We start from the raw sequence: 72089 nt of genomic DNA, 5'->3' as shown, positions 1-72089 counted from the left end.
AACGCTTGCGAGTTCGACCGAGCAGTGCTCTAACAGCTTTAATTTTGTATTTCTCTCACAATTTCATATTTGAATGGATACTCCAAGCATCATATCTTCTGATGGAAAAGATGTTAATATGATTGTTAATCCATCAAACATGAAGGAAAAGGATAAATCTCATTCCTTTTACAACTTTAAAGACAAAAATGAAGAACATGATAAAACTAAGGGCTATCCCCTCTAATCTCCAGAAGTTTTCTGGTATTCTTGAAGAGTTGAAGGAAACAAGGAAGGAGATTCAACAAATAAAGGTTATTGTTCTAAGAACTCTTAAAATTCAGAAGGCCCTGGTTTGGCATCAGTCAAGAAGGTTTGTTGGAATTGACTTCTTTCTTCATGAACCTTATGTTCCAATGGCTGTTGACGACAAGGAGTTCGGGGACGATAAGGAATTTTTCAAAGGTCTTAATGTCTAGGAAACTTCTTATGAGAATTTATTCTTGTGCTTTAAGAAGGATAACTAGGGTTTGGAATAGCATATATTGTGAATACACATAGCTATTGCCAATCTTGTAATGTTTTTAGATTTATTTATTTAAATTCTAAGTTATTTGGAAGATGATTTTGCAGTATTAATCTTTATTGGTCTTATATATTGCAAAAAATGTTATGGGATATATGTGTTTACGTCCGTGAACTATGCTTGTCCCATATATGTCAAAAGTTAAGTCTATTGTGTCATTATGCAAATATTGATATAAGATAGAACGAACTTTTGAATATTTCTCAGTATTGATCTTTCCCTGATCTGCTTCTATGTGAAAGTACTGTACGGCTCCGTAAGTTTTCTTATGTTAAGCATTTCCGATTAAATTAATCATTAAGGTTCCTTTGTGGTTAATTTAATTGAGTTTTCTGGATACAAGTTCATGTTTCTTGTGATTTGTTAATGTCCAACGAAATCCTTCTTTTCTAGTAAAAGTAAGGTCGCTCTTGTTGTTCTTTCGGGAATGACATTTTATGGGGGGATTCTTAATTGAACTTGTGCTTAATTCCCAAATCTTTGTGGGGAGTGCGGTTGTGGAATATTGTAGGAGTTCTTTGTATCTTTATAAACTCCTTGATGAATACACTAAGTTCGACTATGTGAAATCATCGAAACAAAGTTGAGATGTTCTCTTTTAGTCATAAAGTATCTCTATGAGAATTTCATTATGATCCCACTAGTTTTCGTACCTTTGCCAATTTATATTGATAAAAAGGGGGAGAATTAATGTGTAGTTCACACCACAAATACATATGGTTTACGGATCATTATGTAAGGGAGGGTGGTTTTCATTGTGAGATGAAGTATTGACTAAGGGGGAGTGATACATATCATAATAGTATTGTTTTCAAAGTTGTGATACAATTGGACTTTGATGTTGTGTAACAATACTATGACATTGTATAACAATGATTGAGATCTACTATTTTCTCATTGTTATGGCTACGGATTTCAACTGAGTTCGGTCTGGAGCTAAAGTTTGCGTACCCGTTTGCAAACTTAGGTGGTTCAAGTTCTAAATTCGGCTAAGTATGATTTTATACTCATGAAAAAATACATTTATATATTAAGGAATGCAATCTTTGCAAACCGTGGATAAAATGTTCATGAACTGATTCTCTTGAATCAATACGATTTTGCTTCAATTGTGTCTTGTATACTTCTATGAGAACATAAACAATTTAGTAACACAATTAGATTCATTTGATTATCAATTGATCTAGAAGTGTTAAGATGAACATGGTTAATACAAAATTGTTTATTTGACTAACTTCAGTGAATTGTTATTGAGCCAACTCAATATAACGTTTAGGTACGGTTACCCATATCTAAATGAAGGTATATTTCATTTGTGTGTAACAAGCTAAGACCATATAACGGTGGAAAGATATTATCTTGAATCTTGAATCAGGTTTCATCTAACGGTGAATATTGATTGCTTTGTTCCAAAGTTATCAAACCCTGATTTGAAGACTATATAAGGGAAAACTCTAGCAATTAGGAAACCTAATCCCCACTCCTCATGTGTGATATTAGTTGCAGATAGAGTCGATTCTCCTTTAACCTAGGTTTTTCCTAAAACCATTATATGTTAACGAAATACTTCATTAGGATTCTGAAGACAAACCCAACTATTTTCCCTGTAGTTGTGTGTTCTGATCTTACTTGTTCTATCGTATTAAGTACTATCTTCTCTAAGATTTTCTCGAGATTTATCTCCAATATGTAAGATATAAAAAGTAATCACAAAGCTCTTCGTCTCATTCTTTGTGATTCCATAATAACTTGTTTTACTACCATATATTTAAGTTATTGTGAGGTGATTGATATTTCTAGGTTGTTCTTCGGGAATATAATACCGGATTATCAATTGGTTCTTGTTCACCTTGATTTATCAAAAGACAGAACAAAAATTTCGTAGGTATTTATGTGGGAGATAGATTTATCTATCAGAATAGACTTTTCTGTGGGAGACATATTTGTTTATCAAGTCTTCGACTTTGGGTCGTGACAACTTTTAGTTGTGGGTGAGATCAGCTAACTGAATCAAGTGCATGGAGTCCTGCTGGGATTCAGAGTCGTAAGGAACTCGGTTGTACCTTAATCAGTGTGATATTAGTTAGGGCTCAACTACATTCCATACTGAAGTTAACTTATATTAGGCTAGAGTTTGTAGCGGCTTAATACAGTGTGGTGTTCAAATCTGGACTAGGTCCCGGGGTTTTTCTGCATTTGCGGTTTCCTCGTTAACAAAACTTCTAGTGTCTGTGTTATTTCTTTTCCGCATTATATTTGTCGATATAATTGAAATATCACAGGTTGTTCGTCGTTCAATCAATTGGTAAATCCAACCTTTGGTTGTTGATTGAAATTGATTGACACTTGAACATTGGTCTTTGGTACCGTTCAAGTTGTTTCTCATAATAATCAGGCTCGCGGATTTCTATCTGTTTGATTTGCTGATTACATTGAGAAACATAGATATAACTCTTGGATATATTTTCCTTGAGTTCACTATCTAATTGATGTGATTTTAATTGTTGTAGAAAAAGTGGTAATAAGATTCGTTCAACTTGGACTCGATAAGATTGGGTTCTAGACTTAAAATAAAAATAGAAAATCTATATACAAAAGGTTTGTCACAATGTCGAGAGAGACTGAGACTCAGGATTCCACCAAATTCCATTCATGCGACTCAAATAATAATTCCAATCAATTATAGTTCAAATAATAAAAATATGGACTCTTGTTCTTTGCCAAAAATAGATTTTTGAAAAGCAGTGACTGTAAATCAAAAGCTTGATGTATCAAAAATACATAGACCAAGCATACACCATCAAACGAAATCACACCCATTCAATAAAAATCATAAATCGTTTAAAAATCAATGCAAATAGTCATAAAAGAATTATTAGAATTACCACATGCGTGAAATAGGGCTTCCTCCGTCATCCCAGTGTTGGGGTTTAGCTCCTCATATTAATCACTTGCTCAAAATACATGTTTATAGCCCAAAAGTTGATTAAAAGAGTGAAAAGAATAAAAACAGTGAATCTGAGACGCACAGAAAGCGTCCAGAGAAGAACGATAGAAAATAAGTGCGTCTGTTGCTGTTGTTTTAAGACTGACAAGCGTCTGTCCTTGTCACAGTTGAAGAACGACTGTCTGTGGAAGTCTGTTCTTCGTGCTCTTCAATGGCAGCAGCAACAGTGTACATAAATCTCTTGATTCACGCCTCCTGAGATCTCCTCTCGACCCCAAACTCCTCGTTCCTTTTCTTAGGACTCTCAGCAACCTATTTATACACCACAGGACGATTAAATCTCTCCAAAATCGCTTCGAAATCTCTTCTTTCCTTCCTTGGCAGTCACGGCAATAATCGCTTCCCAAATTTGTTTCACACGTTTCTGAGCTTTCCCACTTATCTCAAACTCTTCCTTAGATATATATGTATCTTTGGAAAGAGTTTCTTGCATTTAATCTCTCTGAATGTCCAACAACAAACTCGACAGGGACCGTGTTTCCTTTTTTACTCTGTTTCCTTTTTCTGGCAATTCCAGCCCAATTCGATCGATCCAAACGCATGTATTAAACCTGTTTTGCTCTATCAAGTCCATCCCAATCGATTTCCAGTGTTGAATCACCTTGAAACTCGTTCAAATCTTCAATCCAAAATCAACAGCTTCTGCATGCATTTTTCCCGCCAAAAACCGTTTTAAACGTGAAGAAGAAGGGTGACCCCCTATCCAAAGCGAGAGTCCGAATAGCAAATGTCCTCCCAGGTGCCTGTAACAACTTTTCGAGCCAATTTCGCCGCAAAAGCTTATTTCTCCAAAAACACCTACAAAGAGATAAAATACTGAAATAAGTACAAATGGGTACTAACAATATACACAATAGAGATGAAAATAGACACATAAATGCGTCTATCAAATACCCCCAAACTTATTATTTGCTAGTCCCGAGCAAATCAAAACTATAAAATAAAATCCTAACTCACTGTCGCAGGCATCGTCGATTGCATTTAACGTATGCAATAAGCCTTTAAACCCCTAGGTGGCCCTAGTGGCCGAGTTATAGTCTCGGGAGGGCTTACCAGAGATATACCCACAAAAGCTTTACTCCAGACCTTAGCTATCTACGCAGAACCTTGGAAGGAACTAAAGAATCTCCTTGGTTGGCATACTTATTGACTACAGGAGAAAGTACCCTGATGCAAAATTCCAATTGATGTACACGAGTTTGCACTCAAGTATACTAAAATTCATATAAAGTGACAGAGCTCTACTCAGATAGTCGCACTATGGACATCAATATCCGGAGTCAAAACTAATCACATGGATAGATCAAGAAGATGGATATAGAAAAACATAAATGGTTTTGATGTTTACTAAGTGAACGGCGTTTCCCATATCTGTATGAAGGCCTCCGCCAAAATGAACCTATCCTAATGGATTGAGATATTAGTCTGACTAATATAAACACACTGGCATATACAAGGGAACCATTGGTCGATAACCTAACTCTAGGTCAACACAACTGGCATATACAAGGTTACCAGTGGTCGACTTTATTGAATTTGTTCCTTTTGGTCAAATGGTTTGGTCTCAATTTTTTTTTTTATTTATTTATTTATTTTTCTTTATCTTTCTCAATCACTCTAATTCACCCTAGCGTTGGTAACAACTTGAATCGTGGGCCCACCTATCATTTAGAGAAACATATTTTAAAAACAAAATAAAATAAAAATAGAAGTGAAAAGGACTCAACGAGATATGGTGAAACTATCATGTTATTTCTAACACCTGAGCTCTGTGCTTTTATGAATAGACTCTATAGATGTTTCCATCTAATCAGATTGGTTCCTCAACTCCTACGATCAAAATGCTTCCATCCACTTAGATTAGTTAGTGCAATCCTCAATAGGCATAAATTTCTAAGCTCTGGAGTTTATTTATTCATACTGCAACTAAAAAGTTTCTCCCATACCCCCAAACTTAAATCTAACATTGTCCTCAATGTTCTAAAGATGAAATTAAAAGCATGAACAAGGAGAAACTGTTACCATTTGAAGCAAAAGAGATAAGGAAATATATTACCGTGTCGCATGAATGTTGGGTTACCTCCCAAGAAGTGTTAAGTTTAAAGTTTTCAGCCAGACTAAGAAAGGATTAGTCACCTCATAGAATAAAGTAATAGCTGAAATTTCTGTGGGTCATCAAAACCAAAGAGCTATCACAAATAAAAGGAATCTTCAACCTGCCAAGAAAATTAACAAATAAAGCGCACCCTTGTCTAGTTTCATGTTTAATACAACTACATCTAGTTGTGGTTCAGGTTCAGGTTCTATAACTGGGTCCAAATAAAATATTTTCATGGGTTGGAATTTCTCAAAGCTAAGATCCGGTTCAGGTATTAGAGTCTGAAGAAACTCAAGTAAAAATTTAAAAGCACATAATAATAACCTGAATAATTGAGGATCCTTAAAGTCAATCAGTTTTGACTCACACAGTTGACCACAATGAGAGTGGTGGTCTATCTTAAGCAAATGTATCGACCCTAATCTCTTAAAGTAATTAGTTTAGTCTCAAAAACTAAATAATTGACACATCTGAAATTTATACGTTCCCACAATTGGTTGAAAAATATTTGGTGGGAAAACAAAGTCGATCTTGGTATCATAGCCTGGTCTAACCTCATCAACCAGAGGATGGGTTTCTAACAACTGAACTTCCTTATGGACATCACTAGGTTCAGGAAAACGTGTGTGAAGATAATCTTGTAAAATGGTTTAGGCACATATGTCAAGTCCCAAGTGAGGGACCTTTCTAATAGTTAAAGCACATGGAGAATGATAATCACCCCCAAACTTAGAGTTTTCTGTGTCTCTAGAAAGACTAGTCATAACTTCCCTAATTTCTAGGTCATCAGATTCCTGGAAATGGTCAATTGATTCTTCTAAGTCAGGTTCATCCTCACTCATCTCTACGAGTTCATCTTCTTCGTCTAAGACTATTGTTTCTAAATCGCTAGACTCTAAAACATTATTCTCAGAAGAAACTCGTTCCTCTAAATCATTATCGGCTTTGTAAACATGAAATACTACATCATCTAAAACGAGGGTATCTCTAGTCAAATCCTCGTCCTTTTGAATAGGTGAACAATTATTAAAATTATCGGGATCTGAACCAGAAATAACACTATCATCATAAAGTTCATTTGGAGTAACAAATTCCTGATCACTATGCATACATATTTCAAATTCTTCATCAACACTATCCTCGTCATAATCATCATAATAGCATGAAAATGGTTGAACCTCATCTAAACAAGTAGTGTTACCAATTTTATCCTCGTCATCTTGATTATGCAAATAATTATCCTCATTTTCAAGGGTACTATTGGAATCACTGTATTGGAAAGTAAGATTATTTCGAGCAAGTCTTTCGTTCGTCTCCGCCATCATCTTGAGGGATTCCTCTATAGAAAGTTCACTCATTATTGTAGTTCTTTCGTCTATAATTACACTATTCATCTCAGCTAACTTACGCGCCGACTCAGCTAACTTCCTGAGGGACTCTTCTAAAGGAGGAATAGGAACAGAAGGATCATAAAAAGGACTACTTTTCAATAGTTTGATTGTATCCTCTAGAGACGAAGAACTAGTACTATAATCTTCTTGCTCGTAAGACTAATGTATGTGTGGATAGTAATTGGGCTCACCAGAGTATGACCCATATCCTTCCAAAGGATGGCGTTCCCAACCACTATTCCTAACATGGTCATAAAAAGGATGATGTCCATATTCAAATTCAGGTCGATAATCATTGTATTGGCTTCTATCATACCAGTTCGACATTCTTAATTGCAAGGGAATTCTATACAATCACAAACAAGGCTGACTCGACCAAAACAAACCTAATTCTAGCAAACAAAAAGCATGATGGCTCCACTTAGATTGTCACTAGACCAGCTTCTATTCTTTCGAAAAGGAACTCGTTACAATCTGAGCAAACCCCTCTGGAATCAATCCGAGTCAAAGTAAGTTGAATCAAGGCGAGGGAAGCTCAGTGGAGCTTTGATACCCAAGGCCTCACCGGTTACAAGGCGGCGCAGTCACGCATTCAACTCACAAAAACCGTCAAGAACTTCGAAGTATGCTCAAAAGAGTAACCAATATTCTTCGAACGACTTTCCTATTAAGCTCCTTACCCTATAGGTCTCGTTCTAGTCAAAATTTTAGGATTAGGTTCGAGTTTGGTTTCGTGTTCCTAAGGCGGGCAAGAAGAGAACGCTGATGAAATCCGAACCCTTATCTTGTATGGCCAGTCCTTGCCCTTTACTAGGAATTAAAAGCAACCGTATTCAAGTCCTCATCATATATTCACCTTAAGGAATACAGTAAACCCGCTGACAGGGGATTCGCGGGTGTTTAGAAAAACTTACCTCCCGTACCAGACGGGCGAAGAACCGCTGAAGTCGACTCGGGCCACAACTCCTATGTTATGTACGAACCCGAGGGGCCGAGGTGATATCGTAATCACCGTCCTTCCCTGCACACAGTTTGTATTTAAACCAACCCTTCCTTAGGGTTTAAAAATAATAATGTCCAAAGTCCAATGTCCAAGTGTCCAAAAAGAAAAGAAAAAATTACAAAAATAGCAAACCCTAATACAGTTCTCTCTCTCTCTTTTTTTTTAATAAAGAAAAATAAACAAAGCCTAAAAAAATAAAATATCTAAAAAGAAATTGTCTTCTTTTCCGTTCTTTTCGCTTTAATCTTTTGCTCCAAGTCTTTATGCTTTAAGTTCCAGTCTTTACGAAATCACCAAACTCCTTGGCTCAATTCGCTTTATGATCCAAAACCTGTAGACAAAAGACAAATGCCCAAAAACGTAAAAAATAAAAAAATAATAAAAACCTAAAAAAGAAAAAAAGAAAAAAAAGAAAAAGAAAAATAAAACTAAGTCTAAAAACCCTAAAAGCAAATCCGCGTCGGCAGCGCCAAAAATTGATGTGTTTTTAATTGTTGTAAAAAAAGTGGTAATAAGATTCGTTCAACTCGGACTCGATAAGATTGGGTTCTAGACTTAAAATAAAATAGAAAATATATATACAAAAGGTTTGTCACAATGTCGAGAGAGACTGAGACTCAGGATTCCACCAAATTTCATTCATGCGACTCAAATAATAATTCCAATCAATTATAGTTCAAATAATAAAAATATGGACTCTTGTTCTTTGCCAAAAATAGATTTTTGAAAAGCAATGATTGTAAATCAAAAGCTTGATGTATCAAAAATACATATACCAAGCATACACCATCAAACGAAATCACACCCATTCAATAAAAATCATAAATCGATTAAAAATCAATGCAAATAGTCATAAAAGAATTATTAGAATTACCACATGCGTGAAATAGGGATTCCTCTGTCATCCCAGTGTTGGGTATTAGCTCCTCATATTAATCACTTGCTCAAAATACATGTTTATAGCCCAAAAGTTGATTAAAAGAGTGAAAAGAATAAAAACAGTGAATCTGAGACGCACAGAAAGCGTCCAGAGAAGATCGATAGAAAATAAGTGCGTTTGTTGCTGTTGTTTTAAGACTGACAAGTGTTTGTCCTTGTCACAGTTGAAGAACGACTTTCTGTGGAAGTCTGTTCTTCTTGTTCTTCGTGCTCTTCAATGGCAGCAGCAGCAGTGTACAGAAATCTCTTGATTCACGCCTCCTGAGATCTCCTCTCGACCCCAAACTCCTTGTTCCTTTTCTTAGGACTCTCAGCAACCTATTTATACACCACAGGACGATTAAATCTCTCCCAAATCGCTTCGAAATCTCTTCTTTCCTTCCTTGGCAGTCACGGCAATAATCGCTTCCCAAATTTGTTTCACACGTTTCTGAGCTTTCCCACTTATCTCAAACTCTTCCTTAGATATATATGTATCTTTGAAAAGAGTTTCTTGCATTTAATCTCTCTGAATGTCCAACAACAAACTCGACAGGGACCGTGTTTCCTTTTTTACTCTGTTTCCTTTTTCCGGCAATTCCAGCCCAATTCGATCGATCCAAACGCATGTATTAAACCTGTTTTGCTCTATCAAGTCCATCCCAATCGATTTCCAGTGTTGAATCACCTTGAAACTCGTTCAAATCTTCAATCCAAAATCAACAGCTTCTGCATGCATTTTTCCCGCCAAAAACCGTTTTAAACGTGAAGAAGAAGGGTGACCCCCTATCCAAAGCGAGAGTCCGAATAGCAAATGTCCTCCCAGGTGCCTGTAACAACTTTTCGAGCCAATTTCGCCGCAAAAGCTTATTTCTCCAAAAACACCTACAAAGAGATAAAATACTGAAATAAGTACAAAAATGGGTACTAACAATATACACAATAGAGATGAAAATAGACACATAAATGCGTCTATCAAGTTCACTGTCTAATTGATTCTCTTGGAATTATATTAGAGTTAGTCCATACAGATAGCCTAAACAAAATATTCGGTGTGGTTGTTAGACCCCCGCTTTTTCAGTAAACCCTATTTCAAAACTAGGAAAGTGAAATGTATTGGTGGTATGCCACCACCTTTCAAATATACCACTAGTTAGGCACTTGTCTTGTAGTTTTGGAAAATGTATCTTGAAGATGAAACCGAACCCACAGTTGTCTACAATTTGTCTAGCATGCGAAAATTTGGAAATTGCGGCATAGAATTCGTATACATTTCTTACACTGCTTCGATGTCTCCTTGCTTTAGTCTTAGCATCCGACGTCGTGGGGCATTTAACTTGATGCTCACTATTATATTTTGAAGAAACCGGAATTGTATCCTCCATAACATGTTGTAAATTTTTGAAATAAATCTACATCACACATATACATAAAGTTACATTCCAACACATTGGTTAATCAACATATAAGAATCAACATATTGGACGGATCCATTTTAATCACAAAACATATTGCTTCAAGCACATTATCCATTTTCATCACAATATAATGTCCCAATTTAATCTTAATCACATTACAATCCTAATAACATTTCCATCTTAATCACATTATCATCCTAATCACAATACAATGTCTCATTTCCATATACAACATCACAAATCAATTTTAATCACCTGACCCATATTGGTTCAATTAACAATTAATCATAAATTATTCATTAATACAATTCTTCAACAATCAATCCTAAACATATTGGTTTTGGAGAGACATAAAAAATTCTTCAACAATATAATTCCTCAATTCTTAAACATATTGGTTCAATCAACAATCAACATACAAGAACAAACATCAAAATCAACCTAAAATATCAACAATTTCATCAAAATAAAAATAAAATTAATTTTAAACCCTAAAAATCACTCATTTTGATTATATTGTAGATGAAATTCGAAATTGAAGCAGGGAATTAGTTCACCTAGGAGTTAGGAGCAAACCCTTTTAATTTCAGCTCCTGAATCGCAATAAATCGACAAGATAATCAAATTGGGGTTGAGAGGGTTTTAAGGGAGGAAAAAGATAGAAAAAAAGAAGAAATAGGAAATCTGAGTGCATTCTGTAAACTTATACCTATAAATCGGAAACTTTGGTGAGTTTCTGTTTCGCACTATTTACACGGAAGCTCATATAAAAGCACACCATAGTGAGGCTGCCTTCTGACCCATATCAATTCCCCACATTCAAGGGATAGGGAAGGGATACACTCTCCCATAGTGCTTGGCCTTATAGCCTCAGCTCTGCACACCATTATTTCTCTCTCTAGATTTAACCTTAACTAGATTTGTACCCGTGCTATGTGCCGGGAATATTTTTTCTTTTAACTTGGAGTGTGCGGGGCTTCGCTCCTCCCCATGGAAATGCATTTCTGATTTGGTGTATGCGGGGGCTTCGCCCTGCCGCGTGGGGATGTATTTTCTGATTTGGTGTGCGCGGTACTTCCCCCGTCCCGTAGCGATGTATTTTTGATTTGGTGTGGCGGGGTAAATACATTAAATAGGCGGAGAATATGTGAATATTTTATTTATTTATTTATTTTAACTTGGTGTGCGCGGACCCCATCTCGTGCCAATGCATTTTTAATTTGGTCTGCGTGGGGCTTTGTTGTGCCCCGTGGCGATGCATTTTTGATTTGGTGTGCGCTGGCTTCGCCCCGACCCATGGCGATGTATTTTTGATTTGATGTGACGGGACAAATACATTAAATAAGTGGAGAATATACGCATATTTTATTTAATTTTTCCCTTTTATTTTCGCTGAAAATGTGTGGATTTTCTTTTCTCCTTTATATATTAATTTAGAAAAATATATTAGTTTAGAAAAAAGAGTTCTAATATAGTAGTTACTCGATTTTCAAATTGAAAGTAAACTTCCATAAAATCAACAGGATAAGGTAGGTTTTCCTTTTACATTTGTAATTTTTAAACCAATATTTCCAAGTGTCTTCACCTAAATATTGTCACGTCATGAATTCCAAATTGAATTGGTTTTCTTTTTTATCCAAATTGAATTTGGTTTCCTTTTTTTAATCCTTTTCCTATTCTTTTTAAACCAATCATACATTGCCAAGTAACGCTCGTTTCACAAAACTCAAAAAAGCTTATTTCGGCCAATAGGAAGCAAGGGTTTCCTCACCGTTCAGCGTGGGAACTTTATTTGTCTAGGCCTTTAAGTCTTTAGATAGGTATACAAAATTAGCCCACAATTTAAAGTTGTTAAAATTTAGGAAACCTGTTTTGAGGCATACTGGATTTTTTTGAGGCATACTAAATAATGCCAAAATAGGGTCACTAAATAAAAAACAACATCACCGCTTATCCATGCTTCTTGATAATGGCATAACTACCCTTACATAATCAGTGTAAATGATTATGATTAGATTTGATAAATTAGGAATTTTAAGGATTGATTAAAAATTAAATTGTTAGTGTTAAATTAGTAGAGAAATTAAATTTATGTGGAATTTTTGAGAGGAAGAAGAAGATGTGAAAAAAAACTTGGGTTTTGAGATTTTAGTGATTAGAAGTAACCAAAATGTGTGACTCAAATCAGAGGTAGACTTCTATACGAGGTTTAATGTCCTTCTTATAAGTTGAATCTATCAAAAAATTGAATTTTTAAAACTCATATCTACTGACCAGATGAACAGTTCGGCTGATAACTTGTCAGCCGAACTTTACTCTGTAACTCACAAATTTAGGTTCGGCTGATTCGAACAAAATCGTTGTTAGCCGAACCTAGGTGTATTTTCATAAAACAGAGGTTCGACTGACAAGTTATCAGCCGAACTTCACTCTGTAACTGACGAATTTAGGTTCGGTTGATTCGAACAAAATCTAGCAAAATCGCATTAGCCAAACATAGTGTTTCTCTAAATCAAATACTAGGTTCGGCTCAAAATTGATATTCCAAGATCAGCCGAACTAATCTTCTGAAAACCCTAATTTCATCTTTGAAATTATATTTTATAGATCAAACAAAATAAAATCAATCAAAAACAAGATGGGTTTGTTACAAATGCATTCTAAAATACATCTAAGAGCAATTGAGATTTGGATTTCACACTCCAACATCGCTCACTTCGATTCCTGTTTCCTTTGATTGCTTGATTAAGTTGGAGTCCAAAATGTTTAAGTTTAAAGGTTATTTTGATTTTTGATTTTAGGTTTTTGAGGATAAGGGAACTCTAGTTATTAGATTGTTTAAGGATATATAGGTAATTGCACTATCTTCAGACACCCCTTATAAAACCATCCTAGATGGGATAATAAATAAATATGCCTCAAAAAAAAATTGTATGCCTCGAAACAGGTTTCAAATTTAGACCATAATCACCATGGTCTCGGCCCATGGAGAATTTCTACGAGATTGTCTACACTGTATCCACAAAATTCGCTCACATTACAAGATATTGCAATTTGAGCATAAAGATGGATCCATTTCTTCAACTTCAAATTTTCATGGTTTCACAGATTAGCAAATTTACAGCCAGTACAGAGTTGATCAAATTCCAAGACAAACAGGAATGTAATATATTGCACTTCGATTATTATTAACATATCCGAAATACAAGATAAAGAGTGGATAAAGACCCAGCAGCAGCGCCACAATGCAACAGGCATATCTGAACAACAATGGAGACAGTCGAGAACTAACTTAATTAATTCTTTAACCTGACATATGACAATGAAGCCTTTACAGATGCGCAGATAAGTCTACTTCACCAGTTTCATTGCAGCTGTTGATTTTTCTTCACAACCATCGCTGTTGTTGATGGTAGAACCGTACACCTTCATATGCATCTTTATAAAGGACCCTTTTGAGCTTAAAAATACTTGTATGGTTTTTGCAAACACCGCATTTATAAGGAATATGCCGTGTCTCGCGCAAACCATCATCAGCTCCCTGAAAAGTCATCCTAAGGCAACGATAAATTTCTAAGGAGTCGCATATCAGTTTAAGATCATATACTGCATGTGCCAATGCAAGTGCAAAGCCAGCTTTCACCCCATCCAAGATATGATAGAAATAAGAAACTACTTCTGGCTGCACACAAGCAGATGCAATTACTGGCTTTCCACATGGAGCACGCACCATAACACCATATCCTCCCATTTCTGTTTCCTTGTTGTAAAAACATATATATACGTTTAGATAGTGATACCCTCGTCATTTTAATTTTGAAGACCAAGAACCTATCCAGTCCCACATTTTTGGGATTATGTATGATAGGATGTCTTCAGTCTGCAGTGGGTTGAAATGAGCTTGGATTTCACTTAAAGAACATTTTCAGTGGGTGATTGGAACTGGTGAAGACATTTCTGTTTGGTTTGATCATTGGACTGGTGAAGGTCTGTTGGTGGATTCTATGGCCACTGAGCTAATTAGAAATGGTGAGTGGTTTATTCCCTGACTCTTTCCATTTACTTATAAAAATGCACCAACTGAAAATTATATCAAAATGGTATTCGAAAATTAAACTTGTAACTTTGTTCTGTAGTACTAGTAGTACATTGCATATTCGAAAATTCTCAATCTCGTTGACACTAAATCAAAATTGTATTCGAATACTAGTAGTACATTGCATATTTAGACTACCAATTATTCCCTTGGAGTGCTTGATTAAACTTCACACAATGCAAAATTAAATGATGAACTCCAAAGATCAACATAAACAAAATCCCAAATTCTCAAAACCCTAAAATCATCTTAAAGAAATCCTAAAAATCAATGTTACAATTAAGCCAAACTTTAACTACGCAGCTGCGAAATACAATGAAAAATGAAAATGGGTTTGATGTACTACTAACCCTTTCTAACTGTGATGAGAAGAAAACCCAATTTGGTCACTGATCTGTCTTGTACTGTACCAAATCGTCCTAATCATCTTCCACTCGATTTGCTATTGGCTTCTACCACCTATTTCTCTCCATTGTTCTTTACACGATACCTCCATCTTCTTTCTCTCAATTTTTTCCATTTTTCCCTTCTCTGGGTTTAGTCTTGAGAAAGGTTTGGTTATCAACAAAGTAATGTAAAGCTGACCGATGATGTTTTACAAAACAAAAATGTAGTGAATGCCAAAATTACCTGTTTTTTTTAATTTTATAAAAAAAAAAAGAAAAACAATTGATGAAAGAGACTAGAGCAATGGGTTGCGGACCGATGATGCTTTCTCATACAGGTGAATGTCAGTGATTCTACGTTGACGGCGGGATTCTACCGCCAAAAATCCCGCCTGAGAGCCTCTGGGACCCGCTGGAGTTAGCAGGGGTGGGCATATGGGTCCCACTGAAAGGTGTGAGGGGCTGGATTTTTGGCGGTAGAATCCCGCGATAGACTTAGCATTAATGGGTGAATGTAGGAGAGCAGTCTGTATACCAGGGATGGCGCAAAAGGAGGAACAGGCAGAGGCAATTGCAACACTTGAAGCACTAAAATGAGCTAAGCAAGCTGGAGTTGAGCAACTGTATCCGGAAGGAGATAGCTTTAAATGTAGTGAATGCATTAAATGGCAGAATAGGGGTAGTCAAATGGACAAATAACCCTAGCATTTTTAGGGGCCACTCAAAAGGAATTAGGGGCCAAGATTTTATACCCATCCAAGGACACTAGTTAAGGGATACCCTATAGGACATTGAAGTTACCTAAATGCCATTCTAGTAAAAGGAAATAAAAACCAAATCAAAAACATTTCAACTCTTCTTCTTCTCATGTTCACCTTCTCTCCCGATTGTGGAGGGAAAAAAAATTCCTCCCCGTTCAATTCAACTCATCGCCTCGTGAATCGTAAAATCAAAACATTGTCGATTCGTTTATAAAACAATGGGTAAGGATGATGAACACCACAGACCTAAAACTAAAAACGTTGCTCGCGGTATCGATCCAAAAATTGGAATTTTGGCAAGAAATAAAGAGATTGTTGCTGGATATGACGAAGAACGCGAAGAACACGAAGCCGCGGATTTAGTTGGTTGTGGCGAATCTGATATTCAAACACTCTGGCAACTTCAAATGGCCCCAATTAGGTAAGATTTCGTCAATTTCTTGGTTTATATCGCTTTAAATCGTCGAATCGCCAAAAAACAATTCTAGGGTTTTCTGAATATTACCAGATTCGGGAGATATGTATGTCTCTTAAACTTCCGAATATAGTCGTGTTCTTCATTTCTGAAGAACATTGACAGTATTCGGGAGATAGTTATGTAGGTTTAATCCCCTATATGTTAGGTCATTTCTTCCTGTAACTTTAGATGGACATATTCGGAGGTTACGATTCATTTTTACTTCCGAATATATTGATGTTGGGACATAGTATTCGGATATTCATCTACTACCGAATATATATATATATGATGAAAAATTCTCAAAATTGTGATTTAGGCAAAATCTCATTTTGGGGCCAGCATTTATTCGGAAGACAGTATAATGTTTTATATGTACGATTATATAGGATGAAAAATTAAGATTTTCTGAACTCCAATTGATGAGTATTCGGTAGCACATATATTTGATTATCTTCCGATTGTTTTGTAATCGGGAACAAAATGTGTCCTTTTAGTTCCGAAGGTGGACATTCGGATATTATTTGTGTACTTTTTCTTCCGACTGTATAGTTTGTAACCATTGTTCCTTTTTTTGTTGTTTAGACAAATTCGAGCTAAGAAAGCCCCAAAAACAGGCGACTTAGGGACTCGTCGAGAAGGGAGTAAGAAAGTGACATCTAGTGCTAGGATAGAAAGGAGTGTCAAGGCTAATTCAAGTGCTCAACCAAGTGTAGAACCACAAGGCAGTGAACAAGGTGTGCAACCAAGTGCTCAACAATCCACTCAACAAGGTGTAGAACCAACTGGTCCACAAGGCAATGAACAAGGTGTGCAACCAAATGCTCAACAAGCCACTCAACAAGGTGTAGAAGCAACTGGTCCACAAGTTACATCCCACCATGAAATTGAACCAATTGATCCAGTGCCAACAATACGAGAAGAAGGTCAACCAAGTGGTACCCAAAAAGACAAAAAAAAAAAACAAAGGAGAAGCAGGTAAAAAAAAAGGATATTGCTAAGAAAGGCAAACATCTTGTCCCTGAGCATTTGAAGGTGAAGAATATTCCAGCAGGCAAAATCCTTGGGCCACCGGCGGATGGAGGAAAATTGTTATTTGGATACAAAGACTCCTGGGCCAAAGACATATACGAAACCGAGGTAATAATTATCGTATCTTATTTGTTCTATCGTAATAGTTGTCTTAAGGGTTTTTGTATTTACTTTAAACATTTTTCGTGTGTTTAATAGTATCATCAAGATGTGGTTCGTCTACTCAAACCCACCGCCGCACCAACAAAAATGCTTGATTGGCCTTTATCCGGTGAATGTGAAAGGTTCGAGACTATTATAGCCAACTCGGGGTTAGCTGCTGCTGCCAAGAATTCATATTTGGAACATGATCGCGTGGCTATATCTGCGTTCGTGAAGAGAATGTATCCTGAGACCGACACCTTTCATACGCCATTTGGGGAGATGGCGATTACCCCTAATGATGTTCTGCAGATTCTTAACCTCCCTGACCAAGGCACAACTGTGAAGTTGAACTACACAAAGCAATTATCTTGGGAACAACTTTATGCTCTAACTAGAAAGTGCTTAGGTTGGGATGAAGAAAATCAATACAGGAGTTCATGATGCATGCAAGTTACAGAACTAGACAGATCAACATTAGTGTTTTGATGGATAAGTACCGAGGCACCTTGGATAAAGAAAAGAAAGGAACGTTAACCGATGAGCAAGTGAACCACGCTGCCACCGCATATATCCTTTGTGTATTGGGATGTGTCATTTTTCCCAATACTTCTGGCAACCGGATCGACGCCAACCTTATACAACTTTTGGATCCTCTCCATGAAGTCGGTGACTATTCTTGGGGAACGGCATGCCTAGCATTCTTGATGGAAGAGTTGAGAAAGGCGTCGAGGCGAGGAACTAGCCAAGTTGCCGAGAATGTGGCTCTATTGCATGTATTTTTATTTTTATATCTATCAGTCCATCTATAGTAGTTATTCGGTAGACAGTACATATGATGCATATTCTGAACTCAAAATGATTCATATTCGGTAGGAATAACATATTTTTAGCTACCGAATATAGTTTATTCGGAAACATGTAACTTAGTTTTTGTTGCGATTATTTCTAATCGTTACTTAATCTTGAGAATTTATTACCGAATATATAGGCCAAAAATATAAAGTTTACTGAACTCATAATGATGCATATTCGGTAGTAATAACATATTTTTAGCTACCGAATATATTATATTCGGAAACAAGTAACTTAGTTTTATTTCCGATTATTTATAATCGTTACTTAAATGTTGAGAATTTATTACCGAATATATATACCAAAAAACTTGAGTTTACTAAACTCTAAATGATGCATATAGGTAAGAATAACATATTTTTAGCTGCCGAATATATGTTATTCGGACACAACTAACTTAGTTATAATTCCAATTATTTATAATCGTTACTTAATATTGAGAATTTATTACCAATATATAGGCCGAAAAACTTGGGCTTACTGAACTCCAAGTGATGCATATTCGGTAGGAATAACATATAGTTATCCTCCGAATATATGTTGTATTCGTTGATCACTTACTTCCGAATATGTGTATTCGGTTTCAATTTATGTACCTTTACTTCTGATTGTTTAGAATCCATTTCCTAATACTTGTTTTCTTATCTATAAAGGCATGGATCTATGACCACTTCTCCATCCTGAACTTGGACGGAGAGAACCCGGAGTGGCGCAAAGGCAATCCTAGAGGAACAAAATATTTCTTCCAAGATAATCGTTCTCATTCAAAAGAGCAGCAGTTGGTTCGCATGAGGGGGATTTTGGACTAAATGAAGGCCTCGGACGTATGTTTTGATCCATACAAGGAAGATCGAGCTACAGGGCATATAAGAGTTCGGTCGGACTTGTCCCTTTATTTTGGACCGTTGTGGCACCCCACAGGATATGTGATGTACAACCCCTCTAGGGTGATGCGACAACTCGGGTATATACAACATCAACCAATGGATCACATGTGGGATTACTACAAATTGGAGTTGGAAAAATGCTCTTCTAGTGGTGAAAATATCACGATAGTTCACTCAGGCCCACCTACTGCTCTTGATAACTGGGATAAGAGGTTCACGTTCATTATCAACACTGGTAGACATGTCACCTGAGGTGATGAAAATTCTCCAGGCTATACACTAGTAGAAAAATGATGATCTATAACAGTTAAAAACTGTTACTGTATTATTTCCGTAACAGTTTTAGTTTTTCCTGCGGTGTTACTAAAGCCCCTGTTACGGAAAGTTTATAAAACCTGTTACGGAAAGGCTATTGAAAAATGACTCATAAATTCTAAAACTATTATTGGTGGTTTTCAGTAACACTTTATAAAATATATATTACTGAATAATTTCTACTGTAACTATTTTACATAAAATCGTTACCGTTAGCAGTTTATTGTAACATGTTTGGGAACAAACTGTTGCTATTGTTTGAGTAACCGTAACAGTTTTTATTGAAACTGTCATAAAAACTGACAGTTTTTATTGACTACCATCACCTCCACCACTAGCGCCACCACTACCTCCACCACCAGCACTGCCACAACCATCAACACTAGCATCTCCACAACTGTCACCACCATGTACGCCGCGTCCACTACCATGAGTTGGTCTTCTTGGACATGAAATATAAATTCTATAAAAGTACACTTCACAAGATTCGACCTTGAGACCTATTGCATTAATTATAACTCTTGAACCACTTTTCCATGTTTTCCTTTTGTTTAATGTTATCCAAATAAAATATTTACTCTCATTAGACAGTAAACTACACCTCCACCACATTCGTTGTCACACCAGCAACTACAACACAATTTATATTTTTAATATTCCTACATATTTTTACAACTTGTTTATTATTTTGTATTATATTCGATTTTTTCTCAAACCTTAGGTAACCATCAGTACGATCCATGGCTAGCTCTCGTGCTTAGAACTAAATCAAGATGTTAAATTAATGTCAGTCCATAAGTAGTTATTTTTTTGAACCGAATACCCAAAAACTAGTTATACAAATAAATAATTTACAGAAATGTCACGATAATGTCAACTATGGTAACCTATTAAACATGTTGCAGTAACATAGATATATAGTAACATTTAGTTTAAAAAATGTTACGATAATGCCAACTACGGTGACATATTAAATATGTTACGGTAACGTAGGTATATAATAACAGTTGGTTTAAAGAACTGTAATGGCAATGTCGACATACGAAATATGTTACAGTAACATGGGTATATAGTAACACTTACTATAAAAACAGTTACAGTATACAACCTGGATGACATTATGTAACAGTTCTTACGAAAAGTGTTATTGTTATTTAACTATCTAACATTTAGTAACAGGCATTTTACGAACTATTACTTTATAAAAGTTTGAAATGTTACTAAATGTCACTTTTATACTACTGATATGAGTTGGTATAAGAACGTATCATATCCTTTGGTCATGCGTGAAGTTAAAACAAAGACTACTTCGGCGGGGTCCAGTTATAATTATATCATCAAAGACAAACCAAATGGTTATGATAGACTGGTGCGTATTCTTAAAACATTTTTTATGTTATATTATGGCTATAAATCTTAGGTAATACCCGTTTCATGTTATGTCATTATGTATAAAAACATGTGAATAGGTTCAAGTGTGTTTCCAAAATGTTAACTTCATGCATGAGGAGCGGAGATCCCGTGCCAGTTGAGAAGATAAAAGATGCTAGAGACCTGGTGGATAATATGGATAATGAAGATTATGCAGCTCAGTTTGGGGAGAAAAAAGGCACGAAGAAGAATCCGCCCAAGAAGGCAGTATCAAAGACGGGTAAAAGAAGTCGAGCTTCATCGAGCGCTGAAGGTGCTCCAAATGAAGGTTCTCCAAATGAAAGTGCTCCAACTGAAGGTGTCTTAACTCGTGGTCACGTAGGACTTGGAGGTAGTCACGGTCGTAAAGTCAATAAGTCTAGATAAATGACAATGAATTGTGTTATGTTGGATTATGTCGTTTCATAGTATTTATAGTTTGTGTTGGATTATGTAGTTTTTAAGATTTGGATCAGATTTTAAGTTCTTAAATCACATTATGGTTTGTGAATGATTAGTTTCATGGAGTATGAATGGTGTATGAATTTATCGATCATTTGCATGTTAGTTTCATGGATTATGGCAGTGTTGGATTTGTTGGCCATTCCATATTCGGAGGTTTGGTAGACTGGTGTCCTTCAGATTATTACCAATACCCAATTTGAAAGTTTTTGAAGTTTCTGAATTTTGGGCCACTATATATTCGGAGAACAAAAAATTAGAATGATTACCGAATATATTAGTTAAGCATTTCGAAATTCCAAGGATGATGGTCGTTCCAAAATGGCAAAACTTAAGCATTATGGCATGTTTGCATTTTTGGGCCACTACATATTCGGAGGTTTAGGAGACTTTGTTTCCTTCCGATTATTATCAGTTCCCAATTTGAAGATTTTGGTAGTTTTCAAAATTCTGAATTTTGGGCCACTATATATTCGGAGGACAAAAAATTAGATTGATTACCGAATATATTAGTTAAGCATTTTTAAATTCCAAGGCTGATGGTCATTCCAAAATGGCAAAACCTAAGCATTATGGCATGTTTGGATTTTTTGGCCACTCCATATTCGGAGGTTTAGGAGACTTTGTTTCCTTCCGATTATTATCAGTTCCCAATTTGAAGATTTTGGTAGTTTTCAAAATTCTGAATTTTGGGCCACTCCATATTCGGAGGACAAAAAATTAGATTGATTACCGAATACATTAGTTAAGCATTTCGAAATTCCAAGGCTGATGGTCGTTCAAAAATGGCAAAACCTAAGCATTATGGCATGTTTGGATTTTTGGGCCACTCCATATTCGGAGGTTTAGGAGACTTTGTTTCCTTCCGATTATTATCAGTTCCCAATTTGAAGATTTTGAAGTTTTCAAAATTCTGAATTTTGGGCCACTATATATTCGGAGGACAAAAAATTAGGGAGGAAAGGTTTCCTTCCGATTGTCTTAATCGGAAGATAAAATTTACATTTAACCTTCGAATATGAAAATTTTAATGTGATGATGAGTCACATGATGCGTACACCCGTGTTACGCCTCGCCTAAATGGCCATATTTTCAAAAAAAAAAAAAAAAGAGCCGTTAGAACTATATTCTATATAAGGAGGGTATCCTCTTCCCCTATATGCAACAAAAATACATTTCAATTCTCTCCAACATTGAAGAACCCCATCTTCAACATAATGGCACAACCATTCATTAATCCTACGGAGTTCACGATAGAAGAAGATTTATCTTTATGTAGGCGTTATGTTCAATTCTATCCGAGACGAGGAGAAGAACGTAGGCAAGGAGGCATAATGAGTATGAGTTCTTTGAGGAAAATTCATGAAAAGTTTTGCGCCGACATCGGTAACCCAAATAACCGTCACTCCGCTGATATTTTCTGTCGAATTGGTTCAATAAACGGACACGTCGGAGAATTCGTCCATTTAACTTATCTTGTGAATCAATATCGATTGAGGGGTGAAACCAATGATGAGGTTATAGAACGATCTCTCGGGGAATGGCGGAGATGGAAAAGATTAAACTTCCATTACGAAGCTCATTTCAGAATCCTTAAGAGGATGGAAAGATTTAATCCGTTTAGAGCTCGTCCAAGACGTCCACAGCGCTAATCACAAGTCATTCTAATAGAATTGTCGAAGTATAATTATTATATTACATTAAGATTTTCAAAATTTTAACAACAATCGGGCGTAACTGTGCTATTTAATCTACCGAATATGTCAACATTTTCAAAATCGTATCACAGTTTGGTTAAATTCGGTACTTAATATGTTAATTAATCAACATTATACTCCAATGGATTTTTTTTTTTAAATAGTCGTGCATCGAAATACAAACTCAATCGGTATAAAGGAAATAAACTTGTCTACCGAATATTGTTATTGAAGAAATCAAAAGTCTCTGAGTACAAAAATGCATATATTCGAAAATTCAGGAAAAACGCTGGTACTCTAATTACCATATTCAGCAGTTAAAAGTATAACACAATCTACCGAAAGTGGTTCATTATTGTTTACACAGTGTACGACGTGTCCGTACACTCGTGTTACACATGACCTCAACGGCCAAATTTTCAAAATTTAAAAAAAAACAGTCGTTGGGACTCTCATCTATATAAGGAGGTTAACCTATTCTCATTGTTTCACCAAAATACACAAATGTAGTATTGTGAGCGTTACAAGAAGATCTTCCATCGTCTACTATTTCTAATTCATTATATATCTCATATTACAATCATGACAACTTTTGACGCAGCTGAAGATTTGGCCATTGTCAAAACATGGTATCAAGAAACAAGACGTGAAGATGTCATAGCCGGAAGGTTAACACCGGAAATATTTTGGGGGAGAGTGTATAGAAATTTGTGCGAGAATATGTAAATCCAAAGCAAAGATCCCTCCAACAAGTTCATGGTCGTTTCCGGCTTATCCAAAAAGGGGTAAATGATTACATATCGATACAAAAGAGGATTTTCAACACTAGCCACTTAAGCTTGTCAATCCAACAATTTGTAAGTATTTGCATAATTCTTTTACAACACACCGGGTGGCTATATCTTATTACTAAACTATACGAACTTAGCATTCTTTTGTATTTGCTGGTTTATGTAGGAGGCACTCGCAAAAAGACACTACTTATAGGAACAAGGAGAAGAATTCATATATGATGGAAGCTATGAATTCTTCAAGGCCGCGGCCACAGTATAAAGTTTGGCACAAGTTGGACACATTCGGAAGTTACTGTCTGATATTATCTACCGATTCTGTGAACAATTCTTTAAATTACTGTCTGATATTTGCTATAATCGGAAGTTACTATGTTGTGTAATCTATCGATTCGGAGAATTTTTTCAAAGTTTGATTTCAGTGTAGTAAGGTGATAATCGGAAGTTAGTCTATTATTTAAATTACCGATTATCAGAGTGTTCCAATTTCTTCAGGTATCGAGTTCAAAATAACATTATATTCGGAAGACAAGACTATAACATTAACCACCGATTCTAATATTCGATGGAAAATACTATAACATTATTCACCGATTATCTGAGTGTTCCAATTTCTTCAGGTTCTGCGTTCAAAATAACATTATATTCGGAAGACAAAACTATAACATTAACCACCGATTCTAATATTCGGTGGAATATACTATAACATTATCCACCTATTATTATATTCGGAAGCCAGTACTATAACATTATCCACCGAATATATCATATATCTTCACAATTTTTTTTTAAAAAAAACTTGTACAAAAAAGCCGGTTCAAATTACATTTTTCAAAAGTAACGATCATTCATCTTCATCATCCAAGGGAACCAATTCGAGTAGGCCTTCCGGAAAGTTGTCCTTCATGACGCGATCCCAATCCAACATGTTGGTCTCATATTGTTTCAACCAATCCTTACAATGATCCGTTGGGAAGTAATCCGTCTAACCACCCAACGGAGGTAATGGGCAATCTCTCTTTATTCTTTTAGCATCTCATTCACAAATTCCATAACAATTCTTCTATCTTTAACCGATTCATCGCAAACCGTCCTTCTATGTGTAAACGTAAAAGAATGTCCATACTTAGGAGGAACAAATAAATATACCACGCAATTCAAAACATCCGCTAAGAGATATCCACATTTAGGCATTGTCATCCAATTTTGGATCCAATTGTCTTCAATCCCTTTCGGCACTTTACACACGCAACTAAGTCTTTGAACTCTAGTTCTTTGTCGTGTCTATCTCCTCGCTTCATCATCTTCATATAGAAATCATTTTCCTTTATTAGTTTTACCGCCATCTTAGTTCTTAAGTATTTCCATTGGGTGACATCTTCTTTAACCGCCTCTCCAAAGTAACCAATTTGATCCGTAGCGACATGAAACCCACAATTGCCATCCCCATCAACCTCATACGTGGACAAAACAAAAGGAACAATGAGAGGAGGGAGTTGTTCCAAATACTCTTCGTATATTATGTACGTGGATCGATTTGGTCTTCCATGAAGATCCCTAGGACAACGAAGAGTACCATTCTTCTCTTTGATAGTCACAATTTCCGCTGGTTGCGAGTTGCTCATTCGATCAACAACTATAGAGCTAGTTTGGGTCTCCACTAACACAACTTCTTCCACCACCTCGGATTGACTTACTTGAGAAGGCTCCGTAGTGACCTTTGGTTTCACTTTTCGTGCGGTTGGTCCACTTTGATCATTTCTTGGACGACCTCTTTTCTTTGGTTGCGGCTCATCTTCAAATTCGGCTTCCGTATACATGTGCCTACTCGGGTCACTTTTGGTAGACAAATACTCTTTCAACTCTTTTCTTTGGATGGTCCTCGACACTTCGGTGTTGGGCCTACCGGCCCCCTTTTTCTTAATAGGTTCATCAACCTCTCGTAAACAAGGGTGAAGGGTTTCCTCCAAATTGTGCATTAATATTTGCTTTTTGGTGCCATTTGATGTAGCATAACGCTCGGATATTCGTGCACACAATTCCGACTCAAGGAAAGACGGACCATCAACTACCAGGGTGCTTGGAGTGAAATTTAATTGCTTCCAAAATGGATGAATATCATTGATGTCAATTACTTCAACATACCTACCCATCTTATGACGACACGGGAGTCCAACACCTATCATAGCCTTGCAAACACAAATTGTATTCTCGTCATCGTAAGCTTTATAAAGCTTCGATTGTTTCATCATGTGATTTATTGCCCATCTTGAAACTTTATGAACAATTCTCCTTAGAAGAAAATTTTCCTTATCATGTTCCATTGGGAATTGGTGTACACTAAAATTGCATACATTGCCTAATCTTTACGAGATCAATATTGGTGTATTCATGGATTTCTTCTTGGATTGACACAACTCCATTTTGACTAGCAAGTAATATTTTCTTCAATCGGCCATGAGACCCCTCCGCAATGCTTGTCGCCTCTTTCTTGAAGTTACGATATTCATATGTCCATGCAAACACAAACCTCTCCTTAAGAGGTAACCATTGTGTTTTACAATACTCAACGAGTTTTGGGTAGTTCGTGCCATATTCATCCTCAAATTTTTTCAAGTTAGATTCGTAAATTTCCTCGGTCATCGACCAAATGATGTTGTCCCATGCTTTCATGAACATATTCCAAATCATTCCATCCTCCTTCAATTTTTCATCGAATAATATCTTCTTTTCCGTTCTTTCTTCCACGGTTAATTTACTAATGCGCTCATCCTCTTCCTTTGACCTCTTGGTACCCTTCCTTAGTCTTTTAGATTGGAAATGATGATGGCAATTGGATTTGAGGTTGCATTGAATGCGCCACGTACATTGCAAGTTTCGGGCTTCCGGAAACACTACTGTTATTGCATGCATTAAGGCTTGATCGTTATCCGTTACAATAACCCTTGGAAAATTATCACCGTTATAAATGGACCTCAAAGTCTCCAACATCCAAATGAAACTCACGTTGTTATCATGATCCATTAAACCCCATGCAATCGTAAACGTGTTTTTCTCCAAAGTGTGGCAAGCAATGTTCAACAACGACATGTTATATTTGTTTGTCTTGTAAGTGACATCTATCAACAAAATTTGATGAAAGCATTGAGCCAATTGGATAATTTCGGGATGTGCCAAGAAAATACGAACCACTTTGCCATCCTTTTCTTCCCTTCTCAACGTGTAGTCGTGTAACTCCGCTAACCACTCCGATTGTTGCATGGCCGATCTACCATCCCATTCCGTCCTTTGATCGTATCTAGGGCCACCTTAATTGTAGACAAAGAAGACAAGTTGTCGGGGTCGTCCGCCTTTATTTTACTTAAAATCGCACTCGCTTTTTGGATCCTCATAGACTTCACCGTCTCCATTTCTTTTGGTTTAAGATTGGTAACCATTATATGTCCAATTAGAGTATCCGGATCATCGTGGTTGTGACAACCATTATCAACTTTAAACATTTTCCACTCTTTACCTTCCTTACCTTCGGGCTTATAGAAGACAATCTTAAATGGGCATCCTATTTTCTTTGAATTGCTTCGGTATTTCCTCTGCGTCTTCCGTACGTACTTACTATTATTTCCCGCGTGACTCTTTCTATCCCCACCTCGCTCACAAATCATTTCAAACTGAGTGTCACCCACATGATTGTTTTGAACTACAACGCACATGTTCTCTTTTGCCTTGTTCATAAGCCATTCCTTTGCCTCCTCCTTACTTCCAAATGACTACACGCGCATATAACAAAACAAATATCATAAGTATATGCATTTAACATACATATTTGAAAAAATAAATAAATAATACTAATGAACAAACCAAATCATTTGCATAGCGTAGGGAACTACCGGGCCTCAAATAGAAATCATCAACAACCGCTACAACGGCCTGCAAAATGAAGCAACATGTTTTATTACAATAATCGGAAGACATTCAGTAATTTTTCCAACCGATTGTCCAATAATCGGTAGAATACTGTTTGCCCTCAACTATCGAATTCAATAAAAATATTTAGACATTCTCCTGAGTACAGAAAAAAATATAATCGGAATATATAAATATGGTAATGCCGCCGAATACAAAAAAATAGGAGGATAAAGTAATTAATATTCCTCCGTTTTCAAAGAACAAAATTTTTTACAAGTTCGCGAAAATTATATTTTGGGGACATTCGGTAGAAAATGTACTCTACATAACTGTCGAATGTAGATATTTTCTCAAAGAAGAATTACAATTTTTTCAAGTTTGCGAAAATTATATTTTGGGGCCATTCGGTAGAAAATATACTCTAAATAACCACCGAATGTAGATATTTTGGGAAATCAATTTGGGGGTTTTCGCATATTTCGGGACCATTCGGTAGAAAACATACTCTATATATCAACCGAATTCATATATTTGGTACTCAGTATGTTATATTCGGTAGATATGTAGATACATTATCCACCGATTTTGGGTAGTTCATGGCATTCAATGCATGCATAAATCGGGTTTTCTTGTCTACAAACACATTCAAAGTGGGTATTTGAGTTTCTTGACACAATACCTGTATGTTTGATGTATCATTAGTTTCTATCTCGGGTGATTCTCGGTTTTCTTCCATGAAAGCATCGTCTAGGGTTTCCTCTCCACAAAAGTTTGGATCATTCAACATATACCCCAAATTGTCTTCTCTAAACGGTCGCGAACCTTCAAAATTATGTTCTTCGCGATGATTCTCAGCTTCTTCTTCGTATCCATCCATTTTTGTTGATTATTAAAAAAAATGGTTTTTCCCTTTTTTCCTTCTTCTTCTTCTCCATAACTCAAAAATTACAACAAATGAAAACAATGAAACAAATTTCATCCAAATACTAACATGACTACAATCAGAAGTAAATTGTTTATTTTATCTACCGAATTCATTCGGAGGATAAAAATCTTATAATATCTACCAAATGTGTAACGGCAATTTTTCCATTACGATTTACGCGAGATAAGGGTTGGCTTCAATTTACGTTTGGGTGACCCTATTTTGTTTTATTTTTGGTCCCTAATTCCTTTTGAGTGGCCCCTAAAAACGCGAGGCAAATAATAGTATCATCTCAGGCTGCAAAAATTTGTTAAACTCTTTTAAATTTTAGACTTGTACTCATGTGATTAGAGACTTGAATGGAATTGCAGACTCTCTAGTAAAAGAAGCTAGAGATGGGACTAGTAATTATAAGGAGATTTGGAGTGGTGAGATGCCAAGCTAGCTTAAAGCTCGCATTTAAGAGAACTTTAATGCAATCTCAGTTTGAATATTAATATACAAATCAGTTTTCCTATTTAAAAAAAAACGTATCCTGGCAAAAGAAGTCATTTGTCGTGCCAGGTGGCATGACAAACCAACCGTGTGATTATGGTAAAAGATTATTGCTGTGAACATCATCGCTCATTGAAAATTCGATCATTAAACGACTATCTTGTAACGGCCCTAATTTCATCAAATTACTCACACCTGTATTTACATATATTTCACTTATCTATTTACATGTATTCTCAATTTTAAATCTCATAAGCAATAGCGAATTCTGATGAAGAGATGGGAATTCATATGGATCAGTATAAATCACAGCGCAAAACATTGGTCAGTAGAGGACGACTCTAGCAATCAACTAGGACACAAAATGTTGGGGATTGCATTTCCCAGTTGAAAGAGCATCTTTATTTAAAAATTTCAAGACTAAGGGTTGCTTAGAATTAAAGCTAAGATAACTTGAGAATCAAGCAAACGCTTTCTATGTTTAGATGAAACTCTAGTTACGGTTTCAAACAAGCATGTGAGAATTAATCTTGAAAATAGAATAGAAGAATATATACATTGGTCTGGTTACAAAATCTTGTATAATAGACGCTCTGTTTCGACAAATATGCCTTTCGAACTATAAGCAAATTGATGTTCATTCAAACACCTAGGAGTTTCATGATGCACACACATTAGTGTTTTAGTGATCAATGAAGTCTTAGAAGTGTTTAAGAGGGTCATAGCAATGCTAAACATATTTAAAAAATAAGTCTTGGAATATCTGCTAAATTCTACTAGGACCGTTGGTGAAACGGTTCGTGAACCGAAAGGCTAAAGTTCATGAGTCAGGGTGATACGGTTCATGAATCGGGTTCACCAACCCTACTCGGCTCGAGAAATCAGATGTACATTGTTTGCGAACTGGGTTCGCCAACCCTACTCGGTTTATATACGCAGATAGACACAATTCGTGAACTAGGTTCGCCAACCTTAAACCTTTTATACCAACATCATAATTTAGTTCACCACGGTTCGTGAACTGTCCCCAACTGAACTTGGGGTTTGTAAACTGGTCCGCCAACCCTCCCTGTATCTTTAAACTCATATATCTATGGTCTGCAAAATATTTCGTCAACCTACCCTAAGCAGAAATATCAGAAGTTCATATTTCTTTCTTATTATGTTTGAAACATTCCCAAATGTTAAACTCATTTGCATGGAAATCTTCGGTTGGTCCACAAATTAATTCATAAAACTAATATTATTAAGGACCGTTGAACATCTTTACTAAATCATATTTCGAGATATTTCACAAGACAAGCTTGAATCGAAACTTCATTTTTGCAAATCTACTAGAAGTCATATTATATAGTCTCAAAAGATAGAATGGTAAAATAGTGAGTAAAATAGAATGGTTCAGTCTTCACATACGTGATAAAATAAGTTCTTTAAATGTCTTCGTCGATCTTTATTTTCGAGGTGATGTCTGACACTCAACTACCAAATTGTAACCTAGCCCGAGACTTGTCTTAGTATACCAGAAATCAAGATATAGTTTTGATCATCTAATATTGATAACAAACTTGAGATATCGAAACTTCTGGGTTCAACTGAGCATTGCTCTAACAGGTGATGAGGTAGACACAGTAGGAAGAGAAACAGGTTTCTGTAAATATGATGGTTTAGGGAAATAAGAAAAAGTTATGGGTTGTTTATTGATCGTTGATTTAGGGGATGGTGTGAAAGCATTTTCTTGCAATCTAGCTAAGAAAAAATCCTGAGAAAGTGTTGTAAGATTGTGCATCCTAACTGAATTGCTTAGCTTGGGTTTCAATCTACTTTTTTCTTTTGAAAAACTAACTTTCATTCATATCCAGAGAGTTTTACAGGGACCTTCGAAACAAGAACTTGATAACAGCAGGCGGAGTATACCACCATTGCATATAACTAACATAAGACCTAGCAGACTTAGCAAGCGTATCAGCTGCTTTATTTTGCACTTGACCAACATACTGAACAGACACATTATACAAATTATTTAACAGACCACAACAGGCTAACAAGAGAGACTTGTCAATCCACGACACACTATTTATAAAACCATACAAAGCATCAACTAGTTTTTTACAGTCAGACCTGATGAGGACATTAGATAACTGATGAGAGGATAACCATTGCAGAGTTGTGTGTAAAGCGATCATTTCCCCATGTATTATATTCCTTGCCCAGATTGGTGATGCGGAAGCTGTCACAAAAGAGGCAAATGGAGTGGCAATAAGAAACGCAATACCTGCAGTATGAGAGTTAGGTAAAATGGAAGCATCAACATTCATATGGAAGTTGTAAGTATGATTATTAGAGGTAGGCAAAATTTGAGCATGGTGGGGTTGTTGTCGAACTGCCATAGTAGTATTCGGAACTGCAAGGGTAGTAGTCTGAACATCCGAAGTAAGTTGCCAACTAATGCGATGAAATCAACAGAACTCCACAATTTTGTGAATACTAGATTGGGGGGATTGGGCAGTGTGTTCAAAAGATATAGTGCAGCGAGCCTTATAAATATGCCACAGAATAACCACAATAAGATTTAGTTTTTGGCGATCTCTGAAGTTAAAAGTACTGTCTGAATCACTCCATCCTTGCAACCAATCATTCACAGAATACTGAGATGTAATCACTCCATCCTTGCAGAAGAAGATGAGAAGCCGTTTTTACCTGAGAATCACAAAAGTAACAAGAAGTATTCTGAAGGTGCAAGTGCTTAGCCAGACGATGAAGAACCGGAAGAATTTGATGAGCTAGCTTCCACATAAACAACTAATAAAGATTAAAACTACTCTTCTCCCATAGATAAATCTTTTGTAATCATAATAGCTTTAAGTTGTTTAAAAATTCGAAAATATTCATCTATAGTCATTATTTGGGTTAGCTTATTAAAACAACCCACATAATTGTCATTAGCTAAATCTTCAAAACAATGGCAGGATGATTAGGAAATTCAGACCGAGAGATAATAGAATTACCCGAACAATAATCAAAAACCAAGAATCATATCTACCATCTAAATACATGGAATCAAACTCTGGTTTTTTGTATCCATCCACTGGATGTGTCTGAAAGAATCAGTCACATTTACGCAGCCAGCTTCTATGGTTTTCTCTATTAAATCTAGGGAAATCAACTTTGGCTAGTTGGAGAGTATATTGTGAGATGGACCACCAGTATGAAGAGAGTTCTGAGATTATAAAAAAGTGTGACCAAAATAGGGGATCAGAGTTTTTTTTTTTGTAGATCTTAAGGTCTAGGAGAGATCCAAAGTTGTTTCGGAGTATCCCCTGATAGTTATACCAATCGGTTCATTAAAATATAATGTGAGGGTAAATTACCCGATGGCCACGTGTTAACATCTCAAGGTATGGTTTCATGATAAGGTGATGATATGGAAGCACCAAATCATACTCTAAAAGGTGATTTCGTCTAAATCGAGACGCCTGCTACAACGTCACATGAATGACGCGTGTGAGGAGTGGTCTAATAGACTCAGACGGTCAAGTCTAAAAAGAAGGAATGCATTTAATGAATGATCAGAAGAGACATGGACGAATCTACATCGTATCAGAAGGCTCGGACGATCTATAATATGACTTAAAAATGGTGCAATACGATATACCCCTAGAAGGAGCAGCACGATAACGTACGAAGCGAGATAACTCGGAAGGAGAACGGATCATGGCATCACGAGGGATAGTATAGAGCTCATCTGAAGCAATGTGAATATGTACGATAGCTCCACCAACTCGGCTAGATCAGGCCTTCACGAGTCTAATTTTCCTATAAATACCAGTCCATGTTGAAGGAAATTGACATGTAATTTTATATGGGCTTTCTACAGAGAATTCCTGAAAGAGATTTAGATAAAGAGAGAGTGAGAAATCTAAGTGATATTTGTAACTCTTTCAAGTGTAAGACCTTAATCAATAAAGAAAACATCTTCTTTCCCGTGGACGTAGGTCTTCATGGCCGAACCACGTTGTATGCAATCATTCTATTTACTCACTACCATACCATTTTATCTGTTGAGACTATGTCGTATGACTTCTAGTAGATTTACAAATAAAAAATTTCGAGTCAAGCTTGTCTTGTGAAAAACATCGAAATATGATTTCGCAAAGATGCTCAACGGTCCTTAACAATATTAGTTATATTATTTGGGAATGTTTCAAACATCATTAGAGAAAAATATGAACTTCTGATATTTTTGCTCAGGGTAGGTTGGTGAACTAGGTTGGCGAACCGGTTCGCAAACCGCAAGTTCAGTTGGATATAGTTCACGACCTTGGGTGAACTAAAATTTGAAATTGGTTTAATAGGTTAGTAGTTGACAAACCCCGTTCATGAAATTTGTCAACTGAGTTCGGTAGTCTATTAGGGTTGGAAACCCCATATCACCCTGACTCAGAAAAATCCGAACGGTTCACGAATTATTCTACCAACTCTCCCGACAGATTTTAGCAGATGCTCAAAGACTTATTATTTTAATATGTTTAGCATTGATAGAACTAAATCATGTAAACACTTATGTATGTGAATCATGATCAAAATCTTAGGTGTTTAAATAAATATCAAATTGTTTTTTGGTTTTTTGGCTAACTTGCCAAAACCGAACAGTCATTATACACGGTTCTGTAACCGTACCTAAGTGTATCTTCTTCTATTGTATTTTAAAAACCTAAAGTATTTGCTTGATTGTCAAGTTATCTTAGCTTGAATTCTAAGAAACCCTTGTGCTTGAAAAACATAAATAGATATGCTCTTTTAATTATGAAAATCAATCACTGACACTTTGTGTCTTAGTTGATTATAGAGTCATCCTATATTGACCTAGGTTTTCTCTGAGAAACATAATTAGGTCTCGACTGAAAGACTTCACTTTAGGGATTCGTGAATCCAAGTCCGACTATCTTTACCTTGATAGTTCGTGTATCCTGATCTTGCTTTTCTGATATCGAGGTTTTTGTAATCTCTTTCAGGAAAGATAAATAGTAATCGCAAAGTTATCTTCGTCTCAGACTTTGTGATTCCTCAAGATAGACATATGAAAATTGATCTTAATTGATCTTTTGAAGATTGTTCTTGAGAGGTGATTAAGAATCTAGGCTGCTCTTAGGGAGTCGTAAGTTCCAGATTTGTGAGGTTTGCTAACTTTGTCTATTGCAAACAGAATTCCTTACCTTGAGTCTCTTGTAATTTGACATGTTCTATCATTCTTGGTGGTCGCCGTAGTGAAAATTCTCAACGATAATAACGATGACATTTTCCAAAACTGGTATGCTCCAAGGTTTGGTTGGAATTAGCTTTTGGGTTTGGCACAGGCTTGTCCTATGGGCATTGGAGGTTGTTTTCGATTTCAGGTTTAGCTGAGTTCTCATACATTTTGGGTTTTTATGTGGATTTTTCATTTTGGGCTTTTACGTGGGTTTTCATCTTGGACTGTCCATATTGATGGGTGTTCTTTTTGATTGATGAAAGTTTGTATATGAGGGCTACTGTGTTTAATCATGTGGGATTATTTTGTATGAGGACTGGGCACAAAATACTGCACCTGATATTACTTTACTATTTTTGTATGTATGTATACATATATACACTGTATGATTTATTATGTGGGCTTATTTTGTACGAGGATTAGGCAACAAGATATTGCACCTGATATTACTTTACTACTTATGAATATATATATAGAACGTTGAAAACATAAAGGAAAAAAAAACTTAAATATAACTAAAGGGACAATAAGCAAGCTTAACCCCCTTTTCTTGGTGTCATCCTAACAAAAACCATATCAAGAAAAAATATTTCATATTTTGGAGAACCAATAATTTGGGATTATATGAAAGCAATATAATAGTAAATTCGTATAAATATAACAAAAAGAAGAGTGAAAAATAAGAAATTACCGGAAGTTCACATTATGGAACCCCCACTTTCTTTTGGGTTCATGGTCAAATCCCTTCATGATAGAATTTATTACAACTTTTTGGCTTATAGAGGGATCAAATGGTATAGTTTTGTTGATAGATTGGAGGATTATAAGCATGACTATTTCTTTCCAATTGGGGTTTTTGCATTAATTGCTTGTGGATAGGGAAAAACGAGTCGCCGGTTTTTTGAGAAGTGAAGAGACGAGCGTGTTGTCGAGACTCCTCAGCCGGGCGAAATGTTAATCCTTACACAGATGCGCTGCAAAGGGAGTGCTTAGATTCGAGAGATCAATCTGTATGACTCCGGCCTAAACCAAATCAATGGCCGTTCCAGAGTCAATTCGGTCGCAAAGAGGGATATGGATTGATCTGTATGAGGGAAGCTGAGAATTGTGTGGGATCAGTGATGATCAGGGATTGTGGGTGTATTGAAGGTTTCTGCAATTTGTGGTGAACTGATGAGTTCGAATAAGTTTAGATGGATTGATGAATTCTTGATAGTAGTTTTCTCGAGGAATTCTGCGTGTATACAGTTGATAGCTAGTGATCAATCGTTGTCTGTCCTTCTTCAATCATGGATCCAGAGACTTATTTATATTGTCAGAATTGTGAACACCTTGATCCCTGTAAGTGTGATGGTTTCTTGAGTGAAAGAGTGGGAAAGTCGGAGATCGTGGTACAACCAGTTCCAGGTCGTGCGGAGACTGGGTTGATCATTTACCCACTACTTTGCTAACTCCTCCAACTGTTGACACGACTTACTCACATTTCTTTTTGTGGATGAATCCACGTGTTATAGGCCGCCAGACCAAAATCCTAGTTGTTATTCCCCAATTTGACGTGATTGATGTCTCACGAATCGTGGAGTCTGAGTGACATACGTGTATTGATTAGTCATTTGTTGACTGATTAGACAGTGAGTCTAGGTTTTGTTGAATCGAGCATAAGTGGTGAATGCTCAGCGATTCATGGACCGAACATGTAATTCTCTAAATTGGTGTCAGTATTGTACATTCTGTGATGAATTACTGACCAGCGAGAGCAAGTATCGCTCAATTCGACGAATTACTGAATATTGAGAATTTGACGAGCAACTGAGCAAGTATTGCTCAATTCGACAAGATACTAAATGTTGATAATTTATCGTGCAATCGAGAAAGTATGCTCAATTCGAGAAATTACTGATAATTCACTAAGTATTGATAGCTGGATCAATATTTGAGCAATTGAGCAAGTATGCTCAATTCGACAAAATATTTATTGGTGACGTGACCCAAAAAAGTATTAAAATATTGGTAGATTACCAAATATTGTATGATTAATTCAGACGTTGGTTGTTGAATCAATATAAATTCATTAGTTTTTGAATCTTGCTCAGAATGATGATTCGTAGAACATTTTATTCGAAACCCTAATTTCAGATCATAGTTGATGGGTCGCTGAAAATAGGTCATGAGTGATATAGGGACCGACCACATGGGATGATGGGCATCCATGTGGTGCCCAGTGCTCGAATGAGCATGCACCAGGGTTCTCAGTTCGAGAGTTGGTGAAAGAATGATGATTAAATGTCGGTTTCATCATTTACTGAAATATTGCTGGGTTCAGCATTAGGTGATAAAACCTACATATGAAAGATGGGGACCGGCTCTTGGTGGGCACGTGACCAGTTGTTGGCCATTTGAGCAATCCCCGGGTTGGTTGGAGAGAGTTTGGGCCTAATATGAGCAATTGAGAAAATTAGGTCAAAATTATGAAAACGTGTGGGACCGTCTTTATGCAAGCCCTAGGGATGACTCTGGTCGGTCATGAAGGCATGCACATGTGTCCGTGGTGTCCGTGTCTCCGTACTGAGAGTTTCAGTATTTTCTGATGTGCGTTCGAGCAACATTGTGAATTTTCAGAAGAGTTTCATCTTGACTGAAATTCTTGATTTTTGTTGGAATGAGCATGTATGCTTGGTGTGAAAAATAGAAGCACACAAAACACTTGCAAGTATACAAGGCCAAGATTTGTAATAAAAGGGTGAGTAGGGGTTTGTCCACAGGGAGAGGAGCATACAAGAAGTCTTCCTAGCTAAGGTGTGTAGTGAGCTAAGGGCAGGTAAATGGTATACAGACAAGAACCACAGCAAGGAAAGAAAAACAGACAAGAACCAAGGCTTGGAAGCCAAGGGCAGAGGTGAGTTTGTGCACTGACTTCAGTGCACAAAAGGCTTCAAAGTGCAAGAAAATAAAAGGCAAGAAAATAAACTGAATTGCAAGCACATAGGACTGAAAATGTAAGTTACTGAGAAGGGATTGGTGGTTAATCCAAGGCTTAGGATCCACCTTGTGTCCTAATCAAATGACATGTTTCTAGGTTGTGTTTGTTCCTATGCATACATCTAGAAATGGAAGAATACCAAATTGCTCACTAGTCTGCCCCTAGCATTGGCTGTCTTTTGACAGTACAGCCAATCACAGGCTCTATGAGCATTGGTATCTCCCATTTGCTCAATCAAAACATACAAGGAAGTAACTATCCTAGCTTCTAATCACTTGACAGTGCACAAGGCTTCAGCTGAGCCTTGGCCTGATGCTGTTTAGCTCATGCTAAACATGGATAAGGCAATCACATTCATCACATGTAATAATTCAAACACAACTAGCAACATTTGAGATGACTAAAAATATATGCAATTTTCAACTTGTTAACTGATAAGCACTGAAATTGAAATTCATAAAAATTTTGTGGCAAATTCTCTACTGGCTAGTCCAGAGAGATATACAGTGTCCTTCACACACTCCACATAACACTAATTTATACCCAATTACCCATTTAGGGTTTTCCCCCAATTTTCCCCCAAAATCAGTAGAACTAGGGTTTGGTGAAACTCACCTAATTCCTTGAAATAACAGCTCCATCACGTCGACCCATCCTTCTATTTCTCTTCTCGTTCCTCTCATGCTCCAATTGTTGCTTTAATCATCACTTATATCCCCAATTTCTCACCTAGGTTTTCAGTGAGCAGAGAGATGAGAAATTGGAGAAATTAGTGATGCTAAAGAGATAGTACGTGATGGTGATGATGGGCTTAGGTAGAATAGAGTTGGGGAGAAGATAGTGGAGTGATTTGGGGTAAGGTGGTGGTGATGGAGACGGACATGGTGGTGGTACGGGTTCTGAAGGAAGAAGAGATGGAGAAGAAAGAAGAAAGGTGTGTTTGGCTGGGTATAGGGTGTTCGGCACTTGGGTGTGAGGCGAGTGTATCGAGTTTGATGATCTGCGACGCTGAGCCGTGGGATAGGGAGATGAAAGATCAATCGGACGGTGAGATGAAGTGAAGCTTGTAGCGACCGCTGGATTATATAATACAATAAAATCAACGACGCCAGATGGAGTTAGGTGTTGTAGTGTTAGGCGGAGATATCAAACTTCGATGCACAGCAAGGGAGCGACCGTCGGATGCTTCTGAGAACTGATCTGACGGCTGAAGACGCAAGCGGGTATGGATTTGGGTTTTAGGCTTTTGGGTATAGAATATGGGTTTGGGAAATGAGTTTGGGCTTGGAAAACCTTGAGCCCACTTCTTCTTTAAGAACAACTTTCTTCTTCTTGAGCCCATTTCCAGCTTTTTGGACGTGCGCTCCATTCTTTGCGGCTTCCTTGCGTAATTTCTCCCGGCTTTTCACCACTCTTCTGCTCTTTTTGCTCCGCAATTCATCCAGACTTTATTTATTACCTAAAAATGCAAAATTAATTAATAAAAATATTTATTCTTGAAAACAATGAAAATACAGAATATGGGATGAAATGTAGAATTAATGCACAAAAGATGAGTTAAATGCCAACAAAAAGGGATAAATATATACAATATTTGGCACTCATCAAATACCCCCAAACCTGAATTTTACTTGTCCTCAAGTAAAACAAAACTAAGGAAATCCTAACTATACCACTGTCGCTGGTCTCTCGAATGCATTTAGCGTATGCACTAAGCCTTTTAAACCACTAAGTGTCCCTAGTGGACGAGTTGAAGTCTCGTGAAGGTTTGCTTAGAACGTACCTACAAAGTTCTAGGTCAAAATATAAGCTCAGATTCCATCAAATGTGACATGTGCAAAACAGTTTAAGCTCACAGCAAAATGGAGATGTCAATCTAGCTATCGAAGGCACAATCCTAGCACTGATAACAAAAAAAGACATGTGATAAGAGTGTAAAGTGTATCTACACATGTGTAAAGAAAGATCTGAAGTTATGACTACTAATCACCAAGAGATAGTTTCTCAGGCTAAGAACTGAGGTCGAAATCTAGCTAGCTGTCCGGACTTTACGAGAATTGTGAATGAGTTGGAGGTATTTCACAATTACTCGCGTTGTACATCAATGGCATACACCCTCCTTGCTTATTACAATAAAACAACAAAAATGACTATTTACATGACTCTTATTTACATTGACTATTCTCTTTTATTTTTGGAACAAGAGATGATGGAATTGATAAATACTTGATTTTTTTGTATTTTTCTGATATTTTTTTTTTTCTGAATATACATCGTTTTTTTTTTTTTTTTTTTTTTTTTTTTTTTTTTTTTTTTTAACAAAACACTTTTGATACATATACAAAAGGAAACAAAAGATTACATGACACTTTGCAAGAGGTAGCCCTTTTTGATGCACCCAGTTAAATTCGATGGTTGTCTTTCTTAATGTAACCTCCACCTTCTATCCCAACCAACCAAAGAACAAGCTAGTCAAGTTTCGTTCAGTATTCTAAAGTGATTGGCAATCGTAACTTCCTATCAAACACCTTGAAGATCGAGGCCATACATGTATTGGTAGATCGTGCGCGTGCAAATTTCTTATCACTATGTGAATTGTGCTAGAATCAGGGTGCCTAAATATCTAGACTAAGACTCCTAATAAAAATACATATTTGCACAAGAGTCAACATTTCAAGGTAAATGAGCTCCATTTTTATGATTTTTTCAATTTTTTAATTTTTTTGGAATTTTTCAATTTTTTCAAAAAAGAAGGAGTTCGTTTTCAATTATAGCAATTATCATGGTATCTACTCTATACCCCCAAACCTAAACTAAACATTGTCCTCAATGTTTCAAAATATGGAAAGAATTATAAAACAATATATGAAGAGGAACATGCTGAGTAGAGTAAAAGGAGAGAGAATACCCGATTGTACGGCGGAGCTCGATTAAAACTCCGTTATTCAAGGCAAAAATCCATCATATTAGAGTCACAATGGATGAGCACAAATATATACAAAAGGAAATTTAACTAACACATTATCTACAAGAAAATTTGGTTTTTAATGGGATTGGACTTTTTGGAAAAAATTTGGTTTTGTTGGGAAAACGAAAAATTTTGGTTTTTAGGGAAAGATTTGGAAAACTTTTTGGTTATTTAGGGAAAGAGTGGACCAGTTTAGTCCACATAGACTGGGTCCTCCAGGTTGGTTGTTTCAATGTCGGGTGGAAATGGCTCAAGGAATGGCTTTAATCTCTGCCCGTTGACTTTGAAAACGTTCTTGTTGGAGACATCCTCCAGCTCTACAGCTCCATGAGGAAAAACTGTGCGTACTAGGTACGGACCCTTCCATCTGGAACGCAGTTTTCCTGGAAAAAGATGTAATCGGGAGTCATACAGCAAGACTTTCTGACCAGGAGTGAAGGATTTGCGTAGAATACGCTTGTCATATGAAATATCTTCATCTTTGCTTGTACAGCTTGGCACTGTCATAAGCCTCATTTCTCAATTCTTCCAACTCGTTGAGTTGAAGTTTCCTTTGAATTCCAGCTTCGTCCAGAGAAAAGTTCAGCTCTTTGATTGCCCAGTAGGCACGATGTTCTAATTCCACAGGTAGATGGCACGGCTTTCCATACACTAGACGATAGGGGGACATGCCAATTGGTGTCTTATAAGCTGTTCTATAGGCCCACAAAGCATCATTCAATCTCAATGACCAATCTTTCCTGGACGGGTTGACCGTCTTCTCCAGAATGTGCTTAATTTCCCTATTAGACACTTCCACTTGTCCACTAGTCTGAGGGTGGTACGGAGTAGCAACCTTGTGAGTTATGCCATACTTGCGTACTAAAGACTCAAAGTACTTGTTACGAAAATGTGAACCGCCGTCACTGATGATAGCTCTAGGGGTACCAAAACGTGAAAATATGTTCTCCTTTAGAAATGAAAGTACCACCTTGTGGTCATTTGTTCTGGTTGCTATGGCTTCTACCCACTTAGAAACGTAATCAACTGCGACTAGGATGTACAACTTGCTGTCAGACATGGGAAATGGACCCATGAAGTCTATCCCCCAAACATCAAAAATCTCCACAATCAAAATGGGGTTCAATGGCATCATGTTTCTCCTCGAAATGCTTCCTAGCTTTTGACAGCGTTCACAAGCAACACAATAATCATGGCAATCCTTGAACAATGATGGCCAATAGAATCCACACTGCAAGATCTTTGCAGCGGTTTTCTTGGCACTGAAATGGCCTCCACATGCTTGGTCATGACAGAAAGATATCACATCTTTCTGTTCAGTGTTGGGGACACATCTCCTAATGATTTGGTCTGGACAGTACTTAAACAAATATGGGTCATCCCAAAGGAAATGTTTGACTTCAGCCAGGAATTTAGAGCGGTCTTGTCTCGACCAACGTGAGGGCATCCTACCTGTAGCGAGGTAGTTAACAATATCAGCAAACCAAGGAAGGTCTGAGATAGACATCAGCTGTTCATCTGGGAATGATTCTCTAATCAGCTCAGATTCATCAATAGACTCTAAAGTTAATCTAGACAAATGATCAGCAACCACATTCTCACAACCTTTCTTATCACGGATTTCGAGATCGAATTCCTGTAATAAGAGTATCCATCGAATAAGGCGAGCTTTAGCATCCTTCTTGGAAAGAAGATACTTCAAAGCCGCATGGTCTGTGTATATGATGATCTTAGACCCTATCAGATAAGATCTAAACTTGTCTAATGCGAAAACGACGGCAAGCAATTCCTTCTCGGTAGTTGAATAATTGAGTTGGGCATCATTAAGGGTTTTGCTAGCATAGTATATCACATATGGTAGTCTATCAACTCGCTGTCCTAAAACAGCACCAACAGCATAATCAGAGGCATCACACATAAGTTCGAACGGAAGCTTCCAATCGGGTGGTCGGACTATAGGAGCGGTGGTGAGAAGGGTTTTTAATTCCTCCCATGCCTTCACACAAGCAGCATCGAAATTGAAGGCAACATCTTTGGAGAGAAGACTGCACAGAGGTCTGGAGATTTTGCTGAAATCTTTGATGAATCGCCGGTAAAAACCAGCATGACCTAGAAATGATCTGATCTCCTTCACAGAGCAAGGTTGTGGTAGATGTTGAATGAGGTCAACTTTAGCTTTATCCACTTCAATTCCTTTCTCTGAGATGATGTGTCCTAGAACTATTCCTGAATTCACCATAAAATGGCATTTTTCCCAATTTAGAACAAGGTTCTTTTCTTTACATCTGGATATCACGAGGGCAAGATGCTTCAAACATTCGTCAAACGAGGAACCAAAAACAGAGAAATCATCCATAAAGATCTCGAGAAAACTATCTATCATGTCAGAAAAAATGCTCATCATGCAACGCTGAAAAGTAGCAGGTGCATTACACAACCCGAAGGGCATACGTCTATAAGCAAACGTCCCAAATGGACACGTGAATGTAGTTTTTTCCTGATCTTCCGGAGCAATGTGAATTTGGTTATAACCGGAAAAGCCATCTAGAAAACAGTAGTGACTGTGTCCAGACACACGTTCTAGCATTTGGTCAATGAAAGGGAGCGGGAAGTGATCCTTCCTTGTTACTGTGTTCAACTTCCTGTAGTCGATGCATACTCGCCATCCTGTGGTTGTACGAGTAGGGACTAATTCATTCTTGTCGTTCTGAACAACAGTAATGCCTGACTTCTTAGGCACAACTTGAATGGGACTACCCATTTGCTATCGGGAATTGGGTATATGATACCTGCATCAAGTAGTTTCGGATCTCTCCTTTGACTACATCTCTCATGTTAGGGTTAAGTCTCCTTTGCATTTCCCTCGATGGTTTTGGCATTCTCTTCAAGGTTAATGTGGTGCATGCAAATGGTGGGACTAATTCCTTTGAGATCTGAGATGGTCCATCCTAGGCCTCTTTGTGTTCCTTAAGTACTTCTAAAAGCTTACTTTCATGTTCCGTGTCTAAACATGATGAAATAATGACAGGTAAAGTATCAGAAGAACCTAGGAATGCGTACTTCAACGTACTAGGCAATGTTTCAATTCAAGCTTGGGTGGCTCAACAATGGATGGAATAAGCTTGGAATCAGAGAGTAGGGGTGGTTCCACTTCATATTTCCTTTCAGTGACGTCCATTTGAGGTACAATTCGAGCAGAGATAGGACGTCACTACAGTATGCATCATCATAGGAATCAGGGTTAAAGTTCTCCATACATGCTTGAAAGGGGTCAACGGATAGAATGTTAGTAAACGAATCTTGCATTAATCCTTCAATCATATTAACTTCATGTACATCATCATCATCAAGATTCACAGGTTGTTGACTAATATCGAACACATTCAATTCACCGTCATGTTACCAAAAGACAGTTTTAACCTCCATTCCGACAGTTGATGATCGCGTTGGACGTAGCCAAGAAAGGACGTCCTAAGATGACAGGAATGTGACAGTCTGGGTTTTTGTACAGGTTGAGTGTCTAAGACAATGAAGTCTACGGGAAAATAGAATTTGTCAACCTTGATCAAAACATCTTCCACCACTCCACGAGGAATTTGACAGATTGGTCTGCCAGCTGTAGAGTGATAGATTTGGTTTCAACTCCCCAAGACCTAACTGCTCATAAACAGAATATGGCAGTAGGTTAACACTTGCACCTAGGTCTAATAACGCTTTATTGACCGTGTCTCCTATAGTGCAAGAAATTGTTGGACATCCTGGATCCCTAAACTTGGGTGGAGTTTTGTTCAGAATGATGGAACTCACCTGCTCAGCTAGAAAGCACGTTTTTGCACATTGAGCTTGCGCTTTTGAGTACACAAGTCTTTGAGGAATTTGGCATAAGCAGGGATTTTGCTTGATTGCTTCAAGAAAAGGAATGTTGATGTTGACTCTCTTGAACAGATCTAACATCTCATTGTAATGGGTACTTTCTTGTTGATAGATCAATCTTTGAGGAAATGGAGCAACAGGAGATGAGTTGGCAAAGGGACATTCACAGCAGTAGAATTGTCAGATTTTCCAACTTTCTCAGATTCTTTTTTCTGGGGTTGTGGAGACAGCGTGGAATTTGTATCAGACTCATTAGGTTAGCCTACGTTGTTCTCGATGACTTTACCACTTCGGAGGGTGGTAAGGCATGGTTGATCAGGTGAGGGTGTTTCAGTGCAGGATGTTGTGCATGTTTGAAATATCTCTTTGGATTTTGTTGGGGTTGGCTGGAGTTTACCCTTTTCTCTCTCACATATTTGATCCATCTTTGATCTAGATTTTCTGACTTTGCATCAAACTCTGGAACATTTCCTCTAGGTGGACAATCTTGTCGGTATTGTGTTGAGATATGATTGTTGTTGAGGGTTTCTCGGTGTTGATAACTTGATTGTTCTGATATCCCTGATTGTTTGATAGCTCTGATTAAGGTTGAGATGGTCCTCCTTGAGTGGGTCCTTTTTGACCATGAAAAGTTAGGGTGGTTTCTCCATCCTGGATTGTAGGTCTGTGAATAAGGGTTATGCTCTGGTTTTTGAAACATGGCATGTGCTGTTCAAGCCTAGACTCCTGACTGCAAAGCAAATCTGGACAATTTTGGAATTGATGGTTGGGGTCGTTACAAGCAGCACAAACAGATGAGCGAATGTTCTCGGTAGAGTAGTGGTGGAGGTTTTGAATTTATGTAGTTCTAACTCTTCTAATCTCCTAACTATTGATGCCATGTTTGCTAACCCTAAAATCCGCTTAAATCCTAAAAGCCTTTGCTTTCGGATGTATAGTCTTTCTGGTTTCACGGATGGATTCCCACTGTTGCGTCTTTTAGCTACTTCAATAGAGAGTCCCAAGACGCGTCAGCAGTTTTATCTACGAATAGACCATTACACATCGACTCAACCGTTGTTCGGGTGGACACATCTAGACCTTCATACAAAATTTGCACAAGTCTCCATTTTTCAAAACCATGATGGGGACATTGGAGCAATAATTCATTGAATCTCTCCAGGTATCTAGCTAAGGTCTCACCTTCTAATTGCACAAAGCTATTCAGACTTTGACGATTGTCGCAGTCTTGTGGTTCGGGAAAAACTTTTGAAAAAACTCCTTTGTGAGGTCTCCCATGTCATGATGGATTGAGGCTGTAAAGCATAGAGCCAGGCCTTTGCCTTATCTTCAGGGAGAAAGGAAAAAGCCTTAACTTCAGGGTTTCGTCGGTCATTTGAGTGAAACGCAGAGTTCCACAAATTTCCTCGAATTCTCCTCACGTGGTGGTACGGGTTTTCCATTCTCAACACCTCTAAAAATAGGAAGCATCGTATTGTGCTAGATTTCAGCTCATAAGGACATTAGCCTCGGGCAGCAAATACAAGAAGGTTGACTGGCTCTAGTTGGGTACATATAATCCTTGAGGGTACGGTGGTTCTCCCATTGTTTCTGGTTGTATTGGACTGTCTCCTCAGAACTTAGAATTTCGATAGGTTCGTCTGGGTTAATTCTAACAAGTCTGTTTGTCTGGTCTCTGTAGGTCACAATCATGTCCTAGTAGGTACCTTAACTAACATGTTGGTCAGACAGAGCAATCGGAAACATTTGTCCCACAAGGGTTATGAAGATTTGGTTTTGAATGGGTTTTGGTTTAAAGAAGGGGTTTTGTTTTTGTTTTAAAAAAATTTTGGGTTTTTGAAAAAAAAATATTTTTTTGAACTAAACCTAGCATAAATTAGCACAACTCATAAAAGAAAATAAAAACAATAATATAATAATTAGACAAGCCCATAAAAGAAAAAAGAAAAATAAAAGAAAAATAAAGAAAACAAAAAAAATAATTACAGACCCAATATAAAGAAAAAAAAGAAAAAGAAAATAAAAATTATTACAATCCCAAATAATTAAATTAATTATTACAAGCCCAAATTTGAATTTAAATGAGGCCCAAGTGGGTTAACTCATGGGTTAGGCTTACTTGTTTTTTGGAGGGAAGCCCAAAAATAGGCTTTTAGTCCCCTTTTAGTTGCACAGCCCAGTTGGGCTTTAAGATCGTCCTAAGCAGCTCACGTCCAAGCCCAGCAGCAGCAGCGAAGCCCAAGAGCAGAAGTTGCAAGCCCAGCAGAAGAAGTTGCAAGCCCAAAGAAATTGAGGTTACTGAGCCCAGCTCAGTTGGTTAAAGCCCAGCAGCAGAGGTTGGATCAGAGCCCAGCAGCAGAGGTTGCACAAGCCCAGTTGACAGCTTCAGTTGGCAGCCCAGTTGGCTTGGCAGCAAGCTTGGCAGCAGCAACAGCAGCAGCAGCAAGCTTGGCAGCAGCAACAGCAGCAGCAGCAGCTTGGCAGCAGCAACAACAGCAACATCAGACTTTGAAAACTTCAAAAATATGGCAGCCAGCTCCCCGGTAGCGGCGCCAAAAACTTGTTGTGGAAATTAGAAGCACACAAAACACTTGCAAGTATACAAGGCCAAGATTTGTAATAAAAGGGTGAGTAGGGGTTTGTCCACAGGGAGAGGAGCATACAAGAAGTCTTCCTAGCTAAGGTGTGTAGTGAGCTAAGGGCAGGTAAATGGTATACAGACAAGAACCACAGCAAGGAAAGAAAAACAGACAAGAACCAAGGCTTGGAAGCCAAGGGCAGAGGTGAGTTTGTGCACTGACTTCAGTGCACAAAAGGCTTCAAAGTGCAAGAAAATAAAAGGCAAGAAAATAAACTGAATTGCAAGCACATAGGACTGAAAATGTAAGTTACTGAGAAGGGATTGGTGGTTAAGCCAAGGCTTAGGATCCACCTTGTGTCCTAATCAAATGACATGTTTCTAGGTTGTGTTTGTTCCTATGCATACATCTAGAAATGGAAGAATACCAAATTGCTCACTAGTCTGCCCCTAGCATTGGCTGTCTTTTGACAGTACAGCCAATCACAGGCTCTATAGCATTGGTATCTCCCATTTGCTCAATCAAAACATACAAGGAAGTAACTATCCTAGCTTCTAATCACTTGACAGTGCACAAGGCTTCAGCTGAGCCTTGGCCTGATGCTGTTTAGCTCATGCTAACATGGATAAGGCAATCACATTCATCACATGTAATAATTCAAACACAACTAGCAACATTTGAGATAACTAAAAATATATGCAATTTTCAACTTGTTAACTGATAAGCACTGAAATTGAAATTCATAAAAATTTTGTGGCAAATTCTCTACTGGCTAGTCCAGAGAGATATACAGTGTCCTTCACACACTCCACATAACACTAATTTATACCCAATTACCCATTTAGGGTTTTCCCCCAATTTTCCCCCAAAATCAGTAGAACTAGGGTTTGGTGAAACTCACCTATTCCTTGAAATAACAGCTCCATCACGTCGACCCATCCTTCTATTTCTCTCGTTCCTCTCATGCTCCAATTGTTGCTTTAATCATCACTTATATCCCCAATTTCTCACCTAGGGTTTCAGTGAGCAGAGAGATGAGAAATTGGAGAAATTAGTGATGCTAAAGAGATGGTACGTGATGGTGATGATGGGCTTAGGTAGAGTAGAGTTGGGGAGAAGATAGTGGAGTGATTTGGGGTGAGGTGGTGGTGATGGAGACGGACATGGTGGTGGTACGGGTTCTGAAGGAAGAGAGATGGAGAAGAAAAGAAGGTGTGTTTGGCTGGGTAGGGTGTTCGGCACTTGGGTGTGAGGCGAGTGTATCGAGTTTGATGATCTGCGACGCTGAGCCGTGGGATAGGGAGATGAAAGATCAATCGGACGGTGAGATGAAGTGAAGCTTGTAGCGACCGCTGGATTATATAATACAACAAAATCAACGACGCCAGATGGAGTTAGGTGTTGTAGTGTTAGGCGGAGATATCAAACTTCGATGCACAGCAAGGGAGCGACCGTCGGATGCTTCTGAGAACTGATCTGACGGCTGAAGACGCAAGCGGGTATGGATTTGGGTTTTAGGCTTTTGGGTATAGAATATGGGTTTGGGAAATGAGTTTGGGCTTGGAAAACCTTGAGCCCACTTCTTCTTTAAGAACAACTTTCTTCTTCTTGAGCCCATTTCCAGCTTTTTGGACGTGCGCTCCATTCTTTGCGGCTTCCTTGCGTAATTTCTCCCGGCTTTTCACCACTTTTCTGCTCTTTTGCTCCGCAACTCATCCAACTTTATTTATTACCTAAAAATGCAAAATTAAGTAAAAAAATATTTATTCTTGAAAACAATGAAAATACAGAATATGGGATAAAATGTAGAATTAATGCAAAAGATGAGTTAAATGCCAACAAAAAGGGATAAATATATACAATATTTGGCACTCATCAAATACCCCCAAACCTGAATTTTACTTGTCCTCAAGTAAAACAAAACTAAGGAAATCCTAACTATACCACTGTCGCTGGTCTCTCGAATGCATTTAGCGTATGCACTAAGCCTTTTAAACCACTAAGTGTCCCTAGTGGACGAGTTGAAGTCTCGTGAAGGTTTGCTTAGAACGTACCTACAAAGTTCTAGGTCAAAATATAAGCTCAGATTCCATCAAATGTGACATGTGCAAAACAGTTTAAGCTCACAGCAAAATGGAGATGTCAATCTAGCTATCGAAGGCACAATCCTAGCACTGATAACAAAAAAAGACATGTGATAAGAGTGTAAAGTGTATCTACACATGTGTAAAGAAAGATCTGAAGTTATGACTACTAATCACCAAGAGATAGTTTCTCAGGCTAAGAACTGAGGTCGAAATCTAGCTAGCTGTCCGGACTTTACGAGAATTGTGAATGAGTTGGAGGTATTTCACAATTACTCGCGTTGTACATCAATGGCATACACCCTCCTTGCTTATTACAATGAAAAACAAAATGACTTTACATGACTCTTATTTACATTGACTATTCTCTTTTTATTTTTGGAACAAGAGATGATGGAATTGATAAATACTTGATTTTTTTGTATTTTTCTGATATTTTTTTTTTTCTGAATATACATCGTTTTTTTTTTTTTTTTTTTTTTTTTTTTTTTTTTTTTACAAGGAAACACTTTTGATAATATACAAAAGGAAACAAAAGATTACATGACACTTTGCAAGAGGTAGCCCTTTTTGATGCACCCAGTTAAATTCGATGGTTGTCTTTCTTAATGTAACCTCCACCTTCTATCCCAACCAACCAAAGAACAAGCTAGTCAAGTTTCGTTCAGTATTCTAAAGTGATTGGCAATCGTAACTTCCTATCAAACACCTTGAAGATCGAGGCCATACATGTATTGGTAGATCGTGCGCGTGCAAATTTCTTATCACTATGTGAATTGTGCTAGAATCAGGGTGCCTAAATATCTAGACTAAGACTCCTAAAAATACATATTTGCACAAGAGTCAACATTTCAAGGTAAATGAGCTCCATTTTTATGTTTTTTTAATTTTTTAATTTTTTTTTTTTTTTGGAATTTTTCAATTTTTTCAAAAAGAAGAAGGAGTTCGTTTTCAATTATGGCATTATCATGGTATCTACTCTATACCCCCAAACCTAAACTAAACATTGTCCTCAATGTTTCAAAATATGGAAAGAATTATAAAACAATATATGAAGAGGAACATGCTGAGTAGAGTAAAAGGAGAGAGAATACCCGATTGTACGGTGGAGCTCGATTAAAACTCCGTTATTCAAGGCAAAAATCCATCATATTAGGAGTCACAATGGATGAGCACAAAATATATACAAAAGGAAATTTAACTAACACATTATCTACAAGAAAATTTGGTTTTTAATGGGATTGGACTTTTTGGAAAAAATTTGGTTTTGATGGGAAAACGAAAAATTTTGGTTTTTAGGGAAAGATTTGGAAAACTTTTTGGTTATTTAGGGAAAGAGTGGACCAGTTTAGTCCACATAGACTGGGTCCTCCAGGTTGGTTGTTTCAATGTCGGGTGGAAATGGCTCAAGGAATGGCTTTAATCTCTGCCCGTTGACTTTGAAAACGTTCTTGTTGGAGACATCCTCCAGCTCTACAGCTCCATGAGGAAAAACTGTGCGTACTAGGTACGGACCCTTCCATCTGGAACGCAGTTTTCCTGGAAAAAGATGTAATCGGGAGTCATACAGCAAGACTTTCTGACCAGGAGTGAAGGATTTGCGTAGAATACGCTTGTCATGAAACATCTTCATCTTCTGCTTGTACAGCTTGGCACTGTCATAAGCCTCATTTCTCAATTCTTCCAACTCGTTGAGTTGAAGTTTCCTTTGAATTCCAGCTTCGTCCAGAGAAAAGTTCAGCTCTTTGATTGCCCAGTAGGCACGATGTTCTAATTCCACAGGTAGATGGCACGGCTTTCCATACACTAGACGATAGGGGGACATGCCAATTGGTGTCTTATAAGCTGTTCTATAGGCCCACAAAGCATCATTCAATCTCAATGACCAATCTTTCCTGGACGGGTTGACCGTCTTCTCCAGAATGTGCTTAATTTCCCTATTAGACACTTCCACTTGTCCACTAGTCTGAGGGTGGTACGGAGTAGCAACCTTGTGAGTTATGCCATACTTGCGTACTAAAGACTCAAAGTACTTGTTACGAAAATGTGAACCGCCGTCACTGATGATAGCTCTAGGGGTACCAAAACGTGAAAATATGTTCTCCTTTAGAAATGAAAGTACCACCTTGTGGTCATTTGTTCTGGTTGCTATGGCTTCTACCCACTTAGAAACGTAATCAACTGCGACTAGGATGTACAACTTGCTGTCAGACATGGGAAATGGACCCATGAAGTCTATCCCCCAAACATCAAAAATCTCCACAATCAAAATGGGGTTCAATGGCATCATGTTTCTCCTCGAAATGCTTCCTAGCTTTTGACAGCGTTCACAAGCAACACAATAATCATGGCAATCCTTGAACAATGATGGCCAATAGAATCCACACTGCAAGATCTTTGCAGCGGTTTTCTTGGCACTGAAATGGCCTCCACATGCTTGGTCATGACAGAAAGATATCACATCTTTCTGTTCAGTGTTGGGGACACATCTCCTAATGATTTGGTCTGGACAGTACTTAAACAAATATGGGTCATCCCAAAGGAAATGTTTGACTTCAGCCAGGAATTTAGAGCGGTCTTGTCTCGACCAACGTGAGGGCATCCTACCTGTAGCGAGGTAGTTAACAATATCAGCAAACCAAGGAAGGTCTGAGATAGACATCAGCTGTTCATCTGGGAATGATTCTCTAATCAGCTCAATTCATCAATAGACTCTAAAGTTAATCTAGACAAATGATCAGCAACCACATTCTCACAACCTTTCTTATCACGGATTTCGAGATCGAATTCCTGTAATAAGAGTATCCATCGAATAAGGCGAGCTTTAGCATCCTTCTTGGAAAGAAGATACTTCAAAGCCGCATGGTCTGTGTATATGATGATCTTAGACCCTATCAGATAAGATCTAAACTTGTCTAATGCGAAAACGACGGCAAGCAATTCCTTCTCGGTAGTTGAATAATTGAGTTGGGCATCATTAAGGGTTTTGCTAGCATAGTATATCACATATGGTAGTCTATCAACTCGCTGTCCTAAAACAGCACCAACAGCATAATCAGAGGCATCACACATAAGTTCGAACGGAAGCTTCCAATCGGGTGGTCGGACTATAGGAGCGGTGGTGAGAAGGGTTTTTAATTCCTCCCATGCCTTCACACAAGCAGCATCGAAATTGAAGGCAACATCTTTGGAGAGAAGACTGCACAGAGGTCTGGAGATTTTGCTGAAATCTTTGATGAATCGCCGGTAAAAACCAGCATGACCTAGAAATGATCTGATCTCCTTCACAGAGCAAGGTTGTGGTAGATGTTGAATGAGGTCAACTTTAGCTTTATCCACTTCAATTCCTTTTCTGAGATGATGTGTCCTAGAACTATTCCTGAATTCACCATAAAATGGCATTTTTCCCAATTTAGAACAAGGTTCTTTTCTTTACATCTGGATATCACGAGGGCAAGATGCTTCAAACATTCGTCAAACGAGGAACCAAAAACAGAGAAATCATCCATAAAGATCTCGAGAAAACTATCTATCATGTCAGAAAAAATGCTCATCATGCAACGCTGAAAAGTAGCAGGTGCATTACACAACCCGAAGGGCATACGTCTATAAGCAAACGTCCCAAATGGACACGTGAATGTAGTTTTTTCCTGATCTTCCGGAGCAATGTGAATTTGGTTATAACCGGAAAAGCCATCTAGAAAACAGTAGTGACTGTGTCCAGACACACGTTCTAGCATTTGGTCAATGAAAGGGAGCGGGAAGTGATCCTTCCTTGTTACTGTGTTCAACTTCCTGTAGTCGATGCATACTCGCCATCCTGTGGTTGTACGAGTAGGGACTAATTCATTCTTGTCGTTCTGAACAACAGTAATGCCTGACTTCTTAGGCACAACTTGAATGGGACTAACCCATTTGCTATCGGGAATTGGGTATATGATACCCGCATCAAGTAGTTTCAGGATCTCTCCTTTGACTACATCTCTCATGTTAGGATTAAGTCTCCTTTGCATTTCCCTCGATGGTTTGGCATTCTCTTCAAGGTTAATGTGGTGCATGCAAATGGTGGGACTAATTCCTTTGAGATCTGAGATGGTCCATCCTAAGGCCTCTTTGTGTTCCTTAAGTACTTCTAAAAGCTTACTTTCCTGTTCCGTGTCTAAACATGATGAAATAATGACAGGTAAAGTATCAGAAGAACCTAGGAATGCGTACTTCAACGTACTAGGCAATGTTTTCAATTCAAGCTTGGGTGGCTCAACAATGGATGGAATAAGCTTGGAATCAGAGAGTAGGGGTGGTTCCACTTCATATTTCCTTTCAGTGACGTCCATTTGAGGTACAGATTCGAGCAGAGATAGGACGTCACTACAGTATGCATCATCATAGGAATCAGGGTTAAAGTTCTCCATACATGCTTGAAAGGGGTCGACGGATAGAATGTTAGTCAACGAATCTTGCATTAATCCTTCAATCATATTAACTTCATGCACATCATCATCATCAAGATTCACAGGTTGTTGACTAATATCGAACACATTCAATTCTACCGTCATGTTACCAAAAGACAGTTTTAACACTCCATTCCGACAATGATCGCGTTGGACGTAGCCAAGAAAGGACGTCCTAAGATGACAGGAATGTGACAGTCTGGGTTTTGTACAGGTTGAGTGTCTAAGACAATGAAGTCTACGGGAAAATAGAATTTGTCAACCTTGATCAAAACATCTTCGACCACTCCACGAGGAATCTTGACAGATCGGTCTGCCAGTTGTAGAGTGATAGATGTTGGTTTCAACTCCCCAAGACCTAACTGCTCATAAACAGAATATGGCAGTAGGTTAACACTTGCACCTAGGTCTAATAACGCTTTATTGACCGTGTGTTCTCCTATAGTGCAAGAAATTGTTGGACATCCTGGATCCCTAAACTTGGGTGGAGTTTTGTTCAGAATGATGGAACTCACCTGCTCAGCTAAGAAAGCACGTTTTTGCACATTGAGCTTGCGCTTTTGAGTACACAAGTCTTTGAGGAATTTGGCATAAGCAGGGATTTGCTTGATTGCTTCAAGAAAAGGAATGTTGATGTTGACTCTCTTGAACAGATCTAACATCTCATTGTAATGGGTACTTTTCTGTTGATAGATCAATCTTTGAGGAAATGGGGCAACAGGAAGATGAGTTGGCAAAGGGACATTCACAGCAGTAGAATTGTCAGATTTTCCAACTTGCTCAGATTCTTTGGTTTTCTGGGGTTGTGGAGACAGCGTGGAATTTGTATCAGATTCATTAGGTTCGCCACGTTGTTCTCGATGACTTTACCACTTCGGAGGGTGGTAATGGCATGGATTTGATCAGGTGAGGTTTCAGTGCAGGATGTTGTGCCTGTTTGAAATATCCTCTTTGGATTTTGTTGGGGTTGGCTCGGAAGTTTACCCTTTTCTCTCTCACATATTTGATCCATCTTTTGATCTAGATTTTTCTGACTTTGCATCAAACTCTGGAACATTTCCTCTAGGGTGGATAATCTCTTGTCGGTATTGTGTTGAGGATATGATTGTTGTTGAGAGTTTGATTTTGTTGAGGGTTTCTCGGGTGTTGATAACCTTGATTGTTCTGATATCCCTGATTGTTTTGATAGCTCTGATTAGGTTGAGATGGTCCTCCTTGAGTGGGTCCTTTTGACCATGAAAAGTTAGGGTGGTTTCTCCATCCTGGATTGTAGGTCTGTGAATAAGGGTTATGCTCTGGTTTTTGAAACATGGCATGTGCCTGTTCAAGCCTAGACTCCTGGACTGCAAGCAAATCTGGACAATTTTGGAATTGATGGTTGGGGTCGTTACAAGCAGCACAAACAGATGAAGCGACATGTTCTCGGAGAGTAGTGGTGGAAGGTTTTGAATTTTTATGTAGTTCTAACTCTTCTAATCTCCTAACTATTGATGCCATGTTTGCTCTACCCTCAAAATCCGCTTCAATCCTAAAAGCCTTTGCTTCGGATGTAGTCTTTCTGGTTTCACGGATGGATTCCCACTGTTGCGTCTTTTCAGCTACTTCAATTAAGAAGTCCCAAGACGCGTCAGCAGTTTTATCTACGAATAGACCATTACACATCGACTCAACCGTTGTTCGGGTGGACACATCTAGACCTTCATACAAAATTTGCACAAGTCTCCATTTTTCAAAACCATGATGGGGACATTGGAGCAATAATTCATTGAATCTCTCCAGGTATCTAGCTAAGGTCTCACCTTCTAATTGCACAAAGCTATTCAGACTTTGACGAATTGTCGCAGTCTTGTGGTTCGGGAAAAACTTTTTGAAAAACTCCTTTGTGAGGTCATCCCATGTCATGATGGATTGAGGCTGTAAAGCATAGAGCCAGGCCTTTGCCTTATCTTTCAGGGAGAAAGGAAAAAGCCTTAACTTCAGGGTTTCGTCGGTCATTTGAGTGAAACGCAGAGTTCCACAAATTTCCTCGAATTCTCTCACGTGGTGGTACGGGTTTTCATTCTCAACACCTCTAAAAATAGGAAGCATCTGTATTGTGCTAGATTTCAGCTCATAATGGCCATTAGCCTCGGGCAGCAAAATACAAGAAGGTTGACTGGCTCTAGTTGGGTACATATAATCCTTGAGGGTACGGGGTTCTCCCATTGTTTCTGGTTGATCTGGACTGTCTCCCTCAGAACTTAGAATTTCGATAGGTTCGTCTGGGTTAATTCTAACAAGTCTGTTTGTCTGGTCTCTGTAGGTCACAATCATGTCCTAGTAGGTACCTTAACTAACATGTTGGTCAGACAGAGCAATCGGAAACAATTTGGCCCACAAGGGTTATGAAGATTTGGTTTTGAATGGGTTTTGGTTTAAAGAAGGGGTTTTGTTTTTGTTTTAAAAAAAATTTGGGTTTTTGAAAAAAAAAATATTTTTTTGAACTAAACCTAGCATAAATTAGCACAACTCATAAAAGAAAATAAAAACAATAATAATAATAATTAAGACAAGCCCATAAAAGAAAAAAAGAAAAATAAAAGAAAAATAAAGAAAAACAAAAAAAATAATTACAGTCCCAAATATAAAGAAAAAAAAGAAAAAGAAAATAAAAATTATTACAATCCCAAATAAATAATTAAATTAATTATTACAAGCCCAAATTTGAATTTAAATGAGGCCCAAGTGGGTTAACTCATGGGTTAGGCTTACTTGTTTTTTGGAGGGAAGCCCAAAAATAGGCTTTTAGTCCCCTTTTAGTTGCACAGCCCAGTTGGGCTTTAGGATCGTCCTAAGCAGCTCACGTCCAAGCCCAGCAGCAGCAGCGAAGCCCAAGAGCAGAAGTTGCAAGCCCAGCAGAAGAAGTTGCAAGCCCAGAGAAATTGAGGTTACTGAGCCCAGCTCAGTTGGTTAAAGCCCAGCAGCAGAGGTTGGATCAGAGCCCAGCAGCAGAGGTTGCACAAGCCCAGTTGACAGCTTCAGTTGGCAGCCCAGTTGGCTTGGCAGCAAGCTTGGCAGCAGCAACAGCAGCAGCAGCAAGCTTGGCAGCAGCAGCAACAGCAGACTTTGAAAACTTCAAAAATATGGCAGCCAGCTCCCCGGCAGCGGCGCCAAAAACTTGTTGTGGAAATTAGAAGCACACAAAACACTTGCAAGTATACAAGGCCAAGATTTGTAATAAAAGGGTGAGTAGGGGTTTGTCCACAGGGAGAGGAGCATACAAGAAGTCTTCCTAGCTAAGGTGTGTAGTGAGCTAAGGGCAGGTAAATGGTATACAGACAAGAACCACAGCAAGGAAAGAAAAACAGACAAGAACCAAGGCTTGGAATCCAAGGGCAGAGGTGAGTTTGTGCACTGACTTCAGTGCACAAAAGGCTTCAAAGTGCAAGAAAATAAAAGGCAAGAAAATAAACTGAATTGCAAGCACATAGGACTGAAAATGTAAGTTACTGAGAAGGGATTGGTGGTTAAGCCAAGGCTTAGGATCCACCTTGTGTCCTAATCAAATGACATGTTTCTAGGTTGTGTTTGTTCCTATGCATACATCTAGAAATGGAAGAATACCAAATTGCTCACTAGTCTGCCCCTAGCATTGGCTGTCTTTTGACAGTACAGCCAATCACAGGCTTTATGAGCATTGGTATCTCCCATTTGCTCAATCAAAACATACAAGGAAGTAACTATCCTAGCTTCTAATCACTTGACAGTGCACAAGGCTTCAGCTGAGCCTTGGCCTGATGCTGTTTAGCTCATGCTAAACATGGATAAGGCAATCACATTCATCACATGTAATAATTCAAACACAACTAGCAACATTTGAGATAACTAAAAATATATGCAATTTTCAACTTGTTAACTGATAAGCACTGAAATTGAAATTCATAAAAATTTTGTGGCAAATTCTCTACTGGCTAGTCCAGAGAGATATACAGTGTCCTTCACACACTCCACATAACACTAATTTATACCCAATTACCCATTTAGGGTTTTCCCCCAATTTTCCCCCAAAATCAGTAGAACTAGGGTTTGGTGAAACTCACCTAATTCCTTGAAATAACAGCTCCATCACGTCGACCCATCCTTCTATTTCTCTTCTCGTTCCTCTCATGCTCCAATTATTGCTTTAATCATCACTTATATCCCCAATTTCTCACCTAGGGTTTCAGTGAGCAGAGAGATGAGAAATTGGAGAAATTAGTGATGCTAAAGAGATAGTACGTGATGGTGATGATGGGCTTAGGTAGAATAGAGTTGGGGAGAAGATAGTGGAGTGATTTGGGGTAAGGTGGTGGTGATGGAGACGGACATGGTGGTGGTACGGGTTCTGAAGGAAGAAGAGATGGAGAAGAAAGAAGAAAGGTGTGTTTGGCTGGGTATAGGGTGTTCGGAACTTGGGTGTGAGGCGAGTGTATCGAGTTTGATGATCTGCGACGCTGAGCCGTGGGATAGGGAGATGAAAGATCAATCGGACGGTGAGATGAAGTGAAGCTTGTAGCGACCGCTGGATTATATAATACAACAAAATCAACGACGCCAGATGGAGTTAGGTGTTGTAGTGTTAGGCGGAGATATCAAACTTCGATGCACAGCAAGGGAGCGACCGTCGGATGCTTCTGAGAACTGATCTGACGGCTGAAGACGCAAGCGGGTATGGATTTGGGTTTTAGGCTTTTGGGTATAGAATATGGGTTTGGGAAATGAGTTTGGGCTTGGAAAACCTTGAGCCCACTTCTTCTTTAAGAACAACGTTCTTCTTCTTGAGCCCATTTCCAGCTTTTTGGACGTGCGCTCCATTCTTTGCGGCTTCCTTGCGTAATTTCTCCCGGCTTTTCACCACTCTTCTGCTCTTTTTGCTCCGCAATTCATCCAGACTTTATTTATTACCTAAAAATGCAAAATTAATTAACAAAAATATTTATTCTTGAAAACAATGAAAATATAGAATATGGGATGAAATGTAGAATTAATGCACAAAAGATGAGTTAAATGCCAACAAAAAGGGATAAATATATACAATATTTGGCACTCATCAATGCTCAATTCATCAATATTTTGAGAATATTAAAATAAAAGTGTTTTAATATTAAAAATTGTCGTAAGAGGCTAGCTAGTCGTGTGACCATGTTGGCTTTTGGTTTTCATAATTTGAGCAATATATGAGAAAATATGAAGAAATCATGAATTTTGCTCAAACCCAAGAGTTTCATGAATTGAGGAAAATAATAATTATGAAAAGTTAGGGTTTTCAAGGTGTGGGACCGGCCAAGGCTTGGGCATGGCCGGCCGGCTAGGTTGCCCGGTCCCGCACACCTTTCCCTATTTTATAATATTATTCTTCATGAATCCTTGAAGTTATGGAGAATCCTTGAAGTTATGGAGAATCCATGAGTTTTTGTTGAAACAAGGGAGTTTCATGAGTTGAGGGAAATAATAATTATGAAAAGTTAGGGTTTGCAAGGTGTGGGACCGGCCACGGCTTGGGCATGGGCGGCCGACTATGTTGCCCGGTCCCGCACACCTTTCTCTAATTTTATATTATTTTCTATGAGTTCATCAAAATATGGACTAACCGTGAGTTTTGCTCAAACAAGGAAAGTTGCTGGGATGAGGGAGTTTTCATGAGTTCATGAAAATGATAAAATAAGAAAAATAATGGGAGAGGCATGGGACTGGCCACGGCTGGCCCGGGCCATGGCGCCTCTCCATTATTTTATTATTATTATTTGTTTATCTCTCCTGTTTTGTGTGGGATTCCTCGTTTTCCATATTTTGAATACTCGTTTGTACATCCGGGTGCTCAGTCATGCATCATTGTCGAATACACTTGCACCATTTTACGGGTCTTACTCAGTGGTGGCCCAGATGCCCGATTATTGAGTATTTATCACTAATTTATGAAATTCAGTGGAGAATGATTCATGAAACTGAGTAATAAAAGTGAGTAGTTTTTTATTATCAATCCATAGGATCAGCCGTGGATTCAACCAATCGGAATAATAAAATAGGTATTACCATTCCATGGGATCGTGGATTCGACCATGAAATCGGAGTAATAAAATAAGTGGTGATATTACCATTTCATGAGACCAGCCGTGGGTTCGACCATGAAATCAGAGTAATATTTATTACCATTTCATGAGATCAGTCGCGGATTCGATCATGAAATCGGAGTAATACATTTATCTATTACCATTTCGATCATGAAATAAGAGTAATGAGATAAGATAGATTATCTTCTAGGAATTCAGTGGTGAATATGACATGGAATTTAATCTCTTGCGTATAGTCGGTGAATCAGCGAGTGTTGCCAATGTCCCGAAGACGTTTTGCCCTCTCAACATTTCATGTATGGAGGACCGCCCGAGTCTATACACGGACATTCTACATAGTCAGGGAACAGTGAGTGTCACCGGCCTCCTGAAGGCGTTATTGATCTCAATCTTACGGAGAACCTCCCAATCGTTCTTCTATGTAAAGGAGAATTCCTCTATGTAGTCATGGAACAATGATTGTCACCGACATCCTGAAGGCGTTAATCTCTCAATCTTACGGAGAACCGCCCAATTACGTTATTCCATATAGAGGCTATGATGACATGTCCGGTGTCGAACGCTCCAGAGAGGCCTTTCGAGCGACATATGCATCATACTTCGTAAAACATGAATCGTCACATGGATTCTTGAAGTCGTGTCAGAAACATGCAGTATCATGATTTTACGGTTTTGACCTTTGTTGAAAATCCACCATCAACATTGCTACTTCCCCAATCTTATTGATTAGCGTACCCGTTGTATTTGCTTCTTCAGATGGTTGGTCAAGTAATAAAAATGTTGTATTTTTCGGTACATCATTATGGATTGGATTAGTCTTTCTGGTAGCTATACTTAATTCTCTCATTTCTTGAACCTAGTCAGTATTTCCCAGACCTATGGGACATACAATGCATTACAAACATATGATCATTACACTTCAACCAAGTTATTATATTCCACCTCTTAGAAAGAAAAAAACTTTAAAAAATACTTAATAACACAGCGATACATTTGGTATATCCAGATAATAGGTAGGAACGTAAACTGAAACATTCCGGAGATACAAAGATAGTTATTAAATCGTTAGCACCACATAAAAACATTCCTCCTAGAGTAGCTGTTAATAAGAATAAGAGAAACTCTGTTATAGCCATTTATGTACATTCAATGTACTCTACGGATAGATGAATACATAGAGTTGAACATAGTAAAATAAGAAATTGAAAGATTTCGTTGAAATTGTTCGTTTGGAAATTTCCCGAAAAGCTAATCATAAGTTATTCTCTCCATCGAAAAAATAGGGCCGTTAATGCTCATAACTAAACTTGTTGAAGAGATGAAATATAATCAAGATATATCTTCTTGATCAAAGGATAAATCAATCATTATAAGAAGAATTAGGCCAAAAATTAGGATACATTTTATATATATATAGCAATCGAAAGTATATTTGACTAGTTAGTTTGGCATCTAGTTATATTTATATTTTATTTTTTAACCAAAACTAATAATTTTCAGTCAAAAAAATGTATGAAAATATGTTTTTAGTTTCTAGGAAATCATACGGATCCGACGTAAAACAATTAATAGAGAGTAAGAAAACTTATCGGATTGGTTGATAGATTTAAGGATCACTCTTTCCTTAAAAGACTAATACTTTTCTGTATAGGTGCTGACGGATTTACGGACATAGCATTCCAAGATACAACGATCACGCCTTGTAGTAAGTAGCATTACAATATCACCGGGCCAGTGAACTAATGATTACTGTGCTCTTAAACATGACTCAAAATCTATGAAACATCTTGTAAAAACTCTTCCAACTTCTTAAGAAATTCATACAAAATAAAACTAGGAGACGAATCTATATAGAGTCATCGGTGGCTTTACAAGATGTCTCTTCATCAAAATGTGACTCACTATGGCCAACAATGACACTCCATAACCGCATATTTATGATTGTGTGATATGGATGTAAAGACATATCTCTTGGTATTCAAATTTTGAAAAACTTATTTTATTTTATATTTTTGATCCAAAATTCCAACAAAAAAAAAAACTCGAAGTAAGACCTTAGATGAGTTTCCGGCGCGATCCGAAATAGTAAAATGAAGACTGTAAATCAATATCCCTTAGATTGTTTATCCGCCATTGATAGGAGAAGATTTTCAACTTGAAGAAGAGAAAGAATTCTTCTGTATGTAGGTTTGCAAGAAAAAATATATATGTAGGTTTTTGCAACAAATCATCAAGGTAGTGGTTCTATAAAATAAATAGAGTAACTTTTTCCAGAGAATTACATCAATCATACTATTTCTACACATATTCAACCATCAATTTCAATCAAAAAGTAGATAAATGAAACCAAGTTAAGCTATTTTTGGTTTCGAACAAAGAGCAAAGTTAACACATAAATGGCAAGTATAACAACCAAAGAAAAAGATTGTGGCTACAATCAACTCAACTAGGATGAGATGCGTCTATCTAGAGGGAGTTGATCCACATAATATGTATTACGAGGAAAGTATTTGGATGCAGAAAATTCAACAAAGAAAAAGATACTTGCATCGAGTTCAAATTTTCCCAGGGAATCTTTTCCGTAACGAGTTCCCATAGTATTATCCCATAGCTGTATACATCATACCTAACAGTTTCCCAATTATTGTGAGATCAGTATAAATCATAGTGTTCAGGTTTTATCTAGCATTGGAAAATAATAAATAAAATAACAAACAAGTCCATAGTAAACCCATAGGAGTATTTAACATACTTCTCGTCTGAGGGCTCATTGGTCTTATATATTGACGAGGAAAGTATATGTATGCAGAAAATTCAACAATGAAAAAGATACCTGCATCGAGTTCAAATTTTCCCAGGGAATCTTTTTCGTGACGAGTTCCCATAGTATTATCCCATAGCTATATACATCGGACCTAACAGTTTCCCAATTATTGTGAGATCAATATAAATCATATTGTTCAGGTTTTATCTAGCATTGGAAAATAATAAATAAAATAACAAACAAGTCCATAGTAAACCCATAGGAGCATTTAACATACTTCTCGTCTGAAGGCTCATTGGTCTGATATATTGACGATCAAATAAAAGATTTTTTATATATGTATTTGGGCATATTCATGCATATGCATAAGAAACACAAAATTTATCTAAATATATACAAAAAACTATTTAAATGAAGATATTTTTAATATTTATGTATATACAAAATTTGTAACAATCACATACATCACAATTATCACATCGAAAATTGACAAATGAAATAAAACGAGTATAAAGATATTCGTATTAAGTTGTGCACAACAAACCTCTTCATCTTAAATTTTGATGTATGACAAGTGCTATATATTTATATTATGATTTCAATTTTACCAAAAAAAACCATAGTTCGTATCGTAGTTGTGGTTAGGTCATAATGATTTAGAGCTGAAAATCTAACAAATTGTTTTGAGTTTGATGCAGGTTTGGTTTCTCCTGCATCATCTGGCTGGTTTCCATCTCTATATTGATGATTTTAGAGCACTGCTCGGTCGAACTTGCAAGCATTGCTACCTCAAGCTTGTTTGTCAAGTTTAATTGCCAAAGCTATAATTCTTGATTTCTAGTCTACTTATAGCTAAGTCTCAGATTAGGATAGTAAGTGCAGTTGAGCATTGGACTTCACGGCGTTCATCGATTGAAGACAAAGAACTACTAAGGGGAGCTTGTGGAACTTCATCAACAAAAGGTATGTGGAGACTAAAACTCATCTATCACTCAAAAGTCTATCTACTATATCTCCTATTTGAGACAAAAGTCGTATAGCTGTATAGACTTCGATTATAGACATTTGATATTTCGAGCTGAGTTTAACTCGCTTACAAATTTCTCGAAATATGTGTTGGTAAGCTTTCGCTTTAACCAAGTTCATCTTATATTCTTGACGAAAGTCAAAAGATGATCATGTGAAAATCGCCTGGTAACATCTTACACGATTTGTGTGAGACAGTCATTTGATGTAGACTCAGAATGTTTCGTATTGGTCATTCGATCACTTAAAATTTGCTTTGAAGCTAAGTTTGAGACATTTATTCCCGTCTTCCGAGAATGTTCCAATGATTGAAATGGGATTCTACACCAATTGAAATGGGAGGCTTGGCTGAGTGCTCATCCATTTTGGGTTTTTATGTGGGTTTTTCATTTGGGATTTTACGTGGGTTTTCATATTGGACTATATTGATGGGTGTTCTTTTTGATAGATGGAAATTTGTATACGAGGGATACTGTGTCTGTGTGATTTGTTATGTGGGCTTATTTTGTACGAGCGTTGGGAAACAAGATATTACTTTACTATTTATGAATATATATATAATTGTCTTTACAGAGCAAACAAAATTTTATTTAACTAGTTAGCTTGGCTTCTAGTTATATTTGTATTTTATTCTTTAACCAAAACTATTCTTTTCCGGTTAAAAAGTGCAGGAAAATATGATTTTAGTTTCTAGGAAATCATACGGATCCGACGTAAAACAAATAAATCGAGAATAAGAAAAATTATCGGATTGGTTAATAGATGTGAGGATCACTCTTTCCATAAAGGACTAATACTTCTATGTATAGGTGCTGACGGATTTACGGACATAGCCTTCCAAGATACAACAATCACGCCTTGTAGTAAGTAGCACTATAATATCACTTGGCTAGCAAACTGAAGATTACTGCGCTGATAGACACGACTCAAACTTAAAGAAACATCTTGTAAAAACTCTTCTAACTTCTTAAGAAACTTATACAAAACAAAACTGACTCTACAAAGTGTCTCTGATGACTCTACAAAGTGTCTCTTCACCAAAAGGTGACTCACTATGTCCAACGATGACTCTCCATAACGCTTATTCATGACCGAGTGTTATGGATGAAAAGACATATCTCTTGGTATTTAAATTTTGAAAACAAATTTTAGCAATTTTGATCCAAAATTCCAACAAAAAGAAAAGTGAAAAGAATACCATAAAAATACTCAAAATAAGACCTTAAATAAGGTTACGGTGTGATCCGAAATAGTAAAATGAAGACTGTAAATCGATATACCTTGATTTGTTTATCTAATTTGTATTATAATTAGTGTAAACCGAAAAACATCACATTCCACTAAATAGCTTTATATCTATCGTTTACGCGTCTTTGTTTGGCAAAGTACGATTTTCTTTCGATGCAATACGATCAAATAAAGACCTACTTCCACCTATCGTCCGATATGATATTAGCAAAGTATGATTTTCTTTTGATGCAATATTATTAAATAAAGACCTATTTCCAACTGTCCTTCCATATGCTAACAAGTACAAATGACACGGTTAGCGAGTTTTTCTAAAGAAATTAAACAATTTTTGGAACAAGAGGTATAGAGTGAGAGTTCTGGTACAAAATGAATGAGTTTAATTAAATTGACACAAAATTGGTCAATTATTAATCCAATAACGACAATTCGTGGATGAAAAAGACATGTAAAATTTGATACTGTTTAAATAGACGAAAATGTAAAAATATCCAGGATGTAAACAGTTTCATTCTATCCATTTTTCTCTTATTTTTAATTTATATCGGGATGCGTCCAGTTTCACCCTCGCTATTTTTTAAGTTTAAACCAGGATGAATCCAGTTTCATTCTTGTGTATTTTTGTTGGTGTCCTTTTCACCCATACTAATTTTTATTCGTCCATTAGAATCATGTTTTAAAAATATTTGGGCAATTGGCCCAATTTCTCTTAAATTTACAGGGGTGTATTGGATTAGGATTTAGATAGATATCTACCAATCTTAAAAACTCTTAGGTAGTCAATTAGGATATGTCAGGATTCATTAAATATCCGAGGTATTCAATTAGGATATGTTAGGAATCTTTAAATATCCGAGGTATTCAATTCAATTAAGATTTTTTAGGATAGTTGAGGAGAAGGATATATCAGGATTATAATGGATATTTGTAGGCAAATTATACGTATTATTATCACATTATAATCTCAATCCAAACCACAAGAGTTACACGGATTGTAGTGGACAAATTTTTTTTCTTTTTTTTTTGTCACATCATACTACGTCTTTTCCCCCACCACTACCACACACCACCAACCAACACTAGCACCACCATCGCCATCGCCACCGACCACCAACAACCACTCACCGCCACCACACACCACCAACACTAGCGCCACCACCACCAACCACCACCATCGTCACCGACCACCACTGCCGCCACCACAAATACCACATACCATCAGCCCCACACACCACCACCATCACCTCAATTTTATTGATGGTTTTTTTTTAAAGCGAAAAATGATCTTCACTTCTTACAAATCTAAATTAATCTTACCTCAATCCAATATAATCCAAAATTATATATCTATAAGAATCTATAAGATTCTTTTAAGAAACCTTATAAATCTACTAGATTCAGGTAAACTAGTATGTGTTTTTATCCTTATAAATCCTGATCCAATACACCCCTGTTAATCAAACCACCAAGGCCAGTATAGATGTCAATTTTCATCGAAAATCATTCATAAACTTATTGGAATGACAGAGTGCTCAACAATCTCTACTAAAAAAAAGATCATTTTAAGCGACGGATGTTCAGCCTCTCAAACATAATTTTTGTTTTTATTTTGGTTTAAACTCTTTGATCGGGTCTTACTGAAATTTTATTAATAAAATTCAAATATACATTTTGAGCGGACTAGAAAATTTCTCCAAACGACCGAACATCATCCTCTTAATCCCTGATTTTATTCTTCATCTAGTCTAGTAGAATCAATGTTTTTAACACTCATTGCACCGCCCTTACTCTTATCGGCCAAAACAAAAAGAAAATACTAGTGTTGCCGGAGTAAAAACAACTCAGTGTCTGGGCTCTAGTGATGTTTCCAATATTAGGCCCGTGAATTATTTGTGAAAAATTCTAAATGCCGACTTAAAAAGTGTGTCCGGTACCGAGTACATTATTTGTCTTTCATAATTGTCCGCGAAAACATGTCTTATGTCGGCATTCACGGTGAAGTCAGAGTAGAAATTAATGACCTAGGATTGAAAATTGTACCATAAGAATGGAGCATTCATTTATTTCCATACTTTGTATTAAAGACATGGTGATGCATGAGTGCAATCTACTCCTGACCATTGGTTTCTCGAAGACAGCTCGAAAGAGTTGCCAACCACAAACGGGCAAAAGATATCTAGGTTTGAATAAAAACGCACAACATGTACGTGTCATCGATTGAGACTAGTAGGAAAGACCAAGACGTTTATTAAAAAGAAAACAAAAAAAAAAAAACTTGTCGAATAACTCAAAAGCTTTTGCTAAAACTGCATCAAAGAAAGGAAAAACATACTTCAAAGATTTTTTTTTTTTTTCTTTATAAACAAGGAACCTTTTCATTAATGAAAATTCAAGGTTACAATGAGTTTAAGATCGAAAATAAGAGAATACAAAGTAACAAAAACATACTCTACAAGTACAATACCAAGAAATCAGACAAGAGAAAGAGAAGGATTACCAGAGTAAGACAAATACAAGTATGAATAAGATCCGATTAAATCGGAGGAAGAATGGTTTTTCGCGGAATTAGAATCCAACCATTTAGTTTGTTTTTCTTTTTTAGAAAGATCTGCTCCTAAAATAGGAGTGATTTGTTCAAATCTCTTGAAACTAGTGATGAAGCTTCCGTCGTCAAAGAAATCACCGATGAAGATGAAGATTTCGTCGTTAGAGAACATCACTATCGATCTTGAAACCCAACCCAATAACCATAAACCGTCGTTAAAGCGAGAATAAACCTCAAAAATGTACATAAAACCACCATAATGGTGTAGATAAGAAGAAAACATAATGAAAATTAAGCTACAACTACTAACTAACCTAGAAAACAAAAAATAGTGAAGAAATTTGTTTAGATCTAGTCCAAAATGGATTACATCTGAGCAGAAAAGGGTTGTTCTTGATGGTTTTGCAGTTGAAGAAGAAGAAGGAGGGGTGAAAGAACGGGGGATGATTAACACTTTTCTTGTATATCTCCTTTTGGCTCCACTACAACAATACCATGAAACCGAACTTGTTTAGAAAAAATATAATTTTTCTTTGATTGCTTTTGTTTTCTTTTTCTTTAAGAGGTACGCATTATTTGATCAAAAGAATCTATTCCACGACCATTTTCTTCGTTGGACGGATGCGAGTATATCTAATCACACGCAGAATGTCGGTGATATTTACAGACTAAAGTGCGGAGACCATTATTGTTTTTTTCAAGCGTGACGCGGCCGAGAGACTTTGACTTGGCTTGGTGCAAGGCACTCATTCTTTTCTATTTTGGTCTTTACATAGCTAATGTTTCTTTTCTATTATGGTTCTGCCTTCATTTTAAATGGCTAAACGGGTATCAACTTGCTTGGGTGCTAATCTCCAAGGTTATTAATGGGGTATTATTTTATTTGGGAATGTACCAACCCAAAGATAATCACCTTTTTTTATCAATTACGTAAATTTGTGCATCTCCAAATAAAATGATACTCTCGATCATCAACGTGATTTGTTATATATATATATATATATTGAGGGGTATTATTTTATTTGGGAGTGTACCAACCCAAAGATAATCACTTTTTTTTTTATCAATTAGGTAAATTTGTGCATCTCCAAATAAAATGATACTCTCGATCATCAACGTGATTTGTTATATATATATTGATGTTCTAGCGGATTGGTATTTGTTACTATGGCCAGTATTATTATTTCATTTTCTTGATACCAAAGCAAGAGATGTTATCGTTTATTTATGTTCCAAGAGAAAAACTAGTCCATCTCCAAAAGAAAAAAAAAGTACTATAATTTTTCGTTTCAGTTTAAAAAAAAAGTCAAACTGAAAAATTGATAGTAATTTTTTATAGAAACGAAGAGAATATTATATTAAAAAAAATTTAAATACAAGGTGAATTGAAGAGCTCTTAATTGAACAACCATTTGGGCATATGTTTATAAATTGGGGTGTACAGGAAAAAATAAAATAAAGACATTAAGATGTAATACTGGAAACCCTTATTCTAATTTTTTTTTTCTTCCGAAGTCAACAATTTAAGACACTGACTCGACAGACCGTGGGTATATTCACAATAGAGATTTGATATATCTTTCAGTACAAAATTCATTGATAGATCAATGAGACATGATTTTATTTTTTAACAGACTATTGTTCAGTCGGTATATCACTCAACTATAGTACGATACCAACGTCAATGGTTGGCATGGTACTAACTGCAATACAATACCGATAGTAACTGTCGGCATGGCATTCATCATCTCTTCAATGACAACTATTATTCTGTAACGAAAATTCCTACTCTAATTTCCTAATATAATTAATTTTTAACTTAAAAGATAAAGTTTAAATTTATAAAAACGCTCAAAAAGAGAATGGAAATCAATTAGCTCCTTATCAACTTGAAATATAATGGAAAAAAAAATATATCTAGGTTTTTGATTTGAAAAAAGTCATCAAAGAAGAAGAGAGGAGGAGAACGAAAATTGGGGATGACAAAATTTAGGTTTTGTTGTGAACATTTAATTAAAATGAAAAATAAGAGTGTTTTTCATCACTCAAACTCTCCTTAGGGCAATACCTATGAGATGTACAAACTTGAAGTCTGTTCATTTTGCTTCCATTATGGACTCAACAAACATGAAAAATGAGTGGTCAAACCAACATTTGATGATTTGTTCACTGCGAACCAACATGAGACGCGCATCTCATTTATAACCTCGCGGGTGAAGAAAACTTGCCTACGGACAATGTCATCCCGCCAGTGGGCGATCATCAAACGCTAATAGCTACATCTGAATGGCTAGAAACTCTCATCATCCAACGGCTAAAATTTTTGAGATCTATAAATACTCCTCACTTCAAATCCAAATTCCCATAATTTACACACTCTAGTCTCTTTACTCTTCTTTGAGCTAAAAAAAACTCTTCACTTCACCAACTTTGTCGAAAGATGTCTCTGCCCTTGTTAGTTCGGCGAGCTCCATATAGTGCAGAAGAAGATGAAGTTATTTGCAGAAACTATGTTTTGTTACAAAAATAACTTGCTTCACCATACTATCCGGGTGAATTTCTGGGTGGTTATTCATGACGGGTTCTGTATCGACACACGTTTCCCGATTCGTCGTGCTATATGCGATATAGAAAATCGTTTTCAAATAATTAACAAAGAAGTAAGTGAGTTTGTAGCTTTATCCGTGCTAGCTAATCGACTTAAAATGAGGGGTGAAACTGATGATGAGATGATAAGAAGATCTTTAGATGAATGGCAAAGATGGAAAAATATGGTTTTTCGTAACAAAATATTTTTTTCCGAAATCCTTAAGGCGTTGAAAAATTTCAATCCGTTCTTGTTATTCGTTCAACCTAGTACATCTAAGTGAAGTTAATGTAAAACTTAATTTTAAACATATGTAATTTGATTTCAACGAACAATCTTACTTTTTAATTGATTAAAATTATAATTACAAAGGTAACAGAATTAAAAGTTGTAATTATAATTTCTCTAACGTCGCCAATTATTATCTCATGGTCCTGGAATGCGTTCTTTAAGATCCAGGATACTCACACTTGGCAACAAACTTTGGAAATGTTGAACGTATAAGGAGATGGTTAAAGACCACTAGGCGATTGTTGGAAAGTACTCGGTGCTCAAAACCCACTAGGCAATTGTTGTAAAGTACTCGCTGCTCAAACATATAAGCGGTTTGTTGTGGTGGTGTAACAATGTAATAAGGATTAGTTGGGTTGTGGGGCGAGAATGATGATGAAATGTATCTCGGATCTGGTTGTATCATTGGATATTGAGAAATAGGCACAGTTTTTGGTAACTACTCGGTGCTTGTGTTTCCCCCACTACTGTATCATTCTCGTGCTATGGTCGGTTGATCCTGGTAGAATTGGAGGACTATGAACGCCCATCAACATTTACAGTTGGACTCAATCCAAACATTGTCCCCATTTTCCATCTCCGATACAGACCAAAATGTATAGACTCCGTTTGCCGATTCAACCAATACATATTGTTAAGTTGTTTCTTCAACTCATCATTAGTGGCATCCACACTTTAGTAAGGATACCACGTTCCATAGCTTAGGAAAAAATGGAGATCGTGATTGGCTCACCTTGTGAATTAATACTTGGCATCTCCCAACGGATTTTGAGCGAATTTGATGAAGAAGATGAAGAACTTCCATCCATGGTGGGTTAAGTCATAAAGCATAAATATTTTGGAGGCGGATGACTAGGAACGATGTTTCTATCAAAAGCCATACGCGGCAACCCTAGGAAATCAAACCCATAAACGTGCATGTTGCGTGTACCAATTACAGGCTTTGCGATCGACCGGTTACAGTTGACATACTACGCTTCATTAATATCCACCCGAGTGTTTAGTTCATACCTCATCTACGACGTCATTCTCTTGCAAACGAAATTTGATGCAGAGGTTTGCATCTGGCGTGACGAGTTAATTGCAGTTGGATAAATCCCATGTAATTAGAACATTAGTCTTTCTCATAGGTATCAAACACCTCTGTCCATTTCTGGAGTGTAAAAAACAACTCTTCGGGGAGTTTAATCAAGAATTTTTCATGCACGCTCATCTTCAAACTCAGGATAACTATCATAAGGGTGGACACCAAGATTCGTGTGGCTCTGAGTCATCTGGTGATACCTCTGAACAAAATTGGGAGCTGAGTTGTTTCCACCAGTGTCCTTCACCCAGTTAGTTGTACAGTACATGTCAAATATTGGAATTCTACGGGTATTGTCTTTAAGAACTGGTTTACCAACACAGAAGTAGGTATACCATCGATACTGCAATTTAATCCATAATTTAGTATTTTTAACCATGTCTGTTTTTTTGTTCATAAAAATTCTTTAAATCTAAAAATAATATTTTAGATATTTACCTCTATGATGCTTCAAAAACCAGTGAAATTAGGTATACGTATGGATGCTTGATCCAGCCCACGGTATATTTCTCCTAAAATTGCAGACTCCCAATTGTAATGGAGTGCTTTTTCAATATCTTCTAACGCTTCGATCCAACCAATATGAGAAATAGTAGTTGACTTTGGAAGGAACGTCTAACCTAACAAAGTTCTAAAATATGACAATCAAACTTGATATACAATGCTTGGTAGGTTTAACCGAACAATATTTTGATAAAATTCAGATTGGATATAAAATTTTATACATAATTTTAGATTGATTATAAAAGTTAATACCTAATATCAGATTGGTTAATTTCATACATAGTTTCAAATTGAGTATAATTTCATTAGCCAGTCAATTTGTTACTAGCATCAACCAGATATCAGTTGGTTCTATTTATGCGGAAATATGATTTTCGCCTCCAGTATGGTTATAAGATATGCCCATTTCTCTTCTTTTGGCTTAGCTATATCTTTCATTTTCAACCAAGAGAAATAAGCACCATAGTGCTTGCTCTTATTTGGTTTTCTTCTTGTGGTTCCTAGGTTGTGCGGATAATCCTAGAAAGACGTCGTAATTGTGTCGGACACACGATCATACATGACACTTGCCTGACATGTCATATTATATGTCTTGTAAAAGTCGACGTTGGACACTTTACGAACATTTTTTGGACACTTTCAGATTCACCATTAGAAAATCAAAATAAACTAAAGATGATGCTAATTTATTCTCCTTTTAGTCAAATCCAAACAAAATTCGTGAAAGACTCAAACATTACTTCATGTTAATA

The 72089-nt window shown here is 37.2% G+C and overlaps 1 pseudogene; it reads right to left on the bottom strand.

The window, feature by feature from the left end:
- Positions 1-19639: 19639 nt before the first annotated feature.
- On the bottom strand, positions 19640-70319 carry LOC113273365 (annotated as a pseudogene).
- Positions 70320-72089: the final 1770 nt, after the last annotated feature.

Source organism: Papaver somniferum, chromosome 4 (assembly GCF_003573695.1).
Source record: "Papaver somniferum cultivar HN1 chromosome 4, ASM357369v1, whole genome shotgun sequence".
NCBI classification, from domain to species: domain Eukaryota; kingdom Viridiplantae; phylum Streptophyta; class Magnoliopsida; order Ranunculales; family Papaveraceae; genus Papaver; species Papaver somniferum.
Note: the sequence above shows the minus strand (reverse complement) of the source record. Positions and strands in the feature narration are given on the sequence as shown.